At 36.7% G+C, this 72,089-nt stretch overlaps 1 protein-coding gene across 3 annotated transcripts; it reads left to right on the top strand.

The window, feature by feature from the left end:
* Positions 1-12,630: 12,630 nt before the first annotated feature.
* On the top strand, positions 12,631-49,793 carry Stx7 (syntaxin 7). Of its 3 annotated transcripts, XM_063233477.1 has the most exons (11): positions 12,657-12,771; positions 17,124-17,193; positions 19,236-19,390; positions 36,715-36,784; positions 38,666-38,759; positions 39,368-39,505; positions 40,335-40,387; positions 41,136-41,232; positions 42,447-42,519; positions 46,054-46,136; positions 48,474-49,793. In XM_063233477.1, the coding sequence occupies exons 3-11, from the start codon at positions 19,306-19,308 to the stop codon at positions 48,564-48,566; spliced, it is 786 nt and encodes a 261-aa protein (XP_063089547.1). In that variant the 5' UTR covers positions 12,657-12,771; positions 17,124-17,193; positions 19,236-19,305; the 3' UTR covers positions 48,567-49,793. The 3 variants fall into 3 exon arrangements, with proteins under 3 accessions (XP_063089546.1, XP_063089548.1, XP_063089547.1); XM_063233476.1 differs by lacking the exon at positions 17,124-17,193 and having other exon boundaries at positions 12,631-12,771; XM_063233478.1 differs by lacking the exon at positions 17,124-17,193 and having other exon boundaries at positions 12,631-12,771; positions 47,849-48,489.
* Positions 49,794-72,089: the final 22,296 nt, after the last annotated feature.

Raw genomic sequence — 72,089 nt, forward strand, 5'->3', positions numbered from 1 at the left:
TATTTGCATTGGGATTGCATTGAATATGTATAACAGTTTTGGGAGAATGGCCATTTTCACAATATTTATTCTTCCTATCCATGAACAAGGGATGTCTTTCCATTTTCTGAGGTCCTTTTCAATTTCTTTTTCAGGATATTATAATTTTCAATGTATAGATTTTTTACTTCTTTTGTGAGATTAATTCCTAAGTATTTTAATTTTTTGGATGCCATTGTGAAGTGTGTGGCTTCTCTTCTTTCTCTCTTAGTGATTTCCTTGTTAGTGTATAGGAATGCTATTGCTTTTTGAGTATTGACTTTGTATACAGTTACATTGCTGATTTTATTTATTACATCTGGGAGTCTTTCAATGGAGTTTTGGGAGTCTTCCATATAGAGTATCATGTCATCTACAAATAATGATAATTTAACTTCCTCTTTTCCTATCTTTACTCCTTTTATTTCTCTCTCTTATTTAATTGCTCTGGCTAGTATTTCCAGTACTATGTTGAATAGGAGAAGTGATAAAGGACATCCTTGTCTTGTGCCTGCTTTTAAGGTAAAGGCTTTCAGTTTTTGGCCATTTAATATGATGCTTGTTGTAGATTTATCATAGATGGCTTTTATCATATTGAGGTAAAGACCATCTATTCCAATTCTCTGTAAGATTCTTATGAATGAGTACTGGACCTTATCAAAAGCTTTTTCTGTATCTATAGAAATGATCATGTGATTCTTACTTTTGCCTTTATTGATATGGTGGATTACATTTTTTCACTTACGTATGTTGAACCATCCCTGCATGCCTGGGATGAATCCCACTTGGTCATGGTGTATAATCTTTTGACAATTGGCTGCATCCTGTTTGCCAATATTTTATTGAGAATTTTTGCATCTATGTTCATTAGGGAAATTGGCCTGTAGTTCTCTTTTTGAGTTGGGTCTTCCTCAGGTTTTGGTACTAGAGTAATAATTGCTTCCAAGAATGACTTAGGAAGAACTGCTTCCCTTTCGACTTCATTAAAGAGTTTGAGGAGTGTTGGCATTAAGTCTTCTTTGTATTTCTTGTAGAATTCCGCAGTGAATCTGTCTGCATCTGGGCTCTTCTTTGTAGGTAAGGACTTAATTACATTTTCAATTTCATTAATAGAAATTGGGTTATTCTGCAGTTTTTTATCTTCTTGACCCAGCTTTGGTATTCATATGTGTCATGGTTTATCTCAGTGGCCCCCAAGCCTCATGTCTTTGCATTACGCATTTGTGATTGGTTCATTGTCTAGCACTTGGATTGTGGGTGTGAGTGCTACACTGGCCTATAAATGGAGCCAGGATGTAGTGTAATATCAGGAAGAAGGTATGTCTCTCTCTCTTGCTGGCTTCTGTCTTGCTGTTTTGCAGCAAGCCATGATCTGTGGCCTCGCCATGCCACCCTGTCTTGAAGCCAACTTAGTATGGACTGAAACCTCCAAAAACTGTAAGAAATAAACCTTTCCTTTCCCAATTTTGGGCATCAGGTATTTTGTCTCAGTGACCCAATGTCCTTTTCTTCTGTGTTATCAAACCTATGAGAGTAGAAGTTTTTGAAATAGGTGTTGATGTTTTTCTGTATATTCACAGAGTCTGTAGTGATTTCAACTTTTTCAATCCTTATTGCATGAATTTGAGGGTTCTTTCCTTTTTTAAATAAGGTTGGCTAGGGGCTTATCAACTTTATTTATTCTTTCCAAGAACAAACTCTTTGATTAATTGATTCTTTGGGTTGTTTTCTTAGTCTCTATTGCATTAATTTCTACTCTTATCTTTAAATTTTCCTCCCTTCTTTTGGCTTTGGGCTTCACTTGCTCTTTTTTTCTAGATTTTTGAGGTGTAGCATCAGATTGTTTATTTGTGTTCATTCTGTTTTCCTGATGTGGGAACTCAGTGCAATAAATTTTCCACTGAGGACTGCTGTCATTGCATCCCACAGATTCTGGTAAGTTGTATTTGTATTTTTGTTTGCTTGTAGGTATTGTTTAATTTCTTCTTTAATTTCCTCTATGACCCACTGATTGCTCAAGAGTGTACTATTCAATTTCCATATGTTTGTGAGGTTTTTGCTGTTTCTTTTATCACTAATTTCTAGTTTCATGGCGCTATGATCTGATAACATGCATGGGATAATTTTGCTTCATTCGCATTTACTTAACTATGTTCTGTGGGCTAGTATACGGTCTATTTTAGAGAATGTCCCATGTACTGCCGAGAAGAATGTATATTCTGATGTTGTTAGATGGAACACTCTGTATATGTCTATCAAATTCATTTGTTTACAGGTGTGATTAAGTTCCATTATTTCTTTGCTGATTTTCTCTCTGGTTGAATTGTCCCTTCATGTCAATAGTGTGGTAAGGTGTTCTGTTATAATTGTGTTATTGCTTATTTGAGTTTTAATTTCTGTTGATACTTACTTTGTGTAGTTGGGAGCTCTGGAATTTGGTACATATATATTTAAAATTGTTATCTCTTCTTCTTGAAGTGTTCCCTTAACTAGTATGTAGTGACCTTCTTTATCTCTTTGGATTATTCTTGGTTTGAAGTTCATAATTGTCTGCAAACAAAATAGCTACCCCTACTCTTTCTGGGGTTCCTGTTGCATGAAGTATTGTTTTCCATCCTTTGACTTTCAGTCTATTATTTTGCTTTTAGGTTAGATGGGTTTCTTGCAGACAGCATATGGTTGATGTGGTTTCTTGATCCATTCTGCCAGTCTGTTTCTTTTAATTGGTGAATTGAGACCATTTACATTAATGGCTATGACTGTTATATATTAGTTTATTGTTGACACACTATCTTTCTGCTGCTGTGTCTTTATCTTTCCATTCTGTTTAATTGTCTGCCTTGCTTAGTGGTTTTTTCCTATGTGTATCTAGACTGTCTTTCAGTATTCTTTGCAGGGTTGGCTTGGTGATCATGAAGTTCTTCAGCTGTTCTTTGTCATGGAAGTATCTGATTTCTCCATTCATTTTGCAGGACAGTTTTTCAGGGTACATCAATCTAGGTTGGAAATCATTTTCCTTTAGGATCTGAAATACTTCACTCCATTCTCTTCTTGACTTCATTGTTTGTGCTGAGAATTCTTGCTGTGTTTTTGCTATGTTTTCCTTTATAGGTGATCTGTCTTTTCTCTCTAATAGCTTTGAATATTCTATTCTTACATTGGACTTCTGGGATGGTTATTATTATATGTCTGTAGTTTTATTTTGGTTGTGGCTATTTGGAACTCTATATGCTTCACTAACCCATATGTCAGTTTCCATTCTCATGTTTGGGAAGTTTTCAGCTATTACTTCTCTAAATAGCCTCTTGATATCCTTTATGTTGTGCCCTTCTTTTTCATTTATCCCTATCAATCTTAGGTTGTTTTTATTTGCATCATCTTACAGCTATTGAATTGTTATTTCCTGATTCCTTGTTATTTTTAAAAGATCTTTCTTTTCCTGTTCACTAGCTGTAATATTGTCTTTGAGGTCTGAAATTCTATCTTCACTTTTGTTGAGGTGGCTTTGACAACTTTCAGTGGAATTTTTTATTTCCTGTATACCTCTTTGAATCTACTTTATGTATTTTGTTTGTTTCTTATATTGTTCACCCAAGTATTCTATGTTTTTGCATTGTTCCTGTAATTTTTTAGCTGTCTTCTTTCGATGTGTTCAGCATTTTTTTCATTACTTTTATCATTTCTTCTTTTACCTGGGAGATTCTTTCTAGTTTGAATTCCTTTATAGCTTCCCAGAGTTGCTTCTTTATTTCAACTATTATTTCAGGTATTTCAGGTGTATGGCTTATATTTTCTTCTATATACATGGCTCCTAGGCTTTCTTAGGATGGGCTAGAGGCTTGAGATTGGAGTTTGATCTTTCATCTTGTCATTTTCCTATATTTCTGTGTTTCAAGTGATGTTCCAAAGCTTCCCCCTGGGCATATTGGAAACTGCCTCCTATGCTGTTGGCTTCTAGGACCAAATGGAGGTTGCTGAGTGTGGTCCAGTCAGACCTGCAAGACCTCCCGTGCCACTTTCAGTGTTCCAGCTAGCTGCGTGGGCTCCTAACCACTGTGGGTGATGGTCCACAGCTCTCCCCAGGCTAGCACCCATGAGTTGCAACTCATCTCGCATGCCCTCAGCTCCCCTGAATGAACGATGATTGCTGGGCATGGTCTAGTCCAGTGTGTCTGGAAACAGGGCAGGCACTTTACCACTGGGAGCAATGGTTTTAAACTCTCCTGGGCCCACACTGGTACACTGGAACTCACCTTGTATGGCTTCAGCTCCCTGGATTCACATTATACACTTTGAGTGTCTACTGATAAATTGAAGAAAAAATTTAATCTAAAGCTTCAGAAATCAGGACAGCTTGGTATTAGAGAAAATATAAGCACCATAGATCAGTGAAACAGAATATAAAATGCAGAAATTCATTGGGGAGGCTGAGACAGGAGGATCGTTGTGAATTTGAGACCAGCCTGGGCTACAAAGTGAGCTTAAGGTAAGGCCAAACTGCATTGCAAGATCCTGTCTCAAAAAAATGCAGAAATAAGCCCAGAGTCAACTTATTTTTTTTACAGGACTGCAAAGACAAGTCCAGTGAAGGAAGAACAATCTTCAACAAAGATGCTGGGATCATTATACATCCACATGAAAATAAATAAATTAGAATATTGACACATGGTTGATACATACACAAAAATATCAACACAAAATGAACTGAGGACTTAAATTTAAAATGATTACTCAAAGCACTAAAATAGAAATTCACTTTGACCCAGCTATTTCATTTCTCAGTATCTTCCCAAAGAGTTAAAGACATGAAATTACAGTGATACATGTGTACACAAGTTTGTAGAAACAAGGTTCATACTAGCTAAATCCAAGAAGCAGCCTACGTGTGCTCATCAACAAATCAGTGAAAAAAGAAAATGTAATAGCCTGTACACAATGGACTACTACTCTGCCATAAAGAAAAATACATTAGAAGTATCTGTAGGAAAATGGATGCACCTTGAAACCATACTTTTAAGTGCAATAAATCAGACTCACAAGCTTAAATATTGCATGGTTTCTTTGGTATGAGAAAATCAAGTTAAAAATAATTTAAAGAGCAAAATAAAAGACAATAAGAAACAGTGAAATTGATCTTTTGTCAATAGGAAGGGTATCTAGAAATGGAGGAGAGGTGGGAGAGGGGATGTGAAGAGAATTAAAAGTATTAAAAAATGTAATTGTGCCACTGCGCCACAATGAATGTAATTATTATGTACTGAAAACATGTACTAATAAAAATAAAAACACCACACAAAATCATCCAGATGACATACAAAAATAAAACATAAAACTGTAAATATGAGAGCAAAATCTGTGTAATTTTCAGTTTGGTGATAAATTTGAGCAGTATCTACAAAAGAAAAATTTGGTAAATTAAGATTTATGAAAATTTAAAAAAATTTTTTTTCTCTGTGAAAGACTGTTATAAGAATGAAATTATAAGCTACATACAAACTGGGAGAAAAATTTGCAAATGATGTATTTTATAAAGCACAAAAAATGAAAGAATTCTTAAAATCAACAAGAAGAAGGCAATCCAGTTAAAAACATGAGCAAAAGATGATAATAGAAAATTGACTAAAAAAGAGACATGAATTTCACATAAGCATAATAAAGATGCTCAACTTCATTATGGAAATGAAGTTAAAACCACAATGTTATGGGACTACCACTGATAGAGAATGAATTTTTCTAGTTCAGTAGTATTGAAAATAAAAATTTTTGAGAGCAGCAGGGAACTTCATTGCTGGTAGGAGTATAAAGTGTTGACAGTCACTTTAAAACAATTCTGCAGTTTTTATAAAAATTAATACATACTCATATAACTCTCTCTTATAGATGTTTACTCAAGTATACAAAACTTATATTTTTACCAAACCCCATATTCAAATATCTACAATTTTTATTCATAATGACTAAAAATGGAACCAAATATGAATATGTACATATTCACGAATTTTTACATAAACATTTATTTCCTAGCTTTATGCTCTGAAAGCAATCACATGGAAGCAATGACAGCCAAGAAACAATAGAAGGATGGCATCTAGATCTTGGTCTCTAAACACATTTTTGAAACAGAAGTGTAGAACTAATGGTCAACTTGGAGCACCCATCTGAACTAAATCAACATGACTCTGGGTGTGGGAAGCTCAGGTGAAGGTTGTTACTAACAGCATAGAAAGAGAAGTAGAGGGGAAAGTGGAGTACTGTTGATTCTTCTGGAGAAGCTTATTGTGCTGGCTTTCCTGAGGGGAACTCTACTCTTCTATCACTGGAGGAGCTCAGCTCCTTGTTGCCCCTGATGATGGCTGTAGTTCTTTTCAGGGGAGCTCTGGTCCTTACCTTGAGAGTCATTTCCTGGCTCCAGTGCAGAACCCTCAGCCTGCTGGTACAGATCCTTCGTCTTGCTGGTGGAGATTTTCTAGCTCTCACCACTGACATTTGGGCCTTCACAAGGCAAATCCTCGACAGAGACTTCCATGAGACATGATTGTGGACTCCAGCTCTCCAGTTGGACCATGGAAGACATTGCGTTGGGCCCTAGGTCTTCAACTGGACTCGTGCAGTAGTACATTGCCATGGGACCCAGGCCCTCAGCTGGATTCTTTGGGTCTGTAGTGCATGGACAGATTTTCTGCACTCTTCTGCATTTGATTTTTGGGTGATATTATAAAATAACCCTATAAATTTTGCATCCTGCATTAAATCTTTTCTCATGAAAACCCTTAGTACAGAATTAAGGAACACGAATGTGCTAGTAAGATGACTGGTTTTGGAAATGGAGCAGGAAAAATAAGGTTGGAAGTTAAACCTAGACCATTTTTTGCCAAGCAGAGTTAAGAAGGGGGCCAGGGCCCAACCTGAAAAAAAATTCCAATATCTAAAGAATAAAATAAATGTCCACAATTCACTACTTGTATGAAAATAATAGGAAAACAAATAAATATGGAAGAAATGGCAAGTCCTCCTTACAAAGCATTGAAGGGAATTTTTAAAAAATTCTCCTCTAGGATACAACTGATAAATACTGTTCAAAATGCACAGATGAATTCTAAATTCAATGGTGAAAATGTTAAGGAGAAAAGATACATTCATAGATTCAAAATATTTCTCTCCAAATACTGAAGAACTACTGTGAAGGTTTCAACATATGCCCATATATTTTGTTTGTTTTGTCTTGTGCTGGGGATTGAATTCAGAATGCTGCACATGCTAGGTAAGCACTCTACCACTGAGCTATATCTCCAACCTGACCATCAATTTTCATGATTTATCCTTACCCTTGATTGTGCTTCCCCTGATTGCAGACTGAACTGGGTGATTTTCTTAAAAAAAATAGTATAAATGGAGAAACAGTAAGTTTGCTTTGAAGAAAATACATGGATCTCACCTAGATCAAGGGATCCAGGGTAACATTATGAATAGATGATACTGACAGCACATTCTGCATGAAGTGTTATAAGCACATTTTATCTCTGTTGTATTCTTTCCAAACACTTATAACTTAAGTTGAAGAACATTCTATAAAATGACTGACTAGTCCAATACAAGCCTTAAGTTTATGACAAATAAGGAAAGACTTGTAAACTTATGGATGGGTGGAGATAAAGCAAACATTCTGCATAAATACAACATGGTATCCTATACTGAACTATAAAGCAAAAAGGGACATTAATGGAAGACTGATAAAATCTGAATAAAGTCAGTAGGTTAGTTCATATGACTACCAATGGTAATTTCTTAGTTTTGACAAATGTACCATGATTATATAAGATACCAACCTTAGGGGAATCTGAATGATGTGTGTGGAAACTCCATTACCTTTGCAACTCTTCTGTAAATCTAAAGTGATTCCAAGCTAAAGTGCTTACTTAATGATGGGGAAGAAGAAAGAAAATATGGTAGTTAAAGAGAACTACATGATCAAAGTGCAAAAACCATAAAACCCCTGGTGTGTAGTTAAGTTGCCCCTAGGTAGGAGGTAAGTTCATGCAGAGCTGCAGAAACTCTTTAAGCCAGCATGTTCCAAATCATAATTTTGGTACAAGGTAAGGCAGGATTTAGGCTACACAGACGTTAGCCATTAAGTGATCATGTATTATGCATCCAAACTGGAGCACTTCTGAAAATGAATGGGGTACTCAGATTCAGGCTGCTGGAACAATAAGCTTAAACAGGACTGTCACAGGAAAAGTAGACATATGGTCACCATCCTTTGCCATATTAAACTTAGACTTGACTTAGACTTGATTCCAACAGCAGCATTTTCCATAATGTATATAGATAGTTTTCATAGATATTAAGTGTAAAATATCTTCCATAGTCAAACACATTCAGAAATACTGAGCAAAAGAAAGTTACACTGATATAGGAGAACTGTAACTCCCAACCTGCTGGATATCAAATGTACTGTTTTTGGCTCCACAACATTGAGGAAGGAAGTTGTAAATCAAAGCAAGAAATTAGAAGAGTTTTATTGGAAATAAGGAAAGAAGAATAGCTCTTAATTTCCAAGAAAGGTCCACAATGGGGTGAACACTGAGGCCTTTTGATAGGGGTAGTTTATACAGCAAAACCATCATATGGGAACAAAGCAGGTCAAACTACAATCAACATGGAGCTGCTTAACAAACATTGATCTAATATGGAAATGAGTCACATAGTAAGGGTACATGGAAAGAACAAATGCATTTTTGGGAGAGAGTGGGTCCAGATGCTGTGTTCATCCACTGGGACAGCTGATGCCTATCTGGATTTACTGAACCAGGTGGTACTAATTACAGTATAATTTCAAATTTCTGTTTATTCCTTAGGGGATATGCATCTCCATCTTCAGACTGGCCTTTTTCAGATGAGCTTCTCATCACAATTCTGATGTCTTTATTTTTTGTGCTTATTTCCTTGAGGACCCAGTCCCTCTCTGCCTATTAATTTCTATGCAACTTAGCTGCCTATAATAATACTTGTTTTTTAATTGAATTACTTCTCAGAGCTTTTAATTTACAATTGTGATCTGTGAATCTTCACAAATATAATACATTTCTCAAAGACTTTAACACAGACCAATTCCTAGATTCCTTACCCCAGCTCACACAATTCCCACCCACAATTCCCACCCCACTCAAGCCCTCTGATTTCTACACAGTGCATGTTGGGCCATGCTACAATCATGGGAAGGATGTGGAGTCTGGAATGCTAGTTTCAGCTACATATTCAAGGCAGTTCAGTAGCAGCTGTAAAGATGAAAAAGTTGAGTAAAGTTGGACATTCTAGCTGCAGTGGACTGGGACACAGACAAGGCGAGACAAAGAAAAAGGACATGTATGAGCATTATCGAGGAGATAAAATTAGAAACAAATAGCTACGGTTTAAAGGCATCTTCCCTTGAGTTCATGCGTTAGAAACAACCCCAAATTCCTATTTTAATAGCCTGAGAGTGAGGCTGTTGGGAGGTAATTAAGGTTAGATAGGTCATGAGGGTTTCTGTTCCAGTACGGGACTGGTGGCTTTGTAGGAAGTACTGGCACACTTGCTCTGTTTTGCCATGTGGTACTCTCCACCATACTAGTGCTGCAGCTCAAGGTTTTTCTCTAGTATCCAAGCAGATACTGGGGCAATGCTGGGACCTTTCCTGCTTCCACAATCATAAGCCGAAGTAAACTTTCATTATTTATAAATCAGTCTCATATTGTGTAATGGAAACAGAAACTGGACTGTTACAATCATAACAATCACTGTCTCAATAAACAAAGCAAAACAGAACAAAGAAAAAAGAAAAGTAAACCTTACTTCTATAGGTTTCCCCCCAAATTACATAATGACCATTGGAAAAAACTTTTGAGTCAGTGACTACTGAATCCTTTCCTTGCATTCGGGAAAACTGCTCGTTCAGGCTCTAGTAGAAATGCACTGGAGAGTTTCCCATACTACATGGCAGAGTTTAAACAGGAAAATATTATATTAGTAAGGAGATAAATATGCTGATAACAATTTCTACTTAATGACTTCTGCTTCCTGCTCAAAATCTCTCCAAGAGGCCCAAATACCAAACATGAGTGGCACTGAAAAATCCAAATTACATTCCTTAACTATAGACAATTCACCCTTCAAATATAAAGGATTTGTTTTGAGAAAGATAATATTTATCATTTGTTAATTTACAAATTATTTATTTAATCATTTGTTCATTTAGCAGAATTATTAACTGTACCGGTTTCAAGTCATTTGTCTGAATTTCACTAACCATCAGGCAAATACTAAAATGAAGTAATATAAATGTCATGAATTCTGTTAAGAATTCATTTATCCTCTGTACCTCTATATTTTGTAGCACTAAATTATACATTAGTTAGTTTTCCTGTCACTGGGACAAAATACCTGGCACCCACAAGTTGAAAGAGAAGAGGTTTATTTTATTGTGGCTTATGGTTTCATTTGTTTCAGTCCATGGTGAAGCAGCTCTGATGCAGAAGCCACACATGACATAAGGGCATGGCAGTGGAAATGTGCTAATATTATGATAGCCAGGAAGCAGAGAGAGAAGAGATGATCTGGGAATGTAATATACCTTTCCAAGTCAGAGTCTCACCCTCAATCAGGCCTTCCTTAGCAGCACATTCAGCTACTAAATTCATCAATGGGTAAATCCACTGATGAGTATAGCACCCCATGATGTAGTCGCCTTCCAAACACATGAAATTTTTGAAAGTCCTTTTAGATTTAAACTATCACACACACACATAAACACCCCCACACACACACACACACTTGAAATACAACTGGTAAAATCCTACTCTCAAGTTTTCAAAAGACTGAGAAGGAATCCATTTATAATATATTTTAAAATATAGAAAATTAGAACAAGTTCAGGAGTAGGAATGGCACAACCAGCTTTGGTCCCAATATAGTCAGCAACTAGTAAGACAACCTGAAGAGGACACCTGGATAGGGTGTTTGATTGGGCATCCCATCTTCCCTTTCTCAATGCCTATGGCTCTAGCAAAAGTAACCTGGTAGGATGTTTGGAAACACAGATGTAAGATCCTTACACAGATGTAATTTCCTAGCATGATATTTCTTTGAATTGCTGAAATGCTTCTTCCTGAATTCAACAGCCACTTGCTAATTTTCACATCCAACATATGATTTTCAGTTATTAAATTTCTTGAACTGTCTGTGACAGGTAACATCATAGACTAATTACTCTTTCTGAAATTTTTTTACCTTGTAGTTCATCTTTTCCTAGATTTATTTCCTATTTCTCTAATTTCTTCTTTTCAGTATTGTTTTCTCTGCCAAATGTTTAAGCACAAATAATCCGTAACATTCCATACTTGAGTTAATTCATATCTTCCCACACCTCCCACTAATTTTGAACTACAATTCATATTTTCAAGTACCAGAGGTATACTGAAACCTCAAACATGGACATGTAATATTCTCCAGTATCTGAAAACAACATGTCCAATGTTAAATTTGTCATCATTTTGCTCCCTCACTTTACCACATTTATTCTCAAACTGCAAGTGATTTATTAGCACTTTGAGATCTCAGAGGGCTCCATCATGTTCAATTCACTTACATAAGTTGCAGCATTAGGGATAGTCTCTCATTTTTCATATCCAGTTCCTTTGCCTCTTCCTCTCTACTGTATTTACCTTAGTGCAGCTTTCAAAATCTTTGATATTGGGAGAGTCTTTATTGATTATCACAATGATCCCGAGTGTTCTTTCTGCCTTTATTTTCAGTGTTATTCCTTTTCATTTCCTCCATTTTTCCAGTGGGCTTTCTCCCCGCCCCACGTTATGGAATTTTGAGTGCCGTATACCTTTGTTTAAAATCCCTTAATGCTTTAATCACTATTACACAGTCATTTAATGTGATTAGAAGCTTTTTGTTATAAGAACTCTATTTGCCTTTCCAATCTCATGTGTCTCCAACCCACTTATTATGCTTTACCTAAATAAATTTATGAAGTGATGCCTAAAAATTCACTCGTTTGTGTAGTGTCAAAAGACTTTTTTACATACTTCTGATGTTGCCTAGACTCCTCCATTTTGCTTTCCAGTGAACTCTGATACATCTTTCAACATTCATTCTCTTTATACGTCCTCTTTGTAATTTTCCAGCACCTCCAGCAAAGATATCCCTGTCTGTGGGATACTTAGAATAGCTTGCATGCGCTACAAAAATTTGTCTACCAAGAGAGCACCTGGAAGTGACTCTTCACTTATTCCTTCATAGTTATTGATAGGTTTGAGTCTTTCCGTTTGCATTTTTAAATGGGGCTGTACAGTCTACAGCAGAGTTGAAGATTAAGAAACACTATAGGCATGACTGATGAGGTGAGGTGAAGACATAAGCCTAGAGAAGTTGGCTTCACCGAATAGAATAAAGAAAATAGTTGCTCTGCAATTCCTCCCTGTCTCTTTGCGTGTATGGCAACCTTCAAACAACAGCTCCTCTACAATTTGCTTGTAGTTCCATTATTTAGCTTGGACCCTGAAGGGGCGGGGATAGCATAGCTGTCACTCAGCCCTAGGAGCCAATAGGAGGGGAGAGAGTTCCGCCTCCTTCCCTGGCTGTGTTCAGGGCATGCGCACTGGGCGTCATCGCGCCGCCGCCCGTCAGCTGAGAATTACCTCTCACAGCTGAGAGGCCTGTGGGTGTCTGTGGGCACCGGAGGAGGAGGAAACCTAGGAGGACAGGGTAAGAGGATCCTGGAGAGGGGAAGGTCCCTGACTGGGCGCTCCGGAGACACTGTCGCACCTCGTGTGTGAGCGTGGGCCGGTGGCCGCAGCGGCAGGCTGGGGCGAGGCGGAGGGCCCACGCGCGCCCCACGCCCCCCGGACCGGATCGGTACTGCGCCTGCGCGGTCGGGCTCGCGGCGAGGGGTCGCCGGGTCCCTGCGATGCGCCCTTGGGTCCCGGTCCGGCGCAGGCACGGGGTGGGCGGGCCCGCAGGTGCGCGCCGCGCTCCCGAGCGGCCGGGCGCGACCTCCCTAGCGCTTCCTTATTTCCAAGCACTAATGGGAAAAACACGCCGCGCTTGTGCGGGCTGCCCGTGGCCGTGGTGATCAGAGGCGCCTGGTATTTCGGTGTCTGTCGGGCTCGCAGACTTGGACTCGCCAACTTTGTGTGACCTTCCTCGTCTATATCCTTATTGCTTTACACAAAGACCTTCAAAATACTTAAAATATTTTTAGAACTCCCACTTCCCCTTTGTTTTTCTAGGTTACTTTAACTTATGATAAAAGAGGGAGTGCCTTTCTGGTTGAATGCTATATACATTTTCTCTTTTTTGTGTGCACGCGTGATTTATTTTTGGTTTTTATTTTCATCTGTTTTTTAATTCTTATTAGTACATATTGGCAGCACATGACGACATTTAACACATCTCGTTTTTTTTTTTGTTTTTTTTTTTTAACCTCCCTTTCTCCTCCCTAGCCTGTCCCTCTCTCCATCTCTTGATCGCTCCAATTTTTACATTGTGCTGGGCATTATAGACATACATTGATTTTTTAATCACTTCAGATCACTGGATTCTAATTATACATATAATGTAAAACGCCCAGAATCTGAAAGGAAAGGAAGTAATTATGAAAGGCTGTGCCATTGGGTAATGTCGGAGGTGGACATTTCTTTGGCTCTGGGTGTGCCCTGAGCAACATGCCAGCCCCGACTGATAAAAATGTGTGTCTTGTGATGTACATGAGCCTTTCTTTTGCAGGCCTCTTGGAGAAAGCCTCAGACTAAGAATTAGGCTGTAGCAGTTAATGTGGTACTACAATAACTTATTATCATTTTCTTTCATACATGTTACTTAAGCTGCTTCTGATTAACAAAGTTTGTGCTTATTTTGGTTGTGGTGGATGAAAAGTAAAGTATATAAAGCACCGACACTAAGTCTTAAGTTTGCTGTGGCGTCATGTATTTGAAAGTTTAATGTGTACAAGAGTGAAAAAAAGGGTCCTTGGTGCTTTGAACTAAAGCCAAATGTTACAGTGTGATAGTTCAACTGATGGAATAGCTGAGCTAAAGAATGCACTGGGTGTCCTGTGGGTAGAGACCACTAGTATGTTGTAGACCAAATGCCCTGATCTTCCCTGTGCATCTGCCATTGCTGGGCATTGGGTGAACGCTTTCCTGTTTCCATTCCAGAGAGAAGGATAGATCATAAATATACTAATTTGATCATTTTCAATAATGTTTGTTGTGGAGCAGTAAATTAGAAAGTATAGGGTCAGGGATTTAGCTCAGTGGCATAAGTGCCTGCCTGACAGTTCTTACTAGGTCGTAAGTTTGAGTCTCAGTATCAAAAAAAGAAAAAACAAAACAAAAGTGTAACGGAAAGTGGAGGAGTCATGACTTTACATTTGGAGTCAGGCATCTTTAGGATGTGGTGTCAATTTGGTGGGAGAAAAAGCTGTCCCTTGGAGATTATGGGAAGAGCCTTCTGAAGTGAGGTGACCACACGAGAAAGATTTAAGACAGCAATAGTCCTGCATCAATAAGATGTGAAAAAAAGCAAGGCAATTCAGTGTTTTAGAATGATATTATCTTCCCTCAGGCTGGATGTGTGTTCTTAGGAAGTAGAACATTTATTCAGACATTCTACAAACATTTATTCAGCACCTGTTAAGTAGCCAAGTAACTCCAGTATTTTATGTTGGTGCTTATTCATGACTGTGAAAATGAAACCTTTTTGCCCAAGCTATATTTATAAAATATGAGGTTTATGTTTACTGGAAATCTTAAAGGTGCTAAAAGATATCCAGTAGTAGCTGGGGAGTAATTTTGACACTGAAGATTCTGTATTGAAATTCTCTTTGTTCATTCTTTGTTGTTTTTGAGAAGCAGTCTTGAGGAAAAAACCCTGTGTTGCACTTTGATTCCCTTACCCTCTTTCTCTATGGTGTTTCTTTGTGTTGCACTTTGATTCCCTTACCCTCTTTCTCTTTGTGGTTTCTGTGTCTTCATAGAAAGATAATTATTGAGATGTCAAGTTAAGCACCAGGATTGTCTGCAGTGATGGATATGGACTATATGTTAGCCAGTAAAGCTAGACACATAAAATTTTTGAACACTTGGAAGGTGGTTCGTGTGACTTTCGTTTAACCTAATTTTTAATATTCCATGTAGTTAGTAGCTACTTTATCAGACAATGTAGGTATAGCTGATGAGTCATCTATTACTATTTTGAGAAATGACACTAGGAATTCTGAATGAGCATTCAGCAAGAGTACGTTGGTATATAACAACTTGAATTACTGGAGGTGGATATACAAAGTAAACAGTTAAAAATATAACATTTACCTTCAAGAATCATAAACTTTTTTTAAAAAATTACAAACTTTTAAAGTGAGCTAATAGATACTTATCTGTGCATTTGGTGTGGTTTTCTTTTTACAGTAAAGTTAGCCATTTGAACCCTTTATTCTAATATCTCATGCAAAGAACTAACCATTGTTGCCTTTTAGATATGACTTATTAGCAGATAGAGTTAGAAAAGGAGTATCCTGTCAGTTACTTTCATCAGCTGATATAGTTATCCTGAAGCTGTTTCCTCATTTTAGTAGTCAAGATAGAAAAATTTCTTATGGGGCTTGCAGAAAGGTGGTAAGTTTGACTTTCCTAGTTAAATGAGATTTCTTGTTCCTGTTTTGCTATACCGAAGGCAGGATAGCTTAGTGTTTAAATAAATGTAAGCCCAACTGGGGATTTAGCTCAGCTGCTCAAGTGCTTGCCTGCTAAGCCCAAGGTTGTGAATTCGATCCCAGGTATGGGGCGGGGGAAAAGATGTAAGCCCTAAAACTTAGTTTCAGATTTTAGCTGTTTTGCTCATCTTAAACAGGTTACTTATTCTCATTGTCTTATTTTCTTCATGTGAAAAATTTCAATAGTAACTCATAGCCTTGTTGTAAGAACTAGCTGAGAAAGTAAATGTAAAATGCACAATGTCAGGAAATGGTCCTGTAGCAAATTACTTTTTCCTCTTCACCCAGGACTGTAATAAGGACAGTCTGCCTGTACCTTTCTGTAAGAAATTGAAGACAGTTGAAGAACAGCAGCTCTTTGGATGAATGAAGCCCTATTACCTCACTAGTAGGAACTTTTTCAGATTTAGTTTTTTGAGTAAAAATACAAAGTAAAAAGATTATGTTTGGATCTAATTGGTTGGATCTTTGGAAAGCAAGAAGGTTCCCTTAAAAGAAGACAGTGAGCAGAGTCAGACTAGCCATGTGTGAATTTGAGGGCTACAGTACTATGCATGAGTTGACAGGACTCTGGGGATACTCTCTGTAAGGAGAAGGGATGCCACGGCTGCTGGTATGTCATGCAGCTCTGCAGGTGCAGAAGAACGTCATACCTTTGCTGTGCAGGGTGCAAAAGCATTTAGTCCCCTGACAGAGGCCCAGTTGCCAAATGTCTTGCCCAAGGAAGAGTTAGCAGTTGTCACTTTCACTGTTAGCTGAAGAAGCAGCTGGTGAGTTCTCATTGGCTTCAAAGACATGGAAACTAGAGAGAGGTAAGAGTGTGGCTTAGAGACATGGATGTGAGATTCATTGTGGTCTATGGTTAAAATGGAATGATATGAGTAGGGGAGCCCTTTCCCCCAAGAATACTTAATAAGAAACAGTATTTTCTCATTCACAGTGTGTTCGTGACAGCTATTGGCCAGATCTAGTTAATAGAGGAAAAGGAGGAAAGATGTCATTGAACCAAGAGAAAATTGTCTACCCAGACAGTGGAATATTATGTGACAATAAAAAGAAAGAAGTACTGAGGAATACTACAGTATAAATGAACCATGAAAAGATATGTAAAGCCAACCACAAAGAGCACGTATTATATGATTCCATTTATATCAACTGTTCAGAATAAACAAACCTTTAAAAAGCCATTGGATTATGCACTTTAAATGGATCAATAGCATGGTATATGAATTATACCTTAGTGAGACTCTTTATTGAATTGACAGATCTGAATGAGGGTTTGTAGGCTGTTAAAAACCATGTGGGTCTGATCTAGATCTGGTTTGGTTATGTCCTGTGGCTGCAGGTCCAGGTCCAAGGCTTCCTGGAAGGACCTTTGTTCTTGCCACACTGCTACAGAAGTTCAGCTGTCAGAGGTGAGGTTTGAATTTGCCTTTTAATGAGTTTGGTTTGGGGACAGAACTTGGTCCGGAAGAGATAAACTGAACCCACAGAACAAGGAAAAAGAATAAAGAAGTCTCCAAGCTCCCGGGACTTTTGGGTGGCCTGAATTCCAGGCATGGAACTGGCACTGGTCTACCAGTTGTGAGAGTTCAGCTGTTGTACCCCTGCCAGTACAGTGCCTGAAGACAAACGCACGTGTAGTTGGCCCTGTGTGTTTTACATCCCCGAGTTTTACATCTGTAGTCTTTAACCAACTGCTTGTGGAAGATATTTTAAATTGCATCTGTACAGAAAATATATACTCTTCTTACGTATCATTATTCCCTGAGCAATGAGAATATCAAACTATTTGCATAGCATATATATTGCATTAGGCATTGTGAGTGATCTAGAGATGAAGTATACAGAGAACATGTGTAGGTTATTGCATATACATACTATGTAAGGATTTCTGGACTTCAGTGTCTTTGTTGACCTCTTCTCCCCTACTATAAATTTCCAGTGTTTCATTACAACATATCAATCTAAACCCGGGGCCAGGCCCTCTTTCTTGTGGCGTGTATTTTGGATGATAGGAAGCATGAAAGCACAGGAATCTGAACCCTGGAGTCAAATCCCACCTCCACCAGTGGGTGTGTTGTACTACCTTGAACCAATTACTTAAGTCACACAGTTCATCACTAAGATAGTAATAATGATATCTACTCTGTGGGAGAGATTGTGAAAATTAAATTAGGCAGTTTATGTGACATAATTCTCATTTAACAGATAAGTGAAATATGTTAGGTCATTATTACTCTTTTCCTTTCTATGTGGCGTCACACCTATCCCAGCCATGTATCATCTGATCCAGCCTACCTAAGAACCTCCCTTCTTTGATAAATGTGCATGTGTCCTTTCACATGTTCTAGGTCTGTCTGCCCAGATCTCCATGTTCTGGCCTTTGTTCTCTGTAATAGTCATGCCCTGTTATCCAAATCTGAAGCTTTTGTTTTGTAAATACTTTCTAATGAGCAATAGTGATTTTTCCTTTTTTGCGGTCCCTGCCACTTTTGCCTAGCACATGACTTTTATTGATTTGTGTTACTCTTTTTGCCTTACTTTATTAACTTTATCCATTCTCTTAAATGACCAACTTGATTTGAACAAGACTTTTTTTTTTTTTTTTGTATCTTCCCAGTGCTTAATTAATGGTGAACGTGTGTCAGGCTCTTAGTAAAGATTTGGCTTACAAATACTTGCTAACAGTTTTGTAGTTCTCTTGTGCTCATTATAGAGATGAGTGTAGGATTGATTGAAATTACTTGCTGTGCACAGCCCTGTATGGTGAAACATTCTTTCACGGTCTTCTGTGAAAAACACCCTGTGTTGTGTAACATAGATTGAAGAAGGAAGAATTTGGTCTCCCTCCCTCCAATAGCAATACCCCAGCTTTTCCTTCTATTCTAAAATGTTGGCTGCTGGAAGAGAAGAGTCATTTCTTTCTCACTCTGTCAAGAAACTGTGATGGGCAATTATAGGATGCTGTTTATCTTCTTGGCTCTGTTGTTTGAAATTTAACCTTTATCGTTAAAATTAGAGAGCCTGAGCTCCTCTTGTGTGTTACATTAGATATAATGAAGTGTCTAGGAGTAGGCTGATGTCTGTGTTCCATTAATATTTAACTGTTTATTTTCTGTTAAGAATTATTTTAAATGTTGGAGAATGATAAATAGTATTGGGCCTTGTCTTACAGTTGCTTACAGTTTTGTTAGAAAGAAACTGTATAAAGAATTAAAATTACTCATAGAAAAAGGACTTAATAGTCTTCCTTAGTGAGATCAAAGTAGTTTTTAAAGGAAATATACTATTTGAACCTTACTTTGATTGTTAAGCGTTTTTAACATGACTGCATTAAAGGTCCAGTTTTGTTTTTATAAAAATAAGAGTTTTCCTGATGGATGAATCACATTGCCAGATTTCACCTCAACTCAAATATAAACCAATAACTTTTTTGAAATTCTGTGTTTCTTAGGTGACCGCCTAGAATATTGCACTGCTAGCCTACCAGCATCTGATGAAATTAGTGAGTCAACAAGTCAACCATGTCTTACACTCCAGGGATTGGTGGGGACCCTGCCCAGCTGGCCCAGCGCATCTCTTCCAACATCCAGAAGATCACACAGTGTTGTAAGTTTAGTTTCAAATCAACTTCTCTGTTTCAAGGCTTAATAGAGCCTAGAGGTTCATGAAAGAATATTTTTGGCAGTGTGGGGACGGAGGAGCATTTCTCTACAAACAGATCTTCAAATCATAGTGCTATATGAATGAATGAAATAATTACGATAGAAAAAATAACTTTGCCTTTTTCTGTAAAGTGCCAGGTCCAAGCATATAATACATTATTTCACTAATGAAAGATTTAAAAGGGCAATACAGTAGGTAGTTGTATTTACTCTAAGGCATCTGGTTCTCTGAAATTATGAGACTTGTCACAATTCCATAACTTTGGAACTGGGGAGCACTATCAGGAGCTCAAGAGAAATATGGTTATTAAATATATGACTCGATATTGATTAGGTGATTTTAGTAAATGTAAATACATGTTATATAGGAGCAGAGGTGCACAAATTTTAGTCCATTTTGTGTTTCTATAATGAAATACCTGAGGCTGGGTAGGTTATAAAGGAAATGCATCATTTACCTCACAGTGTTGGAAGTCCAAGCATAGCACCAGCATTTGCCCAGCTTCTGATGAGAACATCATGGCAGAAGAGACCACACAGCAAGACAGGAAGTAGGAGAGTGTGAGCTGAAGAAGCTGAACTCTCTTTATAACAGTGTGCCATCATAATGACCAGTCCAGTCCTGAGTGATAAAGGAAAACATTAATCTCTCTTAATAATCTACCTACTTGTCAAAGACACCCCAATATCACCACTCTGGAGACCAAGCCATCATGATTTTTGATGGTAGGAACAAATTATATTTGAATCACAGCAAGAGGGAACATCTTTATTAAGATAGATGCTATAGAAGGTGATGACTTGAACTTCCATGAATTATCCCTGCTACACTTGTCAGGAGCAGAATGTCAGCAAAGTGATCCATTGTGACATATTATTAGAAACTGTGAATCCTCAGAATACATGTACAAAGTAAAGAAATACCATCATGTCAGGTTGGAATCTACATATTCTCTGTTTTGTTTTTAATGCCTAAAGCACAACTCACATATCATAGATTATCCTAGTCATTTTGCTGTTTTCGTTTGACCATCAGGACTCTGAAAATGTGATAATACAGTTTTATTCTTTAGCCTGCATCCTTAGGGCTGCTTTCTTTATCGCAGTATTAATACACTGCTGAAATAAAGAAGAATGTTGTTAGAACACCATACTATGTTTTTCTAATCATGAAGCTTCCAGCAGTTTCTACTACATCTGAATGGTTTAAATGACTGTGTTTTGAAGGCAAAGGATATGAAAATAGATTGTTCCAGAAAGGTGTCACTGTGTACAGCCATGAAATTTAATCCCATATTCTGGTATGGGCTAAGTCATGTTTTCTTTGGCTAGCCTTAGAGCAGCAAGGAAGTGAATACCATTGAGTATCATGGCATCTGTAGTGGACCGTGTAGGTATGTTCCATCAGGGACTATTCTGGTTAGTCTGAGGCTCTGCTTTGGTCTTCCAGCTTCTGATCTGTTCTCGTGTGATCACAGGGGAGCCTCTCATGGTGCCCTTGTTGCTGGTTAGAAACGACATGGCTCTACCTTAGATGAATCTAGGTACCTTTGGGAAGATTAAGAGTGCTTACAATTTTAATGTACACAGGTGGAAAATCAAGACTTTGTGCAAGAAAGGAAGCCAAAAGCTTTCCTGCAAAGAATAGTTAAGAGGGGAATGTTAATGGAGTGAGGACTTCTAAGAAGAAGAGAAACGATTGTATTGTACTAAGATTTTGGAAATAGTAAGCAGGAAGTGGTATGAAAAGTACAGGATTAGAGATTATTTGTGAACTTTAACTGATGAAGCTTCCTTAAATCAAGTCATGCTTGCTGAAAGAGTGATCCTTTGACCAGCAGATGAGAAGTAATAAATTGGGTCAGAGTTGAATATTTATACCCTAAGGCAACACTGTGATTCAGGGAAGTCTTGGAATGAACAGGAGGTCCCTAAACTATGCCATGTGTAGAGCTGTTAAGGCTGAAACCATTGAGCCAAGAGTAGGTAAAGTCACCATTGTCAGATAGGTGAAGCACCAGGTGATCTTCAGGACCACAGGGCGTTCTACCCATTGGAAGTTGTAGATAGAGGTCCATTTAAGAAGGATAAAGGGTTCTAATTAATGCAAGTTAAGGGATGACATTGCTTCCCTCAGGGCTGAGAATGCCTTCACTAAGTGACCAGGAATAGTGATCACAATGTCTCAAGGCTGTTACAAAGAGTTTTAAACATTGGAATACTGGTTCAGACTGAGTGATCTTTAACTTTTATATTCTGTCTTGATTCATTTAACAAGTAATTTGAGCATCTGTTACTTACCACACAATTTCAGACAATAGGAATCTCTAGCAGGAAACAAAATCTTTGCGGTCCTGCTCTCACGTAGTTTATGAAGGAATAGGAAGCAATAGATGATATTTATAAAATGAGCAAACAACACAATTTAATATGAAGAAAAAAGTAAAAGTGATGTGAAAGCAAGTCACTACCTGCATGTTAGTGGTTCCTGAAAAAGGATGAGGAGAGGCTGGCAGTGAGAAGAGTAGAGAAAGAGCATTTCAGATACAGGAAATGGCTAGTGTTCAGAACTCCAAAGCAGTCCAAGGCTATGGATACTCAGAAGACAGGAAAAAGAGACCAAGCTACTGTGTCCAAAGCATGGCACTTGAGGCAACAGTGACTAGAGAGGAACTCCGAGAGGAGGTCCATGAGTCACCCTGAGCTTTGTAGGCTATGTGTGAAGTCTAAATTCCACACTAAGGCAGTGGTAATCATTGGAAGCTTTTAAACAGAAAGGAGCCACAATCAGATCTGAATTTAGTAAGATTGCTCTGGCTGCTACTTAGAAAATACATTTTAGGGAAATAGCAGGTGCATTAAATTGGTTGTTACAGAAGTATGTTGAGATATTGGCTTGCACTAGTGTGCTAGTGAGCAGAGAGAGAAGTGACTGGTGTATTTTGGAGGCAAAACCAACAGGGCTTGCCATGAATGTGGGTGGAATTGGGAGGGAAAGAGAAGAGTCAGGGATGACTCCATAGTTTTTGCATTTAACACCCAGGTGGAAAGTGGCAAATATATGAGATAGAGAGGATTATAGTTCAGGACTAATGTGAGAACACTGTGTTTTAGCCAAGTAAATTTCAAAATGTCTCTTATACATATCTAAGTGAGATATCAAACAGTTTAGATGTATAAATTTGGAAATTAGGAACTTGTAAGAGCATTAGTGTGATTTTAAAACTGTAGATCTAAAATAATCCTCAAAGCAAAGGTTAAGAAAAAAGGGCTGGGAGAAAGCAGCACAAAGAATGTGAGATGGAGTGACCAGGGAGATAGGAGCAAAAACCAAAACATGGTAGAAGCAGTGTTTCAAAAGTGAAGCATTATCTGTGTTCTGAGCTACTGAGAGACTAAGATGAAAGATTAGATTTTAAAAACTGCTAACTTTGAAAGGAGAGGTCTTGTGTCTAAGTATTTCAAGTATAGAGGGAGGAAAAGGGAAAGGAAAGGTAGCTGCTTTATCCATTTAAAAAGACTTCCCCAAATCCTGCGCATTTCTCCTTCTGTTATTGGCTGAAAGACTACCTCTAGCTGTAGCAGGGCTGAAAATCTCTGATAGCTGGGTTGCTGTGTATTCACCAAATTTGAGGCCTGCTGCATTTGAGAAGTATCTCAAGGGTAAAGTGTTTCAAAGATAATCAGTCTCCTGACTTTCAAGATCTTTGTATAGTTTTCCTGGCTTTTAAACTTTAGTAGATCAATAAATGTATTTTATTTTGTGTTGGGCTTCATTCTTTTATGTTTTCAGGGTTCATCTGTATAGCTATAGGTCATTTATTTTCATTTATAGTATTTCACATTCAGCCACTCAACAATTCTGTTTGACAAAGAAGGATTTGAGGAAATTGGGACTAAACTGCTAGTGAGTGGTTTACCTTTCATCCACTGTGGGAGGCATAGCGAGTATGACCAAGATGGAGATGTGGTGGCAAAGGTGGAAAGTTTCTGTCTGAGCGGGTATGTTTTTAAGTAAAATAGAAGCAAAATCACCAGATAGAACATGATAGTATCTAGTTAGAAGTTTTTGGAAAGAAAACACTTGCTGAACTGCTTATGGTTCAGACAACTGAGAGAATGAATATAGGAGAGGAAGCAGAGCAAGCTGAGTACACACTTGGATTTGGGGTCTCAGATTTACTAAACCAGTATACCTTACAGCAAGAGCCACACAGAAGCAGAAATCGGCATGGACACGCAAGGCAGAAGTGCGAAGTTTCACTTCCCATTCCCCCCATCTGGCGATACTAATACTAGTTGGATGGGACTGGAGAAGAAGCGGTTTACACACATTTAACTTCCTCTCTTAACTCTGACATTTGCATCTTTTGAATCTGTATCAGTGTGAATTACCTGACTTCACCAAAGGGTCTGAAGAGAGGGTGTAGTGAGGTAGGTAGGGTATGGGCATCTGTCCAACCAGAGCTAGAGGCTTTCTGCAAGCTGCAGTGGGAAAAGTGAATTTTCCTAATAGTCTTGATCAGATAAATGACAGGTATAAAATACTGTGCTGTATGGTCTAGATTCTCCCACCAAAAATCCAAGAATAACAGAATACTGGAATTTGTTTTCTTTTATCAGCATTGTATTATGGCAGTTCTGTTTTACAAAGGAGGGAATAGATGAGAAAATATTTTTAAACTTAAGTATTTTTAGTTGTTGTTAAACCACTTTTTGTTAAAGATAGCACGTAGTGTTATGAATTTGTTTCATCAGTAAAAATTTAAACCATATTACAGTGATATACTTTATGTTAAATATTTAAATGTTGTACGTACTTACATATATACTGCATATGATAGATATATATCATAGATAAATATATTAAAATTATAATTACATATTAAAGATATATATTTGTATTAAAATAATACAACTTTTGAAAGTTAAATAGATACTGTATTACAAACTAGAACTTTATCATGGATTTCTCTATGAAGTATTAAAGTGATTAATCAAATATTTTTATCCCATGAGCCTGTTGACTCTGTAATGGGATTGGTAAGGCACCTGTGCCCCAGTGCTCCATCCTAGGCCTGTGAGTACACAGTGCTCTCCTCCACAAGCCTAACATGGCATCCAGTCATCCTTAACCCAGCTGCTCCAGGCAGTTGTCCCTGGAAGACTGTGAAGCAGAGGAAACTGTTTGTTGTTCCATGTCTGGAAGAGCATCTTGCATCTAAGAAATGCTGAGATTCAGTTCTCAAACTTTGAGTTGAGATGTTCAAAAGTAACATTTTTATTAGCAATAGTTGGAAGTGAGATGTACACTCATTTAATGTCTGTATTACCATCTCTATTTTCTTTGAGACAGTCTCCTACCTGTGATATATGGTATAAGAGTAAGCAAACCTTTGGGGATTGAAATGTGTGAGCCTATCATATGAACAAACCACAGAAGGATATTTTCATTTGGACCATTCATCCTTGGCCAAAATACAAATAATATAGGAAAATATCTTAGGAAAATACAGAGAACTCATGTGTTTAAAAGAAGAAATATGTCAAAATCTATGACATAAACTGGGTCTTTATAAGACTTTTTAAAAGTAGAAGTATTTATTAAGAAGTACCCAAAATATGAAGTCATTAATGATCCACCAAAGCACCACATATGAAGAAATAGAATATTGTGAACCCCTTGACATCATTCTCATGTTTATGTTCCTTCCTTGCTCTTCAAAGATATTCAACATCTTTGTATGATTTCTCTGACTCTTAAATGTTAATAGATAAAGAAGTATATTTTATTTTGTGCTGGGTTTCTTTTTCTTGTGTTTGCAGATTTCATCTATGTAGCTGTGAGGCCATTTATTTTCATTTATGTTATTCCATATTCAGCCATTCCATGATTCTATTATTGGTGGACATTTGTAGCTTTCCAGTTTTTGTTTTTGTTTTGGTCTTTGCTATTTTAACATTGCTTCTCTGAATATTCTTATATGTTCTTCTGTTGCATGTATATACCTAGGATTTGAATTGCTGGGTCATAAGGTATGTGTGGTCAGGTGTACTAGTTATACCAAAAATAACTTGCTAAGAAGGTTGTACCAGGCTTTGCTCCAACCAGTCAATGTGTCAGAGTGGGTAATGCTCAAAGTCCCTGCCAACATTTACAGTCTTTTAATTTTTGCTCATTTTAGGTGTAGATTTCTTTCATTATGGCTTGCTGTATAGTTCCCTAGTTAGACTCAAAAATATTTTTTAGACTCAAATTTTTGAGAATGTATTTAAGACATTCAGTGGGCAGTAAGAAAACTTCTAATACACAAGCTTGTGTGGCATTCATGTGCATTTTCTGAAGTCAGATCCAAATAGAATGAGCTCTTAATTACTCAGAATATGGTTTTCTTGTCTGTATTTTTGGTGGGCTGGATTATGGTCTCTTCCAGTTCTAATAGGTAAGAGTCCTGAAAGCTCTTCTAAAATACACAGTATTATTCTTTGCCATTAAGAGACTAGTTGTCTTATCTTTATCCATAATACATGTTCATAAGATTCCATTATAGAAACAACCAAGACTGGCTAGAGTTACTCTGAGTTATCTATATATCCTTTTTAAATATTAGGAGATGGGAGAGTTATGAATACAAAAATTCCTGGTGGGAGCCATGTCAGAATTAACAAAATTATGGATTGAAGGAGTCTGAGAAATAAAAATGAGAACAGCTAACCATGAAACATAGTTCTTGAGGCAAAATATTCTCATGTGTATGTAGTACAGTAAAGTCTTACTACTGGTGCTAATGAGAATTCTGTCGTTTGTATAAGTATTTTTTAAGTGAGTAGTCTGAAAAAGGGAAATGGAGAATGGCTAAAGGTTAGCCATTGGGAAATAAACTGAACAGATTCATTGACAGTATGCAGTCTACACATCAGAATTTAGGAATGTAGAAGTTTTTGCTAAAAAACTTATAATTTATCACATAGGCTTCTCTGTATATATTTTCCAGAAAATTTGGGAAGGTAGAAGTTTCTAAGGAGGCATAAAGTATGAATTTAAGCCCCTGTTATAAATGTTAAGAAGTGACTGAAAATATTTTTATTGAATTCTTTCTTATCATTTATGTCCTATGATTAAAGCTATTAATCTAGAGTTAGATTAATCTAAGTTAATCTTTAGTTAATCTAAAGCTAGAGTTCAAAAATATAAGTTTCTCTGTGTTTTTAAGTGACTTCTCATACTGTGTGTGTATTTATATAGATTATTAAGAAGAATTAGTGCACTTATTCTTCTTAAGTCTCTACGGATTTTGAGATAAAAAAGTTTATATTAAAGTGTGGGCCCTTTTATTGTTTTTAAAGAGTGTACAACTTTAATTATAGTCTGGTAAAAGGGGCACTTATTTTTGCAGCTTAACACATGATTACACAAAAAGGAAGCTAGTATGATCTACTTCTCTTTGGTGCCTGTGAAAGCTTTTCTTGAAAAAAACAAAACAAAAAAAAGCTCCAAGTCTGTGGCAGTGAATTTACTGACACTATGTATGTAGTCAGCATTGCAGGCTAGTTTTTCATTGGTGGAACGAGTAGGCAGATTTAGAATCAAAAGGAGTTGAAATTTTGCCCTTTTCCCAAAATGTTGTCCGATATATCTATTTCTGATGTCATGCATCTGAAAGTATTTGAGGAGAAAAACAGTGGTTTTGATTTCAGTGTTGTAAATTTTTTGGTGCCTAAAGTACTGATATAGTATAGAGATAGCTATGAAAATTAGTAACCTATCCAAGTGAATTTTAACAGAAGTGACCATTTCTCTCTAGTGACTTTCCTTATGTGATTGAGCATGAGTGCTATTTATGATTGAACATATGTGAAGTCATTTTGTGAATTAATCATCAAGAGATTGTATCTTTTGATTACTCCTATTTGTGAACCACCTCCATGCTTCTACCCTGAGCATGAACTTTCTCAGCCTTGATTCCAACCCTGTTGGGTGTATACTCTCCCTGTATTCAACCACAGTACAAACCCTGTAGGCTCTAAATGCCAGTTCTGTCCATTTCTCTGCATCTCCCCTGTCACCATCCCGGTCCAAGCTAATGCTATTTCTTTAAATGATTGCACCCTCCAAATTGTTGTTCTGTCACATGTTCATAATCTTCTCCATTTAGTAACCAAGACAAATTTAAAATCGTACATCAGATCATGTTATCCTACAGCTGAAAATCCAACCGTGACTTCCTTGGCACTTATAATCAAGTGTGAAACCAGTCATGCCCTTACAATGTGCTCCAGGATTTACTCCTTGCCCCTCCTTATCAGTCCTGCTATTCCTTCTTGCCGTACAGGCACACACATCTCCCCCATAGACTTTCCACTACTGCTTGAGTAAACTGATTCACTCTTATCTCAGCACCTTTGCACATGTTCATTTTGTGCTTTACACATCTTCTCAAGTTGGAGCCTAACTGACTCAGTATTCAGGGCTCAGTACAAAAATCATTTCCTTAGAAGTGTTTTCTCTGACCTATTTTGTTTCTGATTATTCTTTTTATCATTAATGTATGTTTATAATGTTTTTGCATCAGTAAATTAAAGTACTATTATTGTTTACTTTTTTCCTGTCTTCCTACCAAGCTGTAAATCCTTGAGAGAAAAATTTTAATATCTTATAAATAATGACAGTTATTACTTTTTATGAGAATGAGGTCATATTATATGGGTATTGTTTTGTTGTTTTTGTTTGAGTTTTTTTCTGCATTTTTTTTCTCATGTGTTGGCTGCATATTTTTCACCGTATGGATTTACCATACATCATTTAACCAATTCTTAACTGATGGACATTTTATCCTAAGAATGTATGTTTAAACGTTGCCCATCTATGCTGGCTCTATATATTGATTCTCTGAGTTCTGTGTAGATAAAGTGTGATTGTGTTGTGTATTCGGATACTACACTTATTTAAAAATTATTTTAATTGTTATTAGCTTTTTCACCATAAATATAGTATTGTATTACAGGATATCTTCTTTTGTACTGATTGCAGTTGTGCTACTTGTGTCATGGCCACTCACTTGCCCTGTGAGTCTGCCTCTTGTCTACTTTGTTTGGCTCAGAGATTCTAAGGGAGTCAGGTAGCAGGAGTTAGATTGTAGTAATTAATTTTGATTTCCTGAAATGATTTTAGCTGTTCTTGTCCTCATCACTCTGTGATCCTTCTTTGTTGTTTACTAATTCCTGAGCATTATTTTTTATTAAACAGTAATTGCCTTTTGTACTTCTTCATGCAGGGTTTTTCTTAAGCAGTTGTTAATTTCTTTATTAACTGCTTTAAAAGAACCCAGGTATCATACAAAATAGTATTCTGTGAGTCTTGAAACATTTATTTTTCCCAGTTTTCTTCTTGTCCTACTGTTGTTACAACCATTGTTTAAAGAAACCATTGATGCAGTTAACAAGTTAGTAGTACTGAGTATGACCACCTGCTTCTCTGAGAGGGTTTGATCTAGATTTCATGTACAGTCAAAGAGAATGCCCATAGACAATGCCATCATCTGCTTCTAACCTTGGAATATAGCTCTTCTGTTGGAATTGTGAAAGTCTTCAACTAAAGGCCAAGGAACCTTGCTTACTTGTGAACATTGAACACTGCCTTGCTTCTGGGCATGGATAGAAAACAGAACAGAGTGGGCCACATCTGTGCTTTTAGTTGTGTGATATTACCCAAGTAATTCAGTAGTCCTTCCCTGCAAAATAACTGTTATGGTTATGTGCCGATCCCCCCAACCCAGTTTCATGAGATCATAGGTGGGGCTTTTGGGAGGTGACTAGAATATGAATGCATAATTCAGGTCAGTGGGTTAATCTACTGATGAGTTGATAGCTAGATGGGATTTAGGAGTTGAAGCCTTGTTGGAGGACTAGAGTGAGGACCTGCAAGGGTCTATCTCCTTCTCTTCTCCCCTGATTCTCAGTCTGCTTATTGCCTGCCATCCCATGAGGTATTTCTTCTCTTCCATTTCCATCTGCCCAGCCACCCTGTCTTGGAGCCAGCTGTTTATGGACTGAAACTTCCTCTACAAACTGTGAACCAAAATAAACTTTTCATAGTTGTGGGTGTCAGGTATTGTGTCTCAGTGATGAAAGTATCCAGGACATACTTTGGTACTAGGGAAGTGAAGTCATTGCTATGATGCTACTTGAGCATGTGATTCAGAAGCCTTTGGAAATGGCTTATAGGAAGAATTTGGAAAGGTTTAGAGATGCAGGCAGGAGAAGCAGCTGTAAAATTCTCTGAGTTGAACTTGATGATGGGACACAGGTCAGAGCTCAGAAAACCAGAATGCTGATAGAAATGCAGCTAGCGAAAACCATGCCCAGAAGGTTTCATTTGGAAAGAAGGATTCCATTGGCATGTGGACTATAGGCCTTGTGTATTATTTTCTGGAAAGATTTGTGTACATTTTGCTCCTGTTCTGAGACATAGGAGATTGAGATTAAAGGCAGCAGATCTTTAATCTGGTGGAAGAAATTTCAAAGCGGTCTAATGTTGAGGTAGTGGCATCACTATTGGGAGTTTTTAGGGTTAGGGTTAGAGAATCGAGTGAAAAGCACAGCATATCAGAGTATATACGTTGAGCAGGTGCGAGAGATAAAACATAGGCACTGAACATCTTTGCTCAGCGAGCTAGCTTGTAATGTTCCAGCCATCTAAAAGTCTAAGTATTGTTTATATAGTTTTTGGATGATGCACTTTATATTTTATTGTAAAGAACCATGCCTTGAGATACCACCTTTTATTAAATAACCTGTCATAGTAGTAAAGTACCCTAAATTTCTACTTTGTTGACCTGTATTCCTTCCTACCTTTGAGGCTTCTGGGATGAAAACCAACCTTAAAGATCTGGTAGTTTTGAGATTACCATGACCATGCCTGCAGAAATTCTGTGCTAGGAGTGACAAGGAGACTTTGGCCCTGGAAGCAGAGGTCCTAAGTGAGCCTCTCCCATCTGGACTCATTCTTTACAGGTTAGATCTCCAGGGTTTGCTTCAGGCTTTGCAATCTGTGGAGACAGGCTCCTCCCTCTTCGGGTCACAGAACAGAGAAGAAAACAGCACCTTGACCAATAGCCACAATTACTGTTGGGGTGGCACATTCACTATAGCTAAGTTTGCACACTTCCCTAAGTGATAAATGGAGGTTTGGGATTACTGGTATCACCCTTTTGGATTTCCCGTTAACTCTTTAGGGATGGGCCATCTTCTTCCCACTGGCTAAGACTAAACTAATACCACTAAGATTAAAAAGTACTCCAGGGCAAGGTCCTTCCTCATCTCCACCCCCCCTTCAGTCTTCCCAAGACCCAAATCTTTCATAGCCCCTCCTATCATTTTATATACACAATAAATAATAACTAGTTTGGAGTGTCTTTGCTCTACCCATCCTGAGGCATTGACCTCCCGATCTGCCTTTATGCATTACTAAATTAGTTTTTTATTTCATCCTTTTTGCAGTACCACCCCTCATACAGGCAGCTGGGGATCTTGGTAGGTTCCTATTATAAATTACTTTAGTTGCTGTCTTTCAAATTCTCCAGGAGGCCTTTCACTAGTGATGTGCTTTTTAGAAATATAATTTTCTCATTTTCGCTTGGTAAGTGAAATCAACTACATTTTTAAAAAACATTTTATATTGATAGTTGACATATTTTCAACTGATAAAGATTTTAAAATATTATGTTTTCCTTATGTACCTCAAGCTTTATAATGAACCTTTCTAACATAATTTCTATGTAGTGTACCATCTTGTACTCTGATGGATATCTGTGTCATTTCTAAAATGTTTCTCATGTACCATTTTATGTTATTTTTTGTTGTTTTGAGGTTGGGTTTTTTTTTTTCTTTTATTTTCTTTCTTTCTTTTTTTTTTTTTTTTTTTTGAGACAGAGTCTTGCTATGTAGTTTAGGCTGAGCTTGAGCTCAGTATATAGTCCAGGCTTTCCTGGAACTCTAGCACAGGTAGAGTTTGATGGGAAAAGATTTGAGTTTAAAGCAGTTTGTTTCTTTTTAATGTTTAGGTTTTTTTTTAGTTCTTTTTCTGTTGTATCACTTGTATGTAACTGCTAGATATATGTCATTATCAGGAGGTAACTGACTCTTCTTTCCTAATTACAGCATGTAACTCTCTTGTGCTAGCTAGCTGATCATTATTGCTATGATTCTCATAGTATGTCATGAATTATTATAGTCCCCTGAAGCATAGTGCACTATAGTTCTTTAAGATGTGTTAATAAATATATTTGTGTTGTTCATTTCTGACTTTCAGGAGAAAAACATAAACTGCTTCCTATTTTAGATGTCACCTACTGAGTGAACTTTTACTATGTCTGGTACAAGGTATTTCCTTATATTGTTCTCAGTTAAAGTTCATGATGGCAGAAAAGTAGGTAATTTTTCTGCAGCTGACTGTAACAGCAATACAGTTGGAAGATCTTAGGTAAATCACCCAAAGCCTACAGCAGGAAGAAGTGAGATAAAGTTTCCTGGTGAAATTAGCTGACCCCCATCTACTTGCCAGTCAACATTAAATTGAGACTGAGTTTGAATCTCAGTCACTCGGCTGAGAGTTTTACTAACCATTTTTTTTTTCTGTGAGGTACAGTATTTTCTCATAAAAGAAAAGGTGCCCTATTTTGCCCAGGATTATATAAAGGCAATTGTCTGAACTCCAGTGTGGTGGTGCCATGCAGCCTGGCCCTCTCACTCGTCCCTAGTTCTCAGGGAATTCTCACATGCTGACATCACAGAGCCCTACACGGACTTCTCCCTAACCTTCTCTAATAAAATGTAGATTTTTCTTAAATGCTGATCCACTAGGTGGCAGCAGACCCAAGTGGAACAGAATGGGTTTCAGGAATGGTGCTGTGCTTGATGAAATAATCCTTTTTTAAAAAAAAAAAAAAAACAATTTGTCAGAAATAATGTTTTCTTCCTGTTTTGGCAAAGACTATATATATTAGATAAGTTTTAGTTTAAGAAACTGTTTATTACATGGAATAAGGTTAAATATTTTTATAATTTGAGAAATACTTTCTAATTCTATCATGAATGTTTTCTTTAATATTGAAGTTATGCTAATTCAAATGCATCATGAATATCTTTAATAGTTGGCTAATATGCTGGCAAATGCAGAGAATAAATGGCATATAGCTATGAAGTCTTGCGCCTGCCTCCTCCAATTGATAGCAGACTCCTTATTTTCTCTATTTCTGAAGTGATGGAACAAAAAGTATTTCCCACATGAGCAGTTTACAGATGCCAGAGATTGTGATGGCCTTACCTGGTAAATCAGTCACTATCTGAGTAGGGTGTGCTGAGTGTATCTGCTCAAAACAGGGACATTGCCACATGGTGGACTTAGACCCCACTGGCCATGGCTGCACAGTTCTCTTTAATTCCTAAAAGTTGGATAATTTTATGCAGTGTTTTGTATATTATAGTTATTTATTCTTTCTAAGGTAAGATTTTGACTATCAACTTATTCACAAGTATTATTAAAGTTCCTCTGTGTGGCCTGTTTTCTATGGAATTTTCCAGCTTTTACAGTTACGCTAGTTCTTTATGTGTTAACAAATACTGCCTCTTATAAATTATGTAATCTCTACTTTTGTTTTTAAGGATATTTGATTGTAATAACAGCCACATCCACTTATCTTTCATTACTTTTTATCAGTTTCATGTATGAAGAGTTGATGAGTAATGTCAAATTCTCAAATATCTATTTGCTCTTGTAAATTTTAAAATTATAACCTGTGTCCACTTTTGAGTTGTTTCTATTACTATAATTTAAGGAGGTGTTTTCTTCTATTTTATGGGTATTCTTTCTTTGTCATAATCTTTGTTTGAAGGAGAAATCTATAATTTGAAGGAGGTGTTTTCTTCTATTTTATGGGTATTCTTTCTTTGTCATAATCTTTGTTTTCTTCCATCTGTATTCATTTCATTCAGTATATACTTATATTTATAATATATATAAATGTTTTGCATGTACATTAGAAACATGTGCAGTCAAGTAGGTAACTTTTTCCCTCCACTGTTGTAGTTTTATATCATGCTTAGCTAATATTTTATCCTTCACTCTAAGATTATGTATTAGATCGTATTTACATTTCCATCTAATAATTTATTTTCAGATTGTTCTCATTTTTTATTAATATATGTTTTTTGGTATACATTCATTTTGGGAGAGTTTGTGCAGGTACACATTGCATTTTGATCCTGTTTATTTACCCTTCTGGTCCTTCCCTTTTGTCTCCCCTCATCCACAGAACCCTTTCTCATCCTTTCAGAAAACCAGCTCTTTTATTCATTGATCCTTTGTATTGTTTTCTTCTGGTCTTAATTTCATTCTGTGATTATTATAATTCTGTATGTTGTATTAGTTTCAGATTTAATTGTTTCTGTCTGTCTGAAACCTTGAAATACATCCTGAGGTTATTTACTTGGGATTGCTCTGTCCTTTTATATGCGCATTTTTAACTACAACCTTCCCTCTTAGAACTGCTTTCATTGTGTTGGTATGTTGTTTTTCCATTATCATTTGAATCTAGGAACTTTTACTTCCTTGATTTTTTCTGAATCAATAATATATTATTTAATGTGTTGCTTAAATCTCTGTGTATTTGCATATTTTCTGTGGCTTCTTTTGCTATTGACTTCTAACTTTGTTTCACTACCTGACATACGATTTATTTTGGAAAAAGTTTGTTGTGGTTGAGAAAAATGTATATTCCATTGCTGTTGGATGAAGCACTCTAGATATCTAGTTCATTTATTCAGTGATGCAGTTTAACACTAATGTTTCTGTGTTGAACTTTTGTTTGGTTGACCTAATGATGCAAGTGGAGTTCTGAGCTTCCCCATTCTGATTGCACTGGTACCCATCTGTTCTTTTAAGTCTAATAGATTTTTTTCAGGAGGTTGTGTGTACCAATATCCAGTGCATAGATAGTTATAATTGTTCTCTCTTTCTTTTGACTCATTCCCTTTTCCATTGTATAGGGTCATCTTTATCATCCATTTTTTCAGTTTCTCTGTGGTTTCTAGATTTAACTGTCAATACTTTCTTGGTTCCCTGAGTTCTATTTTTTTTTTTTTTTTTGTCTTTGCTGACTTGTGTTTAGGTCTCTTGATTCCACATCCCAGAGACCATTATTTGCTACCAGACTTTATTCCACCATTGGTGGTCCTCAATTCTTAATGCTTAAACAAATTTATTTTGCTATATGGGGTGAGATAGGGTTTTGTTTTTCCCAAAAAATGTTTTGAGTCAGGTTCCTTGTAATTTATAAATCTATTTTCATTACTTCTTAAAAAAATTTCCTTTACAGTCGAAATGAATACCTGCCCTTATTCTACAGAGGCCCACACTGTTTCACACTGTCAGCATATTAGCATTAAAACAAAAAACTTTAAGCCTCTATAATTATTTAACTAATTACAAACAGCCATAATTTAAAACAACAAACAAAACCTCTGTATCCTACAAAAGGAAAATTGACCCTCAAAACAGCAAGAAGAAATTATTTCAAAACTGTTGCTATGTTTCCTCTTCCATATTTGTATTTGTTAGCTTTCATTTGAAAGCAGTGTTTATTGCTTCATCCTCAGTGAGCAAAAGTTGTCCTGTATTTTGCAATAGCTTATCATTCTCTTGATCAACTAAATAATGATTACTATAAAGATATTTAACATACATAAATAAACTTTATTTTAAATAAAAATAATGAGTTGTTGGGATAGTTCTGCAGTGATTAGAAATGTGAAAGTTCCTTGAGATGAGGTTTCATTCTTATTTGTACTTGACATTGTATGTGTAAACATGTATAAACTATAGACCTTCCTTTGTGAGGAATCCTTTTCCTGCTACAGTGGCCATAGACATCTGAATATGAGTTTAGCATGAATTAGGAACTCCTGACTTTTCATCAAATTCTTTTTTCTAAATCTGTGCAAAGGTAAAATTGTACAATGACAGCCCTTCACCTGGACACAACAATTGTAGACATTTTTCAACTTCTGTTTTACATTTTTTATATATTCATATTTCTCCAGTTGTCTCCACTATATTTTATAATAATGTGTTCCTGATTCAGACTCCAATACAAAAAAAAAAAAAAAGACACTGTACCTTTTGGATATTTTAGCATTTTGAGTGTTTCAGTTCTTCAATTTCCAAAGCTTCCCTTGAGCTGGGAATGTGTCTCAGTGGTAGAGTCCTTGCCTAGCATACACAAGATCCTCGATTAGATCTTATATAGTATTAAAAGTAGAAGATGAAGCACTCATTCTCTGTAGTGTGTGTGTGTGTGTGTGTGAGAGAGAGAGAGAGAGAGAGAGAGAGAGAAAGATATTTTTAAAAGTCCTGGCTAATTATCTTGTAGACTATACCAGTCTAGATTAGTCTGGTTTTTTTACCTCATAGTTAATTCAGGTTAAATATTTGGGCAAGGGAAAAATTACGTAAGTCATATTAAAACTTTTCTTGTCCCGTCCTATGAAGATATTTATGTCAGCTTGTCTCGTTGTTGGTGCTAAATTTGATCATTTTTTAAACAACAGATAAATCTGTGATAAAATCATTCCCTGAATGTTGTATGTGTAGTAATAATTTGAAATTATATTTATGTCAGTTTGTCTCATTGTTGGTGCTAAATTTGATCATTTTTTAAACAACAGATAAATCTGTGATAAAATCATTCCCTGAATGTTGTATGTGTAGTAATAATTTGAAATTACATGAATGGTCTGTGGTTTCAGTATCCTCTAATGATCTTGCTTTTAATAATCAGTATTATATAGATAATTGAAAAATGATTTGTAAAGAATTTTCCACATGTACTGACTTTCACACATACTAACTGGAAATATTTCACTTTTATTACAATGAAATACATCATTTTATTATTCTCACAAATTTTATTGCAATAAAATCAAGTACAATGCTTTGTGCTGTTGTTTGTTTGCTATCTTGATAGAACAGGGAAGATGATAATGTTTTGGGGTAATAAATGCAGTTCACATGATATTATTCTTTTGATAATTAGCACATTTTTGTTCCTAATTAGATTTAAATAAACTATTTCCCTTTTTTGCAGTTAATGTTGTTTATCATTATCTCTTTATTTTTCTTTTTTAACTGCCTAATTATCTACTTGCTTCTAATTTAATTACCTCTATGGCCCTAACATTTGTAAAAATTATGCATTATTTCCATTATTATAGCCGTGGAAATACAAAGGACACTGAATCAACTTGGAACACCTCAAGATTCACCTGAATTGAGGCAACAGCTGTAAGTATTTAACAACAACAACAAAGAAAATTTACCAATACGTTGCTTTTTTAGTATGTGTTTACTAAGGAAAACGATGGAAAATTAGTAAGGTTTTTTATCTACCTCGTCTAGACATTTGTACCATGTGTTTATGTAGGTTTGACCCTGTGCAGAGTAACATGATATTTTTAAAGATCAAGCTTACTCTATCAAACTAAATCTTCCTGAATTGGCCTTTCATATGCTTTTTAAATTGGTTGTTGGGCTTATACTTCTCAATTTATGTGATTTATTTCCCATAGCTAACAATCCCTTGAGTGATCAGATTTTTATTAGGGGTTTACATCTAGTACATACACTAGTTTCTATGAACTATCCTCCCTAAATCCCACATTGTTGAATTTCAAAAAGCTTCTGTTAAAAAACAATTATAGTGAAATATTACACATGCCAGTAAATTGATGTACTTTTGGACTCGTAACTATACTTTTCTGTAATACATCACAGAACTGACAGTGTCTTTACATAACTTTTCGTCTAAACATAACTTTTCATCTAAACAATTGAAGTGAGAGAGATTTAAAAACTATTTTTAGTGTGCCCATGAGAAAAATGTGTCTTAAGGGATTGGTGATTTGCCCAGAATTATTCACAACCTGACTTAAATTCTCATTGCTGGCTTGGCTACAAATTTCAAGTAGTATATACCTAATATGTGGTATCTCCAAAGTGATATCTCCTGCTATTGAAGGAAAATTATAAAGAGGAAATAGGTAATAGCAATTGTTTTTAAGAAGCAGAATTTGAAGAATTTAAAATTGTTTGTAAGTCATATTTTACTTTTTTCTTCAGTGGATAGAATGCTCCAAATCTGTCAATGTATTATCATTTATTAAAATAAGTTAAGATGAAAAGAAACTGCATGAATTTAACATTTACTATATTTTGATATTAATAGTGGAAATTCCAAGTATATGACCATTATCATTATCTTCTTTAGAACTTGCACTGTACTGCCATTTCCAAAGATTTAAATAAACACATCAAAGATAGGCTATTTGGTAAATAAAGATATAAATAGCTTATATTTCTTTCTTATTAGTTCTATATAGATACTTAGGTGTGTTCTTATATAGTATCCCTTTAGTATTGCCAGTACATGATTAAAATGAGAGATTAATATATATGACAGGCATTGTTGTTGAAATCTATAATGCATCAGCTTAATAAGCTTATTTTTCTCAGCATCAGGTTTTTTAGTTGAAAAGTTTTTTTATGTTAATTAGAAAGATACAGGTCTGGATAAGTTTGTATCCCCTATAAGGAAATGCTATTAATTTTTTTCCAAATCATGCTTGAATAATAGTAAATTTATACTATGATTACTTCTTCTGTTTTTAAAAGTATTCATAGGATGCAAATGTAGAGAAATAAGAGAGACCAGATGTACCCAAGACCCAGGACCTGGGCCAAGGGGATGGCAGCAAAGCTTACTTGCTCATCTGACTCCCTAAGTGTGGGACACAGATCAAAGTCTCCCACATTTCCAGTGTCTCACACTTAAAAGACAGCCAGCATCTCTCGATTAAATCCTCTCCTGACTTGAGTTATTCTCTTTTCTAAATGGCTATCGGTATTTCTGGAAGTTTGTTTACCCTAAGTGAATGAAAAACTTCATATAATATGACAAATGGCATATAAAATTTGGGTTTGATAGAGGAATTTTAGAGCCAGTTTATAAAACTAAGCAGTTTTATAGTTTATACTTCAAAACTGTAAATATTTTGTAAAATGATTTTATGAAGCTATTCATCAGGGCTGATGAAAGTGGCAGAGTTGTATGTAGCATAAAGAAATATTATCTGTTCTTTGGCTGTAATATGTGTTTTCTCACTTTAGGCAACAGAAGCAGCAGTATACTAACCAACTTGCCAAAGAAACGGATAAGTACATTAAAGAGTTTGGATCTCTGCCCACCACCCCCAGTGAACAGGTATCAGCCTTTAATATATATGTGATGTGTGGAATGTGGAAGAAATCAAATGCGTTACAGAATCTTTGAGCTCTGATGCTAGAAAAGGAAGTTAAGGGACAAAAAAAATCCTATTTAAGACTAGTTCATAGAACACAAAACTATATTTAATTGCTCAGGTAGTATCCTGTGATTCAATAAGGCAAAAATTATTTCCATGCGGTTGCCTTGACCTGTAATTAAGTAAGTGCTCAGAAAATGCTGTGTGGCCTTCCAGGCCTGGCTCTGTACAACACACACACACACACACACACACACACACACACACACACGTTCAACGTGGGAGGCTGCCCAGGGGCACATAGTTATTTCCATGCCTCTATAATGGAAGTAGGTTGTGACATAAGTAAGAGTAAAAGGTTTTACTTAACCTTTCCAAAACTACTTTAAAATAACTCCAAAATCACCACCCTGTTTCTAGCAGCTACAAAACTTTGAGGTGAGAAACCCAGCAAGATTGTTTACATATAACCAGAATTTTACTGAGAATGAATCAGTAAATTGGGGATTTAATAAAATTTTTATATTAAATAGTTTGATTTAGTAGGCTTCTTTCTTCTGTCCTCCAGCGTCAAAGGAAAATACAGAAGGATCGGTTAGTGGCCGAATTCACAACAGCACTGACAAACTTTCAGAAGGTCCAGAGGCAAGCTGCTGAGAGAGAGAAGGAATTTGTTGCTCGAGTAAGAGCCAGTTCCAGAGTGTCTGTAAGTACTTTACACAGCACTGTAAAAATGAACTTGATATTTTCTCAAGGTCTCATGGAAATCTACTTTCGCATGATTTTTTAAGTCATGAATATCTGAGTATCTTGGAAATTCATATTTGAGTATTTATTTTCAGGGTTTTTGGCTCAGTTTTTAAGGGTGATGGCTATAGATTGTTGTTATCTTGCCTGTGTTTTGGAACCACAATTACAGACCTCACACAGTATAGAAACTGTCAGCAAAGATTGGGAGTGACGTGGTGGGGTTTCTCACAATGAGTCAGCACCATGGCCCTGCACTGTGTCTGTGCTAAGGCAGGCAGCACCGTGCTCCCAGATCCAGAGAAGACGCAGAGTGGCTGAGCAGCGTACACGGTGTCTATAACAGCAATATTGAGTGTGGGCCTGGAGAAAATAAGAGGATGAGTGAAAGTGGAATTTTTACATACTCCAATACTAAATTCCTCGAGGAACGATCATGTTATTTTTTTATTCTTGAATGTGAAAGTTACACAACTACACTAATTTTAACCAAATAACTATTTGATTAAAAATAATATTTGGTTAATGTTTATTTGGTTCTTGAGAATACTTAATGAATTCCTTCCTTGTTAGCTCAGGATATAATTTTATTATTACTTAAAGCAGTTGGCCTAGAAAATTAGAACAAGAGTTTCTCTTCTTGTCTTGGCATACACATAGACACACATATTTGTACACATCCTAAATACATAAATAAATTTAGATCATTTTGAGGTAAAATGTGAATGTTATTTTTTTGTTGTTGTCTTTGCTTTCTTTACTGTCTCTTAATCCTATTAATTAATCAGGGTGGTTTTCCTGAGGACAACTCAAAAGAAAAGAATCTTGTGTCCTGGGAAAGGTAAGAAATATAAAATATTTTGTAAGTCAAAAGATAATATTTTGTCATTGTACTGTTTAGTTTTGAGGCAAGGTCTTTCTGGGTAGTCCAAGCTGGCACTGGAACTTCCTGTAAAGGCCATGTCCTCCTCAGACTCACGGTCCTCCCTTGTTAGCTTTCTCCTGCTAGTACTAAGAGCCTGCACCCTCACACTTCGCCAAAAGTAACTGTAGTCTCTGGAGCAGAAATGAAGCTTTCAGTATATGGTACTAAAAATAATCCATATTACTTACAAGTTTAGAAGCAATAAATTTGAAAATAAGATATGTGAAATAAATTACCCAAATATTTATTGACATAATTTTTCAAATGAATTATTTCCTTATGAGGTTTACGTCAGCTTAGAAGATGCTCACTTGCCAAATACAGTTTTCTTTTTTTTTTTTTTTTTTTTTTTTTTTGGTCTTTTTCGTTTTTATTGGTACCAGGGATCGAACTCACGACTGCCTGCTTGCAAGGCAGGCGCTTATGCCGCTGAGCTAAATCCCCAGCCCCGCCAAATACAGTTTTCAATAATTAAATAACAACTCTAAACCCATGTAAGATAAAGTGACAATTGAAAAAATAAATTTTGAGCTCAGCATTTTTTAATATGAGCAATTTCCTGAGTTTGAAGAACAGTGTATCCTGTTGAGAATTTCTTAAATATGGAATAATTCCTATTGTGTTGAATGCCAGCATTTTTCTCATATTTTTTTCTTTTTATTAGCCAAGCACAGCCTCAAGTGCAAGTGCAGGATGATGAGATTACAGAAGATGACCTCCGCCTCATTCACGAGAGAGAGTCTTCCATCAGGCAGCTTGAAGTAAGCCTGGCTTTGTAGAACTGGACTGCCGCTGACTTAGTGAGTTTATGCTCACAAGCTTAGCTAATACTAGGAGAGAAAGAAACTGAGTAAAGGTTTGAGTTTACTGGCATTTCTAATGTATAAATTGGAACACTAATAATCTCTGTAGTATCTAATCTAGGATAAGAGAATATGTTTTCCCTGCCTGAGCTTTTTCTTTTAATTCTGTTAAGTCACTTCAATATTAAAAAATATCAATTTGGACTAGGAATTGCATCCCATGGCATATAATACACATCATACCTGCTTGAGTAAAACTTGTTACAATGGCTTTAAAGGTATTTTATTTCGCTATAGTATGTTTATAACATCCGAGAGACCTAAAGGATTTGTTAAGTCTTGTGGAAACTATCTTGCTTTTAGAAAGTGCACTAATAATAGCTAACAATTTGTACAGTATATTGAGAGCCTTCAGAGTGCCAGGCACCAAGTGATATATTCTGTGTTATTTACCTCCATCATCACAGAAGCTCTGTGACGGATTAACTGTCATTATCAGTCTCAGTGTCATTATCATCTCCATTTTACAGATGGGAAAATGAAGGCCCATGATGAATATGTAAATTGTCCCACCCACATGATAGAACTATTACATGTTACTTTTTAATTGGACAAAATAATAGTTGTATATTGAAGAAAAGTAAATTTATAACTTCGTTACTCAATAAATTTATAAATTCCTTATCCAGTACTGAAATCTATAAGCTCACTAATACATTGCATATTCAAATTTACTAATGTGAGACTTTAAATTTGTACCTAATGTTTTGCCATTTTAAACTATCAATGTATGAATTTTTATTAGATATATGTTATAAGAATATTTATACTCTTATAAACAGCTACTCCTTTGGTAACAAAAGTATTAAATTGTATCACCTACTATCAGAGAGACCAAAAGGATTTAAGTCTAAATTCTGTGACTGTTCTGTATTGCTTGAAATTTTCATACTGCTCACATGTGTTTTTAATATCACATACTTATTTTAGAGAACTGGTAGCTATTGTTCAACCTATAATGAAAAGTTTCCTGATAGTTCCAAAATTTATATATCAAATCAGAATACATCATCACCCATATGAGTAATAGTTGAAGTTTTTAAATTTTTCCCTTTTGTGGTATAAGGTTAAATTTATAATAATATGTAGTAATACATGTCTTTTTGTCTTAGGCTGATATTATGGATATTAATGAAATATTTAAACATTTAGGAACAATGATTCATGAACAGGGAGATATGATAGGTAAGTCTGCTGTATAATTTCCATGGGATGGGAGGAAGTTACATGTCACTTACCTACAGTACTTTTCTCCAGCAAGAGTAATTACTTCCTGTCTCTTTGAGTTCCCCATAGACTTTACAATAAAGTATCCTGAATGGCATTATCAAAAATGGACTTTATTTTTCGATGTTAGTGGTTAAAACAACCAGCTTCATTTATTTCAGAAGTTTCCCAAAATCAGGTACTAAAACTATAAAAGATACCATACAGCTGGGGATTTAGCTCAGCGGCATAAGCGCCTGCCTTGCAAGCATGCAGTCGTGAGTTCAATCTCCAGTACCAAAAAAAAAGAAAAAAAGGAAAAGATGCCAAATATTATTATTCTAGTGTATTTCTAGGGCCTTTGGTTTCAGTCTTACCCAAATTCAATTTTTATCATGTTTTTAAAGTTAATTTATTGATACGTTTTCAATATACATTGTGATAACATTCATCATAGGGAATTTGTACCTATACATGATATATTTTAATTCTTTTTTCCCCATTCCCCTCCCTACCTTCCTTGAGCCTCTATTCCCCTTCACCAGGACTTTTAGAAATAGTTGTGGTGTTTGGACTGTGCATACTATCTTGCCTTTGGGTTATGGCATAGGTAGCATTTTGCTGTTCATTCTAATAAATTTCGGTTTATTGACTCAGGTTAATATAGGTTAATATGATAGGAATTTGTTTTTTAAAGAACTATGAAAGGTCCTTGTAAGTTTAAACATAATAGTCCTTCTGTTAAGATGTATCTATCAGGATTGATTAAAGTATTTGTTATTTTTATCATTTTAAAATACAGAGGGTGTGCCTCTGCATTTATAGATCTGAAATACCTTCTATATGCATTCTAAATTTGGTTAAATTGAAATCCTTGCACCTTTAATTTAAAATGACTATTTGTTCATTTTCACCCACATCTATAGCCCCCATAGATCACAGAGTAAAAATTTTTTTGAAAAACCAGTTTATTCTATATCCAACAAAGCTTTATTGAGTACTGAGCACGTCCAGGCACAAATTCTAGGCATTAGGATCAGCTGGAATTAACAGATAAAAGACCCTGCTTTCATGTCTATTATAATTGGGGACAATTTTTAGAGACAATTTTTAAAAAATAAATATTGATAAATGAGTGCTGTATGGCAAACAAGGCCAGGGACTGCTTGGATGGGAACATTACTGTTTCCATGGAGGAAAGAGTCCGTGGTGCTGACCAGGTGGCATTTTGGCCTCGTAGAAACAAAAAACCAAAGATAAGATGTTCCTGTACGGAGACCCACAATGTAAAGGCCTTGAGGGAAGAGCACGCCCTGCACTTTCCTGGAGTGATAAGAGCAAGAGGAAGATGGTAATCCTGTCTGAGGTCAGGAATGGTATCTGGAGGAGCCTGAGTCACTGCAAGAACTTGCATTCATGACAAATGGGAAGCAACAGTAGCATCTGAACGGTGTCACAACTACCCCACAACACTGGGGTAGTTTGAATGCTCCCTTGCCTGCTGGATTTAGGGCACACTAAAGTAGCAAGACCAAAATCAAGGAGAGCACTTGAAAGATAGTGCTAGGTGAGCAATCATGTCAGCTTGGATCACAGGGGAAGCCCAGAGGTTGTGAGAAGTGATGGAATTCTGCGTAGTTTTAAAATATGAGCCAAAAGATTTACTGACTGTGAGTGTGAGAGAAATAGTCAATTGATGAGTAACACTAAGGTTTTGACCCGGTCTACTAACACAGTGTTACTGTCATTTTCTTAGACGGAGCAGTGTGTAACTGGAGAAGTTTTAGAGGGGTATAAGCCAATAATTTTTGGATATGTTAAGTTTGATGGTGAGTGAGAGAAAAGGATGGCTAGACGTACATCCTTGAGTTACACCATTAAAGCAGGATTAAAGTGCACAGACAGAATCTAGGCCCTGCTCAATGTGCGTGCAGTTCCTGGTAACAGGAGAGCAGGCTGACCACTCAGGCTCTGCATATACTTGGTAAATCGGGTCATGAGAAAGGGAGAAATACCTTCTGATTGTTCCTGTGGTCTCAGCTGAAAGTCAGGGTTTCTGACTGACCATGATAATGCCTGAAAGGGAATATGAAATTGAGGAAGAAAGAGGGGAGTATAAGTCTTCCACCTGTTAGGCAAATGAGGGAAACTTGCCATCAGCAGTCAGGTGTTAAAATGAAGTAAGTCAGCAGGAGATTATTCTTTTTGCATCTGTGTTCAGCTGCATCAATTTTTGTCATGTAAATATAACTGCAGGGAAAAGGGAGCTCAAGATGCATCAAGGTGGTGACATTACAAAATTGCCATGGAGTCCAAGCTAAATAAAAAGGGAAGGGAGACTCATAGTATGTGAGGAAAAGTGACATATGGTAGGATCGTCACTGGAGACCAAGACTGAGCTTTAAAGATGGCAGATGGTGATCAGGGTTGAAACTGTGGTCAGGGAGTAGCTACAGGTATTGGGTTGTGACCATAGATGCGAGTGGCTGGGGTAACAAGCAGTGTCTCTGAGGAAAATGTGATGGAAGAGTAGAGAGACCAGAGTGTTAGAAGGATCAGACAGTGGATGGTGGGATCACTAGTGTCTATCGTAAGTACTGAATGAAGTCAGCGGGCCAGGGGTTGAGACACACAAAGAATTAAAGACTCTGAGCCCCAGGAATGTCTGCAACGAATTTGATAGAATGTACTTTAGCCCTGAGAGTTGGTAGGGAGGAGGAAAGAGGCACGAGCTTCTCGTGCTGCAGAGTGACCCTTTTCCACCTGTGAAAGGGAGGAAAGCTATCATTGAGAGGCTATGTGTATCCCTGGGGGCCCTGGGTTTCAGTACAGAAGTGAGTGGTGATGGCTGCAGGGCAAGCACCAGTCTTCAGTCTCTGTTCACCTTAAAATCAGTTACCATATGCCTAGGACTGAGCTGGCCTTGGCAGAATGCAAACTGGTTGAGCCTAGGTATTGCACTGTAATGTTTTAAAAGCCAATTGAGTTGACAAAAATGATTAACAAATTGAGAAATATCAGGGATATATCCATTCAAGTTTTTAGTATTTGGATCATTTTTATTTCCCTCTGGTGAGATAGTATTCTCAGCAGAGTCTCAGGGTATCATTTTTTTTGCATGTGATGGGGAACATGGGTAGTGGGAAGGAGGGATTGACCTCCCTTTGTGCTCACCGATCTTGACTTGGAACAAGCTGTGGAGTTTGAGACAGAGACAAGCCCTTGTGCTGACCCTGATTTGGTAATTGTGGGTGATGATGCTGTTTGGGGTAGAACTGGAGTTGAGTTGTAATAAAGATCATCAATCTCATTTTCTTCAAACATTTGTGTTGCTTGGATTTCCCATGAAATAGTATAAAAAATTACATCTACCTTAGATTCAGCTTTGTGATAGAGTATTACTAATACTTAGTGAGCATAGTAGTGGCACCTTGAATGAAATTTAGGCATTTGTTCCTTGAGCATCAGTGTATGTTAACAGTTTTATGTGTGTGTTTGTGTTTTATTTTAAAGACAGTATAGAAGCCAATGTGGAGAGTGCAGAGGTACACGTTCAGCAGGCAAACCAGCAGCTGTCCAGGGCAGCGAATTATCAGGTAACAGTAACCGTAACATGTTTTCTTATAACTGAAACATTTGAACTTACAGTGTGTGGGGATTGCAAAGGTTTCAGAGCATCATCAGCTTTAAAGTGGCTGCAGGTGTTAATTTTACAATCTTATGGAAGAGGAAGGAGTTAGAAATACACAGCCAGCTTAAAATTGATTGTAGTCTGTGTATTCTCCAGGATAAAGCAGTTAGCAACCCGCAGGGTTTGGAAGTTTAGTGGATGCGATTGTTTTTACAGTCCTGAAGGTTGCAGTGGACAGCTCCTGGCTTTTCTGATGGTGGTCAGATGTCACTGTGACATTCCACCCAGAAACCTCTTCAGTAGGCTTTGTCTTCCATCTTTTACCCTTTATTTTTACCTTTTCTTTTGATGTCAGTGCCACTGTTGACTAAAGTGGCAGAGATCCTTGTTCTAGAAAGATCACTCCTTGTCCTGTGAAAACTGTATTAACTTGGAATGTCATTAATTGATAGTCTGTCAGAATTCCGCAGGGACTTAGGTGACTATGAGGAATCTGTTAATAAGTGTCAAATATGAATTATGTTTCAAACACTATGTGCATGTCAGGAATATGATCTACTAATGTATCATACAATATTTAGAACTTTGATGTTCAACAAGAATAAAGCCAGGCCCATAGCATTTGATTTCCTTTTTAAAGTTTTATTTTTTTCTTGTCATTCATAATTATTTGCTCGGTCTTATTACTCTCTCATGAGCTGTCTAAGCATGTTGCACATCTCCAGTTGCTCCTTACTTTTGTAATTAACCTGTGAAGTCACCTTTCAGATCGTTGCCTTTTTTTCTCCAGACACATCACTGCATATTCAGTGGTATATCTTCAGTGATGAGGTGACTTCTATTTACCAGCTTTGTGCATATAAATCAAAATGCAGCTCAGCAGGATTATCATTGCCTGTCATGGACTCTAGATGATCTCATGAATAGCTGGAAACACATGCACTGTGTGTGTGCACATACATGAAAATTTAAATGCCAAGAGTCTTGCAGACTGTTAGTGTATAATTGCTGGAACTTAGTGTGTGAGGGGATTCATCAGTGACTGAGTTTACATGTTTTTTGTTTTGCTTTTGGATTTTTTTCTCTTCCTTATGGAAGAACAATCCTCTAAGCACCTTGGGGAAAAGGTACCTGCCTTCCCAAATAGGTCTGGAGCTGGCTGCAGATTTAATTCCTGCAGGCCCCAAGGGATAAGTACAGTGCCACACAATTGCTAAGAAAGGAAGCAGCCTTCCATGTAGTTCTGCTTGGAGGATTTATATTAAATTTATGCCCTGAAAACCATGATGTTTCTGAATAATTGGGTGAATTAAAGGTAATAAAAAAGTATTGCTGTAACGTGCAAGGACTTAATTACACTACCCTAAGGGAGGTGCTCCCTGGGTGACAAATAACATCATGGTGGGGTGCCCATGCTGCCTGAAAAAGGGGTGGTAGCAGTTCTTTGCTGAGCAAATAGATGGCAGGAGAAATATTTATGCAGGATGGTATTGAAACCAACAAAATTGTTTTTGGTACTTGAGGAATGTTTAGTTGAAAACTTAGATGAATATGTGGAATACTAAAAGTATTCATGTTTTTCAGGGTAATTTCAGAGTCTTATATGTGTCTTTTTATAAATTGTATAGTGCTCCTTTTTGGCATAAAGTAAATTCACAAATTTTTCTACTTTATAAGAAAAAAGACCCCTGCGTGTTGGTGTGAATTATGCGAGATACTACAGAAAACAAACCAGGAATGAAGAATGGAACAAAACTGTTAACCTTTGTGTTTTGAATGACAGTTTTATAATTTTGCTAACTTTTGGGTTTTATTTCTCTGTTGACATTCTTGAATACAGTTACCAGAGAATGGGAACAATTTTGAAACTAATTTACTTCAGTAAATGTTACTAAATATTTCTACTTGCTCATCCTTTAAAAGGACTCATTTTTAAGAGTAACCTCTTGATAAAAGTTAAAAATGTACTTTTAAGTTGTTCTTTTTTCATTTATAGGTAAGCTCAACCTGTTGCTTCTGTCAGGAAAGTGTTTGTCTTTTCTCTAAAGCATAACTACACCCCCAAAAAACTTAGCAACATTATTTAAAAACTGCTCACTGAATTATAGCACTACTTCAAGAATATTTTTTGAAAAAATAGTGCCCTGTATGGTAGAGATTTTTGAGAAGCAAAAAGCACTGTGGAAAATTTGAAGACAATAAACTATTACTAATTTTGCTCTTGAAATGAGCCAGATTCTGTTCAGTCGCTGTGGAGGCATCCCACTAAATCTGTATATGTGTTTTGTTTTTGCATCTACAGCGCAAATCCAGGAAAACTCTGTGCATCATCATTTTAGTCCTTGTCATTGGAGTCGTGGTTGTCAGTCTCCTCATATGGGGACTGAAGTCCTAAAGTTATACGAAAGCACCGCTGTACTACGCTGTCTAGATTATGTGGGAAGATGCCTGCAATCATGTTTTTATTATTATTTTAAAGCTATTGCAAATGATAGTTCCCTTACTTAGTTATTTTTATGGGGAGGGGTTTCGTTTGGATTAAATCTGATATTTTCTAATACCAAAAGTTTTTCTAAGTATCATTGCTGGCATAATTGTCATGCTTTTTAATTTAGTAACTATAGGGTTGCTGCCCACATCACACATGACTTTCATCTGTAATTTATCTGTTTGACTTTGGAATTAGTGAACTTACAGATATGCATGTTCTGTTCACATTGTCTGTCACTGCATAACATACACCAGACTTAGGTTACTTCAATTAAAATCTCTAATTTTGATTTGGACCAGCAAAAAAAAATGCTCTCAATAATTATAAAAATTAACAAATCTCTGTATTCATTTTCCAGTTTACTGTAGCACAAATTACCTATTTCATTTTTATTATTGGATTTTTTGAGACCCTTGTTTTCTCTAATATTAATGAGTAATTTCCAGGTATATCTTATGCATTTGATGTGTATAATTAAGCATTGTGGTAGATTACTGAGTAAAACTAGTAAGGTTAGATTGTTCTTACATATGGTCTGTTAAAGTTTGATATTTACTAGGAAAAGTGTAGATGTTATAAATGTTTAATGTAACTTGGAGGAAGAATATTAAAAGAATTCATATTGATTTCTATTTTGTTTAGATTCTAGAGTTCAACTTGTTATTCCACTGAACTATCTTGACAGTACCATCAGGTTTTGTGGGCCATTGTTTACTTTCCCTTATGCCTAAAGATTGATGACTAACTACATATGTGTCTTTGGGTCAAACTTACTTTTAGGAAGTAATTTTCCCATAGTCACTGGTTTTGAACACCCAATACTTAAATTATATTGTTTACATTGTATGCCATTTTGTACCATGCTTCATTAGAAGAGAAACTGGATGTTTGCATTTAACTCATTTGCCTTTTTAAATCGAAGTTGTTTCAGTGCACTAATCTGATACTGTAAAGAAGATTGATTAACTTAATTTGTAGTTTGTATTTTATAATGTTCTTATATAGTCATTTGGTAGTGAAGGTATTGTTTCACATGGCAAGCTCTGAGACTTCAAATGGGAACAAATGAAATAAATAAAAAAGTAAATAAATTGTATCCTTGCAGTAAAAATAAAGAAGATTTAAAAGGTGTTTGGATAGGTCTGTTCTCTGAGGACTACGCATACCTGGTACCAGTGCTTGCTTCACGCTTTTGGTGCTGTACAGGCTGAAATATACTCCAGAGATGTAACCACGTGCACTGTGGTTATACATTCTGCATCTGTTTGATCACTGGGTTACTCAGAGTTTTATTTTGGGAATCCAGAACGGTTTTGTCACTGACCAGTAGCTGCTGCTTTGCTTGTCAACAAAACTCAATTTTTTTTCCAAAGGAAACCTTAGAAAACTTTTCTGTGAGTGGTATATTGAGACTCTGTGTTGCTGGAGCAAGATTGCTTTAGGAAACAAGATGAGCAGTACAAGAGAATTCAGATAAATACCTGCTGGCCCAGCAGGCCTGCTGAAGTGGCCTTTCCTTAGGGAAGTACACAGAGACACACGCTGCTTAATGCAGCGTGCTGGCCTCTCCTAGCTACTCCTAGCTGGTGGTGTCCACAAGTCAGTTCACCGTTCCTCAGAGCTCTACTGGACAAAATGCTTATTCTCATAGAAGCCAAGTACATTTATTTTTATTTCACAGTGAATTCTCAATAACAACAAAAGGACTGAAAAAGCTATCTTTGACATTTTAGTGCCTTTATTTGAAATATAATCATATATAAATTAATTGGGATGCCAATAAGTGATTTAAGCAGGAACTTTAATGGTTTGCAATTTTTTGAACAGCATTAATTTTAAGACAAAAATGTACACAAAATATATGGAACAAAAAACGGATAGTTTTAAATGAAAAAGAATAGTTTTAGACCATTTTTAGAATTGCTTTGAAACATGAAGGTTGCACTGTGGAAGGTAAAATGTAGACTTTTTTAATGACTAGACAGTGTGTCTGAATCTGTTTGATTCAAATTGAAGACCTTTCCTTGTCAAGTGACACACGTATTATGCTCGAAAGACATCCTTGAACAACAGAGACAAAGAAAGATTGCCCGGCTCTTAATGGACAGGGTGCAGTTATTTGGCTGTCGTATTAGTTATTAAGTATTTTGAAAGTGTTTCAGCTTTGCACAGTGCCTGACAGTGAAAGAATAACTGGCGCCACAGGGATGGAGGGTGTGTGCTTCAGTAGGCTGGGATGATCTGTAAAGTAAGAATGTCTGCGGCCACGAATAGAGCCCGCCACAGCCCGCGGGCCAGGGACACAGTGTCTGCAGTTGGGCCCCTTTAGCAGGCAAGGTGCCTGCCACCATCTGCACTGGGGACCAGCAACATTGCAGCTTGGTCACTGGGCCAGTCAGTGTCTTCACTGCTTTTGTTAAAAATGATGAAATCTTACATGCAAAATGGTATGTTACTCTTCTTAGATGAATCTGCAATGGAATAAAAGTGACTTTGAATGCTTCCCATTCCTTGAAAAGGATCTGTCATGTAGCAAAGTATAAGTAAAATAGTTTTTATAGTTGCTGTAATTTTAATTTGTTCATGTAGAATAATTAATGTCATAATAAAAAGTAAAACCTGTGTAAAGAAAATAGTCATTGTCCAGCTTAATAGCTAAGAGCAATTGACAAGAGTAACTTACTCAGCATTTATTTCATTAAAGCCAAAACCAAATATATTTCTTACATGGACAGAATGCCAGAGTACAGCTAAAATTTCAAAATAGGATGAAGCAGGTTGATTGGGGAAGTTGGGAGGGGACTAACATTTCAGTTCAGTTTAATGTGATGAAAGTTCCTCATTATTGGTAAAGAACATCATGCACCTGTCCTTCCTGGAAAAGAAAGTTACATGGTTTCACAATTTCATTTAATAAAGACAAAAGCTAACCTTTAAATTCTAGGCCTCAAAAGCTCACCATATCTTGTTAGTAAGAAAATACACTTACTAAACTGACAGCAGCAGCAACCCGGAAGTGTTCCAGTATCCCGCTTTGACAAAATTTGATTTCTCAGCTTAAGCACCTTCGCGTAATTCATCAGTCACTGAAGAGAAGATCATTTTCCCCACTTATTTAGGAATATGTGTCCTCAAATACAGTGACAAATGCGATAGGAAAGAAACTGCCTATCTGAACACACAGGGTTATTTTTCTTCAATTGGGTTCTACAAAAATCAGTAGACTCCATGAAGTAGCCTCTCATTCTCAATTCTAATAACACAGGTCAAAAATTTTTTTTTTCTCCTAAGTGCCTTTTGTTTGTTTGTTTCTTTGTGTGTTTTGTCCTTTGGTCCTAACTGCCTGGGTCCTAAGGGCCTTTGCCTTGAGTGACATCCCCAGCTATTTCCTTGTTTATTTAGAGCTAGGGTCTCATTAAGTTGCTAAATCGCCCAGCCTGGGCAATTTTGTCTCAGCCTTCCAAAGTACTGGGATTACAGGTATTTGTCACCAAGACTGCCTCATCCATATTTTTACATTCCAGTCAAGAAAACAGGCGCCACTCCATGAATTGTAAATGTAAAAGGTTTTTTTGTTTGTTTTTATTTTGATTAATTTTGGGGTACATTTTAGATGTGCATAATGAACACATTGATCAGAGGGGGTTTGTGCTTGTACATGATATGTTTTTACTCTTTTTTTTTCCCCTTATCCCTTCTCCCTCCAACCCTTCTTCCCGTGTTTCCATTTTCTTCCACTTTCTTTTCCCTTTCTTCCTCTCCCCTTCCCGCATCCCTTTCCTAACTGTCCCATTTGAGTATCCTCTATTTCCCAGTATCTATTACACATACTAGTCCTTATTTACCCTTTAGTTTGTGGCACCAGAGAAATAATGTGATATTTAAATGTTTGTGCAGTTTGTTTCACTTAAGAGTGTGGACTCGTGTCTTGTTTTCTTTTCCTTTCCTTTCCTTCCCTTCTCTTCCTCTGGGAATCTTCCTTTGTGGGAGAGGGAGGCACTGCAGTGCAGAAGTGAGAGTGTCAGGAGCTGCTGAGTCTTCAGAGCTCCAGAAGCTCGCTCTCTGTCTGCCTGCATCACTGAGGTGTCACTGTCAAGGAGCTGTCACCAGCTGTCTCTGCTGCTGATGGCTCCAAAGTAGGAGAGTGAAGACATTTGGAAGCTACTATGAAGTCATATATGCATAGGAAGTCACATAGGCCTTGCAGCAGCGTTTGAGGAAGGAGAATGTCCTTCCTTTGCCTTCCAGATCTCATGGAAATGCTTCTCATTGGCCCACTTTAACTTAGAAACACGTTCTGGAAAACGTAGTTTCTGGTTTTCCTGTAGTGCAGAACTGCAAAAGAAGAAGGTGGTTGCACAGAGGTTAGACTATTCTACCACGTGATAAAGCACTGATGTCCAGAGGGAAGACCACATGAAACAGAATCCTCAATTAGAGATGTGTTGATAAAATAAAAAATGTTTTAAAACCTTTGAAGCACTGTTACAGTGGTGAACATGTCAGGTTTGTCAACCACTAAAAGGTGTATATGTCAAGACTCAGGCCCCAGCATCTAGAAGTTTCCTTTTTCCCCATTCCATCCCCTTGTTTCCCTTGTATAATAGTTGCTCAATAAATGCGTGACTTAATTTGACACTTCATTTTGGGCTAGCTTTTTGCCAGGCTGCTATGCACATGGGCACTGGGAGTTGCAGAGTTAATCAGTCAAATGTGGCACACGCCTGTAATATCAGCACTTGGATGCTGAAGCAGGAGAACCACAAGTTCCAGTCCACCTGGAGAACATTCAACAAGTGTCTAAACAGAAAGACTAGGGATGTAACTCAATGCAAGGACCCTGCATTCAAGCTCAATTAATGCAAAACAACAAGAGAGTGAACCCCAAGAATGAGATCCTTACCCTCAAAGAGATTGTATTTTAGCACTTGGCCTTATAAAAAGAAAGCAAATGATGGGTGAGAAAGAAGGTGCAAGTAAGAATGTATGAAGATGAATTTATCAGCCTTGGGACAACTTAGCAGTTGGCATTTTATACTTTTAAGGACCCGCCTTTTGTTTTAAATTTTGTTTTCTTTTCCAAATTAGAGTTCTAGAACATCAGTGGTTTTCTAAGTAGAAGCAACTAATTGGAGTGATGATGTGTGATATCTCCCAGAGGAGCTGCTGTGATGGCAGTACTTATATTCAGAGCCGAAGCATCTCGGACTCCCAAGAGAGAGCAGACCAGTTATTAGAAGGAAGAGAAAGGGCAAACAAGAATTTGAGATCACTGTTTCATCAGAATTAACCCAAATGCATTAAGTATGTTTCTTTTAAAATGCACCTTAAAATGTTTTAAATTCACCCTTGCCCTATCCTTTGGCAAATATTTTTTAGTGAAAAGGTGACATAGAAGGAAAACTACTTAATGGCTCCTGCCAGTTTTCATCATTCAAATTCTGCATCAATATGCCAATTTTAATCATTTGTTTCAGATTCATTTGGTTAACATGAAAAGTAATGTCTTATGTTGCTCCCAGTAATCTTAATTTTAAATGCAAAAATAGAACTAAGTAACTTACAGACTAACTAGGTTTTGATAGACATTGTTTCTTCTGGCAGTTTTTAAGAGGTTGGCTACTCTGAGCAGGATTCCCATAGGCTTTGGGTAGTGATGGCATTTTACCTAAAATGTAAGTGGTAGAAGGCAAAACCAGATTTCCTGTGCAGTAGCTGCATGCATAACACCTCTACTTGTTTTAGAGGGAGTCTTCTAGAACTGAACTGAGTCTTTAAATAAACTTGAAAGAGAAATAATTCCCACTTTGGCCAACCCAGAATACAAATTTTTAAGTGTTTACTGTAAGTACTATCAGGTAGCACTTGCTCATTAGCATTGATAAGTAACATAGAAATGTATTCATTTAGCCTCTACTAAGACTTACTGATGCCTAGTTTCACTTTCTAATACTCACTGAAAGCTTTATGCCAGCGGTTTAATGGTAGATCTGAAGTACATAACCCAGGCTAGAAGAAAGAGGAATAGTTTTCCAGAAATTAGGGATTTAACTAGAGTAAGATGTAATCTTTTTATTATTTTTAAGTACTTCTACTTCCAAAGATCTAAGCTGATCTTTCTGTTACAAATGATTTTGAAAATATAAAGCCACATTTTGCTGAAGAATATATTTTATTGCATTCTGTTTCCAAACCTGGGTGCTATGGTCTTTGTGAATTCATTTCCAGGTGTTTTCAGTATGTCTGACCACATCTGACCTCTTTCTAGTGCCATTTTTAATGTTTTAGCCTCCCTACAGGTTACTGTGGTTTTAATGTCTACTTCATATTTTGCAGTAGAGCATATTCAGAATTTTGATAGAATTACCTTTGTCACATCATTCATGTTAGTTCTATTTGGGAAATAACTAATAGTATACTTTGGAATGGCACTGATATTTGAGATAAAGAGTTCACTTTTCTAAAATGTGTAAACTCCATAATGTGTAAAATATATTTAATGTTAACATAATTAAATTTGAGATAACTGGTTTTATGTACAGAGATCTCTTTTTTATGCTTTTTCACCCTGTCTCCTCCAAAAATGAATATTTTAGAAAACTACGGTACACTATCACACAACCAGGATATTGCTATTTCCATACAGAATGTTTTCTAGTACAGAGATCCCTCACATTGCCTTTTATACTTATACCAACTTCATTCCCCTCCCCATTCTGTAATCTTGGGCAACCATAATCTGTTCTCCTTTTTTTACATTATTTTCATTTCATCAGAATTATGTAATGAAATCATAATGGTAGGTAGCCTTTTGAGCTTGACTTTGTCCATTCACATAATTTTTGACATCTCATCCCAATTGTATTAAATCCATTTCCTTTTTGGTGTCAGCACTGTTACGTGATTTGGTTGTATCACAGATTAACTACCTGCTAAAAGGGATCTGCTAAGTTTTGGCGGTCTTTGTTCTGCATATGTTCTGTCTGTTATGTAGATTAATTTCTGTTGTTAATCTTCAGTTTTACTGATTTTTTTTTCTGCTCCTCTTTATTGTGCTCTTGAGCCCATCAATTGGGTGTTTCATTTTGTTTGCTACAGTTTTTAGCTCTAAAGTTTACGGTCCTTTACAAAAAGTGTTTATGATTTCCAGACTGTAAAATACTGCTACTGTAAAGAGGACCATTTTAAACAAAAGTTGGCTTATTTTAAATAAATAAAAAGCACACAATTTACTAAAGCTGATTAGGGAGAAAAATAGATGAGACAAAAAATGCTAGGAATGAAAATGGGTAAAGAAATAAACACAGCAGAGTTGTAAAAATAAGACTAAATGAACAGTATCAATGTATTGCAAAACATTAAATAACTCATAAAAGATGCAAGTTACCAAAGTTGACTAAAACAAGTTTCTGCTTCTGGCAGTATGCTTGATTACGAATTTCAGTAATCTTGCTAAATACGGTTAGTTCTTGGATAAAATGCAACACATACTTAGTTCATTTTCTGGCTCATTAGAAAGCAAGGTCATTGCGGAGAGCTTTTACAAATGATAGAGCCAAAACTACAATAATAAAAAACAAACAAACAAAAAAAAACTGCAACTAAGCCATGGATAACAGGCGAGGTAAGAAAACTGAACCAACGACCCCTGACCAGGAATTCTTATAGTATTAAAATAGGCCAGTTTAGTGGGTTCTGCTGGTTGCTCCAAGAAATGCATGAATATTCTCTGAAAGAAAGCCTTGGAAGCCAAAACATGACTTCCTGTGAACCAGGGAAGCCGCCACAGGGAACAGGAAGAGAATCAGTAAGCCAAACTAGGCCTTCTGTGGAGCCAGCTGGTGCACAGGCCAGGAAACCAAAAGAGCAACACCCCCACTCACTGATAAGCAATGAGCTGCTTCAGAGGAAGTCAGGCTGAGATGATAGCAACCAAAGTAAAAGAATAATAGTGGCAATTTTCATGTAGTTTGATTGACTTTGCAAGCCTAAAGCTGGTAGACTGAGCATCTATTTGGAGTGTAACAATATGCATTATAGCAACTGAGCGATATCCTTCTGTCTTGATTTTGAAATCCAATGTTTTGTTCCATTTTATTGTTTTGTTTTATTCCTGTATCTGGCAACCTGAGCAACTATTGAAAATAACAATTTTCAATATATAACCACCATTGTTAAACTCCTATCTTGTTTTAAAAATATATATAGCTACTATTTGTTGCTGTTGTTGCTGCTGTCATTTTGCTTTTTGCTCTTTTTTTTTTTTTTTGCTTCTTGATTTTTCTTCTTTCTATTTAAAATGAACAAAAAGAAAGCCTCTGTAATTAGTCCTTGTAGCTTAAATAAACACAAGAAAACAAGCTATTTTAACTGAGAAATGGCAGATTTAAATAAAGTAGTTGTGCAGTATTTAACAGAAATAGCATAAAAATGTGTAAAGGAATAATATAATAATGAAAATAAGTATATTATAAAATATATCAGGAAAAACACAGGTATGTTAAAATGAGCCAAAAGGAACTTAATGGAGTGTGAAATAGAATTATTTAAATACACAATTTAATGTTTTGAGAGCAGATTTGTCTCAAAGCAATTGTTACACACTTGACAAATTGACATATAGTGCAATAAGGATAAGCAAAGAGATAGAAAATAACAAAAGTGTGAAACCCAAAGGATAGGATGAGAACTTACATGGGTTAAATGGAGTTCCAGAAGTAGGGACTAGAAAACTTGGAGGGAGATGACTTGAGAAATTTACAAACTAGCCAAAAACAAAATCCACAAAATATATGCCAAGCAAGAAATTTAAAAGGTAACCAATGTCAACTCACTGTTATGAATCTTCAGAATGAAGGCAAAAAGACCTGAAAGCAGCCAGAATAACTAAATATTTTACAAAGAAATGACAAACTGAACAGAGACTTTTCAATGTCAAGAAAAATGGAAGCCAAAAAAACAGCAAAGTATCTTCTTAAAATAACTCAACAGAGTGTTCAGTGACACTGTCTTTCAAGAACAAAGGTAAAATAAAGCCAGACAGATTTTTTCAAAATAAGAATTTATGACCTGTAGACTTTAAGGGTGAATTTTAGCCTACAGCAACATGACTCTAGAAGGAGGGTCTGAGATGCAAGAGAAATACTGAGCTAAATTCTACTAACCCTATGAGAAACATATATATATATTATATGGTTGGTTCTGTTGGATTAAAAAGAAGATAAAATGTTACCAATATAATATAATCTTGGAAATATATATGTGGAGAAGATGTGTAGGAGCACTTGGAAAGCAGTATATATTTTCAAAGGACCCTGTACCCATTGCTAGAAGTTAAGATAGTTCTAGATTTTTAATCTATGTGTTCATGGATAACTGTTAAAGAATAGCAACAAAATGTACTGTGCATATCAGCAGAAGTAAAACATTCTGGAAAAGGAAAAAAAGCTTTTAAAAGAAAACTCCAAATTCAACAGACCAAAAATGCGAGAAAAAGACAAAGCATAGGGAAAAAAAAGTTAATCATTATAATAAATATATATGACCTATGTAACCAGATATAAAAGGCTATGCTTTTCAATAATATAGTTTACAAAAGACAAAGCACTAAAGAAAAATCCTAAAGTTAGTAAATAAACCTAATTAGTATAGTTTTATCAATATTAACTTTCATTAATGTTAACAAGAAAAGCTTTATTAAGAATAAAGGAGGGTATGAAAATAATACATTTGAAGCAAATTTAACAATTTTAAACACATCTAAATAAAGCAGAAAAACATCTAGAACCTACATCTCACATACTTCATTTTTAGCTCAGGAAATCAAAATGTAAATATCTAGAAAAATCACAATAACAAAGATTGATTCAATTAACATTTAAAAGATGACATACTACAAAATTAGAGCATTCATAAAAGATTTAGAAGGAAGATGATAGAAAAATGTCTTTATGATATCTGACTAAGGAAAGACTTCTTACAAAATATGCACAAGATACTGACCATGATCTGCATAAAGTCATTCACTGTTTATTTCAGACTTCTCTGGTTGCTGTTAATTGGCTAGGGGACATTCTAGGCTGGTCAGCTAACCAATGTCTACTTAGTCTAAAAAGCTTTCCACCACACAGTCAGTGCCATTTTTGAAGTCACTTGCTTAAAGGCGAGACTGTGGTGCCAAATGTCACAAAAAACCTTTTAGTACTTTCTTCTCAGCAATGTAAGGGAGAAAAAGGATTAAATGTTTAAGTGGTGTGGAATTATTTCTAATGTATAAGTTATATTCATTAGTTTTCCTTTGAGTCATATTTTAAAAACTAAAAATTACATTATCAGTATTTCTGGATTGCCTAACCAGTATCCATGGCACTCATGTCTTCATGATCCCTAGATTGCTCTTTAGAATAGTATCTCTCTTCTGTTTGTTAGCAGGACCTATTCTTTAGAGGTGAAATTGATTCCTTCTTTGTTTCAGAGGTAATGAGCACTGCTTTACATAAATCAATTCAGTCATATTCCTTTTGTCTCCATGATTGGTTCACAGATGGACAGAAAGCAATCAGCTCCTGACTTCTCTTCAATCTGTGACCCAATTAAGGCAACTTATGCAATATGATGCCCTAGAAATGAAAGTGGACACTAAGGAAATGTTTACAGCTTCAGGGCAAAGACATGATGGTGGGTAGAGTCATTCCTTCATTCAGTGAGCAGCAGTTTGTTGCAGCTCAGTAAGTATGGGCCCTGAGAAAAAGCAGAATCTTATTTAGCAAAGCCAAACACTGCCAACAATAAAATAGTCTGACACTTTCCACACTTAATTAGAAACAAAGATTATCTCTTAAAATCTCATCCTGGTTTCTAGGAAGACTTTTGTTTCCCCAATCAGAAATGTTAGTCCCAGAAAATGAGTAAAACAATGAAAACATTGTATAAAGGCTTTCTTTCAGTCTTCAGTTTTTTTCACCCTGATCATCATGATGCCCAGAGTGACTTCAGAAGCACAAATGACTCTGTGTTCTAACCGAGTACTTGGCCTTGGGAAGATGAATGATCAGACCTACTCACCATATGATTATAAGGGTCAAGTAGTTTAAAAAGAAATTACAATCTGAATTGAACCAAGGATGAACAGTGTCGCTATTGAGCTACAAATCCCAGCTAATAAGCATAACCTTGTAAAGAGAGGTTAGTGTTTGGGAAACTGCATGTTCTTGCAGAAGAGCAAAGCTTTTGCAATATAAATAGTTGTAAGGGTACTATCTTTCATCTAGGATGCCTTTACTCGCTGTGTTGAGCTTTTGTGTCCAGGGCTGGATTACAAAATTTAGAAGTCCTGAGTGCTGAAAAGATTGCAACAACCCCATATGTAATTCAAAACAAAATGTTTTCAAAATTTTATAAAGCATGAGTACTGAAATGGCTTTATTTTTCTGTTTCCTTATTTCAGAATGCTGAATAATCCATCAAAGTTAAGCTTTTCTTAGTCATTTCTGATTTGTCTGTTTTGCGGGTGCCCTCAGTGCTTACTTGGCATGTTGAGTAAGTAAGCCTAATTCAGCATTGATTGCATTACAAGTGTGTACTAATCTTTCTGTAATTTTCCAAAATGTACATGGAGCGAAAGAATGTTATTTAGAGAGAAACTGGCACACAGTGTGCTTTGATTTGGGATACTTTAGTCTTGTTTTATTCTTGAATAGGTCTAATAAAGAGCACCCTTCAATCCTAGGTATATTGTTCTCACACAGTGATGAATTTATATAGGTTTTAGAAAAATAATGCAGGTATTTTAGTCAGTTTTCCATTGCTGTGACAAAATACCTAAAACAAACCAACTTAAAGGAGAAAAGATTCATTTTTGGCTCTCAGTTTTGGAGGCTTTAGTACATGATCTCTTCACTATGACATTTTGTATTTGAGGCAAGGGCAAACATCATGGTGGAAAGTAAATCCATGGGGAATGGTAAAGCAATGGTAAATATACTCATACCATGGGTGGCCAGAAGTGAAAAGAAAAAAGAAGTGGCCTAGGATCCCACAATACCCTTCCAGGATGGGTGCCCAGTGACCTTCCTCCAATGTATCAATGCCACCCAAAAGTTTCCTCCATCTCCAAATAGTGTCATCAACTGAGGAGCAAGCCGCAGTGGGTGAACTTTTGGGGACATCGAAGATGGAAATCATAACAGCAGATCTTAGTCTTCACCCTGTAGAATGTTTTATTCACCTGACCAGAGAAGACCCTTAAAGTAAAAGAATCACTGATTCGCTGCAGTTTCAAAGACCAGGTCAGGCCTCATATTTGGTAGAGTTTAATTTCCAAGGCTTGGTTGGAATGTGCCTCCGAGGAGGAGGATGAAGTTGAGCCATCCTTTATGACTGAAAAAATGAATGCTTGAAGGTCTGTTCTTTCCTCATCCTCAAAGCTGTTTATGATTTGTAAAAACTGTTTTTTTAAAAGAGCAAATTAAAAGACCAACAGCTCTGCTTAATCATTTCAATGTGATATGATCATCGCTTTATTTTTTTAATTTCAAAGTCTCCTGGGGTTCTCAGAAACAGGGCAGACTGAAATTAAATTTTCTTAGATGAATGCTTAACTGGAAAACATTTGTCACATCAAGATTTTAAAGCAAATATAAATGTTATCCTTAATAAGAGAACAAAAAGTTATCTCAGTTCCTCATGTTTCACTACTCTATCTAATTTTTGTTTCCTCAAGTCTATTTCCAAGTTACTAAATTTCATAACATAATTGTTTTTTATTGTTTGTGTGATTTTTTGATTTTGTTTTTTGTTTCCTTGATTTTTTTTAGGTTTTATTTTTGGTTTTGTTGTAGTACTGGGGATCAAACTCATTACTTCACAATTGCTTTTTATTAATGATAAAACTATTTAGAAAGTATTGTTTTGCATTAAAACATTCATTTTTTAGTAAAAGACATAGACACAGGTTCATAAATTTACAATTGTAATGTATTATGTGTTATGTCACATTTAAATCACTTTAATATGTGGTGCTTTTCTTTTGCTCATTAATTAATTTAAATTATCTCTTAGCTTCTTTCCCTTTAAATTCCTTTAAGCCTTCAATGGCTATGATATTGAGAAAGCAGTTAGCAGGGAGAGAACAGTCTTGAAGACAGTTTTTAAAGGGAAAGAGTGTCTCCATTTAAATTCTAGTTCTCAATTAAAGGATCTCATAAGGAATGACACCCTTACTTCCTCTGTAATACCTCTTCATTTGCATATTCACTATCACCATTCCCTTCGCCCATCATTTTTAACCAGCCAAAAGAGTTCCCTGTATTATGATTCTCTCCACTGGACACTGATGTCAGTTTCTCAACTGAAACCACCAGAGGTAAAACCCACACTTCTTTTTGTTATAATGATCACGATAGCATAAGAAAGTTGCACTGGATGGGTTAAGCAAGGAAGACTTCATTCAAAGTCTTCTACACTGGGAAAGAGGCTGAACCAAATTGCCTGAAACAGGAGGAGGAGAGTTTGCCAGCATTAAAGTAAAGTCAGTGGAGAGTGGTGGGGACATTCGTGAGGAGGTTAGTGAACCAGATGAGGCTTCACTGTTTGCTAGTGGAGACTCAGGAATGATGGGCTTTTCCCTTTACAGAGACTAAGACAGAGGGATGCTGCTTTTCTTGGTGATAATATCTCAAAGGAATGGCTCCTCAGACATTCCTGTGGTGTAAAAGATCTGCTTTCCAAAGAGTTAGAGAAATAATTTACAATTGCAAATTTTAAAAATTAAGTGATGTGAGAACCATGCACAGTCAAGACACTGGTTTAAGGCTTAGTCAGTCAGAGGATCGTACACCTGTCTTCATGATACAGGACCTCCAAATGGTACAGGTGAAATATTTTAACTCCCAATCTGCTGGATTTCAGATACTCCGAGTCCTTGTTCCCCAAAATCAAGGAATGAATTCTAGAGGACAACAAAGTTAAAAAGAAATATTTATTGAGAGATAGCTCTTGAGCAGCAGAAGGGGACCCAAAAATGGGTTGCTGCTAACCCCATTTTTCAGAGGAAGCTTATAGAACAAAATTACAAGGTCGGCAGAACAAAACTGACCAACCTGTCAGATTACAAGAACAGCCGCTTAGGTGATGTTGGCCCAATGGGGCAGCAAGTCAGGTAGCAAGGACCTTTATTGAAAGAGGTAAGTCAGGAGGTGCTGGCCACCCACCTGGGTGATTGATGTCCTTCTAGGCTTTATTTGGGTTTGGTGATGCCAATTATAATATATTGCTTATCCCTTGAGGAGGTAGTGTAGGCCTGGCCATCCTGTCTTTATCTTGAATGCTGGCCTCCATTGGATGTGCCTCCTACCACTGTTGGGATGTGTTCTCATCTTCTGCACTGACTCCTTTGAGAGCCTACCCTGGACTGCCTATAATATTTCTACCTAAGTTTGCTGTCTATAATACTAGTAATTCTACTGTTTGTTGAGCTATACATATTAAGGACAGGGCTACATGATTTAGTCAGATTTACTGGCAGTCTTCCTAACAACCCGTTCAGGAAAATTGTATTATTGCCTCATTTTACAGAAGGATTTTGCAGATAGAGCACCCAAGGCTCAAAGGATTTAACCCAAAGTTACCATCTGACTTCACTGGTACTTCTATTGGATCTTAGAGCAGCTGCAGAGTTATTGCTAAATATTTCTAGAGGTGGTATCTATGAAAGGTTTGCTGTCATCGTGCCATCTTGGGAAGATTGTGTTTTTCACTTTGGCAATATAATTATCCATCTAAAGATATACCTAGAAATATAATTTTAGAGAAATTCCATTTGATCTAGCTCTATACTTTCTCATAAAGAATAACTCTGTTAGGGAAAAAAAAGAGAAAGATGAGGTGTAGCCAATGGAATGCTAGACTGGAAGGTTGATTTGATATTTCAAGGATAATGTAATATGCCATTTTAATACAATAAGGAAACTGACACATGCTCCAGAGATAACCTTTGACAAAGCCTATCATTCACTCCTAATAGAACTTTCAGCAGACTAAAAAGGAAATGTAACCTCTTCCATTTGATAAAGGCTATTTACCCAAAAAACCCTCAGAGCTATTGGGGACCCCAAGGTTGTTCAGAATAATCCCAGACAGGGCAGCAGTACTTTTTGCCTGTACACATCACTAGACTAATGATTCTTTCTGGCTACCCAGAGAACACAGTGGGTCTGAGAATAGACCAGTGTAAGAGAAGGGCCTCAGAGTCTATGCTTCATCAACTCCCTGGTAAATCTCCCAGTCCATCTCTGGCCTTCCTGACTCGTCTTTGACTGTTACTCACAAGAGTCTCCCAGAACATGTGGCAGGAATAGAGGAGGCCTCCTCGCTCCTATTGACAGGCCAGCAGAGGGAGTGGTAAATTCAAAGATTATACCTTTTGTTATAGATTAGATCTAAATTGTTCCCCAGAAGTCTCATGTGTGGAAGGTGTCTGGCTCTGTGGATGCTATACTAAGTCCACTGCTGAGTTCCTTGCTGAGTGTTGTTCTGATGAGAGGTGGGGCCTGTTAAAGGTGGGTCACTGTGGGTAAGACCTCAAAGTGTGCATTCTTGTCCTGGGTTCTCTGTGCTTTATGGCTGCTGCAGGTTCAGTACCTGGTCCTCAGCCACACCCCTCTGCCACCCTCTTTCTGGCCTGGAGCTAGCTGATCATGAACTGAAACCAGGAACCAAAATAAACCTCACCTCTTTTAAGCTGTCGAGTATTTTTCCCAGTAATAAAAAAGTGATTAAGATGCCTTCCAAACAACACCATCAAACAAATTACCACTGGGATATGTCTTCCCTGATTTCATGTTTATAAGGAGAGTCCATTCTAATTTTAAACAATAGAAATAGAAAATTTGAGATGTCCAGTAATTTCACTCCCAATAGTTTATGTCCTTCAAGAATTTTTTTTTCTGTGCAGATATACCTACCCACATCTAAATGTACTATTCCACCACATTCCTTCATGATTATCACAAATACCATTCATTCTAGTGATTATTCACAAAAGTCAGTCCTCCTTCACTGCGTATTTGGCAGCTCTAAACTTTACTGTGAGCTCTATCTCCATTGTTATGATTTAAATGGTGGTGTCCCCTCCAAAATTCATGTTGGAACTGAATCCCTGATGCAAAAGTATTAAGAGGTGTCCCCTTTGAGAGATGGCCTTTGGAAGGCAGAGCCCTCGTAAACAGGATTAACACCGTTATACAGGGATGCTGAAAGGAGTGCTCTCTTGCCCTCCTGGTCTTCTCTCTTACACTGGACTGTGTCCTCCTGAGGGCATAGTGGTCTTCTCCTCGGTGGGAGGCAAGATGACATTAGAAATAGCAGAACAGGCCTTGTCTAGACAATGAGCCTCCTAGCACTTCACCTTGGGCTGCCCAACCTCCAGAGCTATGAGATGTAAGTATCAGGAGTCTTTTTTTCTATAAAATATCCAATCTCAGGTATTCTGTTACACAACAGAAATGCACCAAGTCATCCATGTTTCAAAATATTTCTTTTGCCTTATTATCAAATGTCCCTCCAAACCAACATCCTTCTTTCCCCTAGTGGCTATTCTAGCCTTAATAATTTTGAATGAGCATGATTATTTTAATTTTGCTGTAAGAATCACTGTGTCATTAAGGTAAATCAATATCTATGCTAAACTTCTTCTGTTACCTCTTTTTATGCATATTCTTGGGTCAAAAACTTTTCCTTATATAACAGTAACCTATTGAAGAACTCTAGAAATCACACTCCTACAAAACAAGGAAAATTCCTGGTTCCAGGAATGCCAAATAGGAGGGTTTACATTTAATACTCTAGGAATTGTTGGTAGCACCATGCCTGAGTAAGGAGCTTAGGGAGTATCGTCCTTGACCGTGAGTGTGGGTGCCTTAGAGCTTTGTCCTGGTCTTTATGATCCACACAACTTCTTAGTAAAGATGCAGCTATCAGATGTGATGAACACCTGTGGCTGATCTAACCAGCATTATTTGTTCTTTTTCCATCTTTCTCAAAAGGCTTAAAAAATCTCTTAACATCAAGTGAATTAATAAAATATGTGTGGGTCCAGATGCAATGATACTAGCTTCCCTCTACTCTATCCCAGATGCATGAAATATTTCTTGAGAAGCCTGTTCTAATGCCACAGCTGCTTTGAAAATGACTTCCTTGATTTCAAATGTGTGAACTACCTCCCAAAGAAGATTTTTTAACCCTCTTTTTTTACTAGAAATAGAATCATATTGACAAAAAAGATTATGTTGCACTTCTAAAAAATAACACAGCTTAGCAATAAAACTAAAGGCATTTGACATTTAACTAGAGTCCCAACCTGTATTGTGAAACTCATATGAATTTGTCTCAGAAAGTAAGAAAAGTTGCTACATCACCAAATAAGTTAGATGCAGTATAACGGGAAAAACTTAGAAGTTATGCCCAGGTAGAGTAGTTGTTTAAATAAGTAAATGTCTACTTGATTCTACATTTTACAAAATATAAATATTCAACAGAAGAATGGAATGATGTTGACAGCACAATGTAAGTAAAAATAAGATACAAAATTATGTTAATGTTATGTACTTGTATGTCCAGGAAAGAAGAATCATGACAAGATTGTTCTCCAGCTCCTGTTCTTTGTACTGCCTTGATACACTGCCTTGCATTCCTATTCCATGGGTCACTGCCTCAGCAAGAAAGGCTCAAAGCTACAAATAAGTGCCCATGGTTTTAGGTGCACAACTTCTGCAACATGTGGACCTACTTACCCCTCCAGTGACTCAGAAATTAATCATACAGAGGAACTGGTACATAAATTTATTCCCCTTCTTGAAAAATAATCCAACTCCATGCTATGTGGCCAAAGCACCAAAACCATTTGATTGCTTCAGCTAGAATTTCTTTAAATGTAGTTAATGGAACCTGAGTTAGAACAAGTTCAAAAATTGTGTTGATTATATTTTTTAAAACCTGAACTAAACCTACAGGGCTATAAGTCTATGAGTTTGTGGCTGGGATTCAAATCTTAAACATCTGTCCAGGAGATTTCACCCAGACCAGAAGTGCCACATCCCACCTTGTAATCTTCTTGCCAGCTCTGTGTCACTAGGGCAGAGCTGCTCCTACCTCCCTGGCCACATCTCAATGTTGATCTCTGAGTTCCATGCTCACTAGGATCCCCAGAACCTCTGGGCTTTGTACTTCTGCTTATCCACATTGTTCTGGCATTGTGATTTTTTTCCAATCCTTTTGAGAAACATTCTTCTTCACTTCAACAACTTGGACCCATCTCATCTGTGTCTCTGACGCTTGTCCTCAGCCCAACCACCACTGAAAGGAGCAGAGGGAGCTAGAAGGATCTTTACATTCACCAGTGCCTTCCTACCAAAACGTCACCGTTGTCTAAATCACTTTCCTCTCATGGCATGACCATGGTCTCCAGCCTAGAAAACCAAGAACAAACAAAGTACATGTTGAAGATATCCTTTGTTTTAAATTTAATTTATCAAAAATATTAGATTTGTATAACCTCCAACAAAGAAAATTTTTATTTTTCTATTAATCTATCCAACAATAATATTGATTTGGAAGATAATGTTAATTATATTTCATTAATACAAATTGTTCTTATGTTCGGTATCTCTTAAGAAAAACTCTCATCAATTAGCTTTTCTATTTAAAACAAAACAAAAAAATTTTAACAGTGCTTTTGTACATTTATCCTCTGCATTTTAGGGAGTTGAAAATAAAAAGCAAGATAACTCCACGTATCTGAGCATGGGAGAACATATTTACATTGTAAGGGTATTCAGATACATACTAATTCCAAACCCAAATACAGACCATGGTATATGACAAGGGCAAAATTTCACCTATTTTCACCAAAGTGGACCCTTGACTTATGAACTCAATTAGTTCACAAGGGCTGGTTGTAACTCAAATTGGTTCTAAGTCAAGACTGCTTTTCCCATAAGAAATAATGGAGTCTATGGCCATACCACCCTGCATGCACCTGATCTCATCTGTAGAAATAACGGAAATACACATAGTGGATTCTAAACCTCCCAAAGCATCCCTTAACTAACCCTCTCATAATAAAATACGATGATATAATGTGTATAATTTACCAGACACAACAATCATTTTCTTAGGATATTCACCAAAAAGTTATAAAATGTGCCTACTGTACCTGTAACAATAATTTCATGCTATATTCACTATTCAAGTAGAGATCGTTGACTTGCAGCAAGAGAGGATGACCTGGAAGGTGGTTACTGTTTGGAAGCAGAGTCTCCTTACAGGAGAACAACGCGCAGCAGGCTCTCTGGTGTCCCTTCTCTCCTTGGAGAATCTATAGCTCACTAAGACCTGCTTCTGGCTCCCTGGGACTCAGACTTTTCAGAACTAAAAGCTGGTCTAAGGTTACCTATCTTTTCTTTAACACTGTTCTGTTGTGATTACTTTCCCTTTTTCTTGTAGCTTCTTTTGATAGCAGTAATCATGGTGATTATATAAATCACTGGCTGAAACCACGTCCACAAGCACTAACATGTGGGCTCAGACTGATACGGATGCTTACATATGCTATTCTGGCATTGTGAATCTTAGTTTAAAACCACACAAGTGGCTGGCATTTGGGTAATAACTAAGACTTTCACCATAACTTAAATTTAGAAATTCCACTCATAACCCAAGTTGTTCATGCATGGTCAGTTGTAACTCGAGGGTCCACTGTAGTTAGAGACTGAGTTTCCTTATCTTTATCTAATATATCTAGAGATGCTCCCACTTGATAACTGAAGATGAGATTGAAACTTTTATCTCTCCATACAGTATTCTTCTGGGAATCCTTTGTGGTCTGTGTGCTTGAGGTTAAACTCCTGCAGTTGCCCCTGACCCAGGGAGGAAGGGAGGGATTCCATCTGTACATTTTATGACTTATAACAGCCCCCTTGTCTGTTGGTGCTTGGTAGATTTTTAGTTTTCTTGGGGCACATGAATCTTTCATCTCTGATCATGATGATAAAACCACTTTTTAAAAGACTTGTCTGAATAAAGCACTTGGCTTCTTTTGCTCCCAAGCAGGAATTTCTTCTGTGGAACAAGTTTTTCTTACTTAAAAGAAGACTCTAGTGTGCTTGGCAGAGAAAGGAGTTTTTCCCTCATCTGAATCTTGAGAGAGTGTCTCCCAGCGATTAAACAGGTTATCAGTTTAATGGAAATTGTCAGTGAATAGAATGACTCTTCTTTAAGTTTGAACACCTGCCTGATGATGTCAGTTGAACAAGCTGATTGTTATATTGGGACTCCTTTGTTTTAATCCCTTGTCATGTTTGTGGAATCCAATACAGGGACATGACATGACGTGGGTGCATTTAACTACACTTACAAAGATTCATTTATGACCATCACATTGGTAGATCAGAAAACCTTTCTATGGTAGCGAGGAGATTTGTGTAATATTATAGTTCTTAAAGAGGTTTATGAAGAATCAAACTTATGCAGGATGAGTGATACAAACCTGACACAATTAATTACACATTTTATTTTCAAATATAAAACCATGACTTTGCCCTAAGGTAGAGTTTGAAACGTTGAATGAAATGTTTACTTGTTTATTTGTAGTAAAAAATAAAACCAAACTTTATTAAACAATTTTGTAGGTTACATTAGCCATTGTGCTAGTCACTTTCTCATTGCTGGGACAAAAAAACCAACACCCACAACATAAAAGAGGAAAGATTCATTTTGGTCACAATTTGGAGAAGTTTCAGTCCACACTCGCTGGATCCAGTGCAGAAATGGTACGGTGGAAAGGCCTGGAGAAGAGGGGAGGCTGGGGTGGAAACACGTCTTCCTAGGTCACATCCCCAGCGACCCACTTCCGTTCAGGCCCCACCTCTGCTACTGAACTTCTTAGTGGAGGAACCCGTGACCCAATCACCTTCCAAAAGCCTTACTCTGAGCCCATGAGATCTGAAAGGCATTCTAGATCCAAATCATGATACAACATATAGAATCAAGCAAATAATAACACATAGCATGTTTTAAACCAATAAATGATAAAGAGGTATGAGCTATCTTCTGCAGCAGAAGGTATGCAGATGTCAAACATTTTATAAAATGTTTGGCTTTAACAGAAGAATAAGAAATAATGAGACATTGTCTGTTTGTATCCTCAGACATTTTTAAATTATGTACAGTGGCAATCACTTTACCATTTATCTTTGTTGGAAAAACATGAGTGGGAGAGCAACTTTTGACAATTGAAAATCAGCACTGTCTACAGTTACAAAATTCTGTATAGATTGTCTTTCAATGAATTTAAAAAGACTGACAACCACTTAAGTAGACTGTGTTTTGTGCTCATAGTACTTTCCGTCATTACATTTTTCTTAAGGTTCAGGAACTGTAAACACTATAAATGAAGCCATCTGCTTACAGGTAATGATCATAATTCTCATTTACATATTACTGAAGTTCAAAACATTTCCCCCAGTTAACAATGACTTTAAAAATTAGCAAGAAGTTGAACAGTTCGTAGGTCTATAATTAGGAAACAAGTTATGAAGTAACAAATCACAGATTTATAACCAAAATAGTCAAAGAAACACAACGTATAAAATATTTTACTCAGTTAATCTATTTAAGTTCTCATCTGAAATATAGTGTTAAATCTTATATAAAATGGAGTATATTATGGATATAGATATATTAAAAGTATGAGTTTGGAATTTTAAAAATTTATAGCAGAATGTGCTTATTCAGAGAGAGGTTGAGTTTGGTATTTTTATTCTACCCTCCACTCTTTATTTTTTACCCACCAACCAGTGTTTGTTGAGTGAGTAATGCGTAGTCATTTGATACATATTTATCATTTTCAGCTTTGAAAGAGCAGTTGAGTAAATATAATTAATGACCTGTCTCAGGCACTCATTCTCCAGGAATCCCCTGTTTGAAATGAAGACAGAACTAGGAGTCAGTATTTATTGGATGCAAATAGAAAAAAGCATAAGAGACTCCCACATTTAGGGTAGGAAATCAACTCTTTTATCTTGTACTTCAAAAGATGCTCTAAGAAAACCATGTTGAACTCCTCCCAGACTTGTATTTTGTGGAAGCAGGATCTCAGAGACCTAAACACGCAAGTATTTCCATGTAAAAGCCAGGTCCTACCCATGTGTCTGGTCCAGTCTCTTAGTCTTTATCTTTTCATTATAGTTCTCTAACCCTTGCTGCTTCAAATGAGAGAGAGAGAGAGAGAGAGAGAGAGAGAGAGAGAGAGAGAGAGAGAGAGAGAGAGAGAGAGAGAGAGAGAGAGAGAGAGAGAGAGAGAGAGAGAGAAGCCAGACACAGAGAGACAGAGATAGAGATAGAGACTGAGAGACAGAGAGACAGAAACAGCCAAAGTTTCTCTTCGTCTCTGCAGTCTCAAGTTTAGGGGTTCTCTATGATTAGCATAATCTTCCCCTTCTCACCCTCCACTGAGACCTGAGTCTTTGGCTCCTCGGTGCCTATCAGCCTTATGACTCAAAAACTATCCGTAATCACTCTAGAATCTTTAAGTGCATTTTTCATTAGCTCATATTACTTAATCTAGTTTAGATACCCCAGAAGAATACCTACTGGAATGGCATTATAGGGGCACAAGCGCATTGGGAAATTTTCTCCAAGAAAATTACATCTACTGCACCCAAGCTTGTAACAGACTCAGCCAAGCTGTACTGTGTGCGAAGATGGTTATCAGATGGCCGCACTGCAGGGCTGCTGCGTCCATCCCAAGCGTGCTTCTATTCGCCCCCTTGTGCACGTTGGAACCTTTCTCTAGGGAACAGTCTAGATTCATGCAGAGTTCTCAATAAAACACCATTATGTTTATCTCAAAGAAAATTTGAGATATTTAGAATATTTTATATGTCACTATGAACGGTAACATATTAATAACTGTTCCATTGAACTCAACAGTAATGGTAATAGTGGCCTCCTCATTAGAATACACTATGGGAAACTGGTCCATGTTTTCTTCCTAAATTTTCATATAATCAATAATAAAACCTCTTGAGAATTAGAAGCACATCTTATTTGCAGTTGCACGGCTCTATCACTATGACAGCTGAATTAGCCTCAAAACAATGAACATTTCTGTCTAATTAGCTTGGTTCATTTGCTGTGTGCAGATCTAACTTCAGTCAGCCACAACAATGGCCTCTTGGCACATTTAAAACATCCACATTTTCTAAGAACCAAAAATAACTTCCCTTTTATGTTGTTTGCAACTGTAAACTCACTAGCAATATTTCTGAGGAAAATACAGCTTAAGTTGAAACAACTCTTCCTTTTATTCCTTATAGGACTATAAATGGCCGTGTTTTGATCAGTGTTCTGTGGGCACACGAAAATCCTCGA

Source organism: Cavia porcellus, unplaced genomic scaffold (genome assembly GCF_034190915.1).
Source record: "Cavia porcellus strain 051 isolate PalLab524CR breed Dunkin Hartley unplaced genomic scaffold, mCavPor4.1 scaffold_22, whole genome shotgun sequence".
Classification (NCBI taxonomy): domain Eukaryota; kingdom Metazoa; phylum Chordata; class Mammalia; order Rodentia; family Caviidae; genus Cavia; species Cavia porcellus.

Bases quoted from the DNA above. Each gene is read 5' to 3' on its own strand.
- Stx7 (XM_063233476.1), top strand. From the start codon at position 19,306: ATGTCTTACACTCCAGGGATTGGTGGGGACCCTGCCCAGCTGGCCCAG. The intron at 19,391-36,714 runs GTAAGTTTAGTT...CCATTATTATAG, and splicing joins CCAGAAGATCACACAGTGTT to CCGTGGAAATACAAAGGACA. The intron at 36,785-38,665 runs GTAAGTATTTAA...TTCTCACTTTAG, and splicing joins CCTGAATTGAGGCAACAGCT to GCAACAGAAGCAGCAGTATA.